Source organism: Nuphar pumila, chromosome 14 (genome assembly GCF_984573655.1).
Source record: "Nuphar pumila chromosome 14, dmNupPumi1.hap1.1, whole genome shotgun sequence".
Lineage (NCBI taxonomy): Eukaryota > Viridiplantae > Streptophyta > Magnoliopsida > Nymphaeales > Nymphaeaceae > Nuphar > Nuphar pumila.
In genome coordinates, this window is record NC_143262.1 from 13199253 (window position 1) to 13271341 (window position 72089).

Below are 72089 nucleotides of genomic sequence, written 5' to 3' on the forward strand. Positions count from 1 at the left end.
AAATTTCTAACTCATTGTTCTATAGGTGATGTTTCACCTACACATGACCCACCTACACCAGCTACTCACACACATCACGAGACAACGCCAGATGCAGGGTCTTCTTAGTGTGACACATGATGACTCATTTAAATAATGTATATCGATAGTCGACCGTAAATATTTCATTGTCACTTGTTCAATACTTATCTTATAAATAGTATAGGCATTTATTATGTTTTTGCTTATATGTTGATATAAACATTGTTACTTGTTAATCATCTTTATAGGATCCCAGCTCAGTGATAGGCAAACTCACCCTTCGTCTTCACGCAATGCTTCGATAAGTATATCATTTAAATAATTGTATACTTGATTAGTTTAAATGTGCATTGTGTAAATTTCTAACTCATTGTTCTATAGGTGATGTTTCGCCTACACATGACCCACCTACACCAGCTACTCACACACATCACGAGACAATGCCAGATGCAGGGTCTTCTCAGTGTGACACATGATGACTCATTTAAATAATGTATATCGATAGTCGACCGTAAGTATTTCATTGTCACTTGTTCAATACTTATCTTATAAATAGTATATATCGACAATCCATTGTTAATGTGTATCAATTCATGTGCAGTGCGAGGTTCGAGGAGCAAGAAGTAATACGAGAAATTAAAAAGTCACTACTGCAGCATCTTTCAGGACCGGTCGCGCAATGAAAAAGAGTACCCGACGAAGGTGTTGGAAAGATTAATGTCCTCATTCATGATATGCAATCGTTTATCATAACTAATGTGTTTCATATTTAATTTTTTGTTATACTCATGTGTGCTAACTTTCTAAAAGTATTTGTAGGCTTCTCATCGCTTCGCGACTGCGAACGAGGAGAAAGACGCGAGGGTAGTGTGGCAGAAGGTGGCTGCCAATCAATTTGCCGACATGCTACACAATTTAAAGACTGCAACAAAAAAAAACAGTTGGTGGGATAGATGATCTACTGCAGTGGAAGGGCCATGAGCCTTCTACTATCAGGAGAGATTATTGGGAGGGCATGTGCGATAAGTGGGCAAACAATGAATTTCAAAACCGCTCAGCAAAGGCTGCACAAAACCGAACGAAGATGCCCGATGCCCATCTACACAGGTGAACTAGGACTTTTGAGAGCTACCAGAAGAAAATGGTAACTAAAAATATATATATTATCAAATTTGTAAGTATTTATGCATACTTATTAATTAATTTTTTTATCATTTAACATTGCAGGAAGCAGAAAAAAGAGACATTGTGCCTTACAATGATGTGTTTGTTGAAACACATAAACGTAAGAGCACGAAAGATTTTGTATCAGAGAAGGCGAGAGCGACATCGGTATGTATTTATTGTATTAATAAATATTGCAATATACAAGTTATTATGAATTATGTTATCATAAACATTATGATTTTTAATTATTAATTCATATTGTAATCATTACTTTGTAGGAGTCATACGAGTAGCAAATGGTAGAGAGATATGACGATGACTCCACTCAACATCTGCCTTTTGATCCTGCAGCATAGGTGACTGCAACCGGTGAACCCAAAAAGGGTCGTGTGTTTGGGTTTGGGAGTAACATGAGACACCAAAAGTCGTTGCAATTGACCAACATTGAAAGTCATATAAATTGAATTTGCCACACAAATTTCTCTTTATATATATTAAAAAATCATTTTTTTTGTGGATCTTACACATATATTGTAGGGAACAACTTTTGAAGCATTTCAATCAAACACATGGATAGATTTTTATAAGTTTTGAAAACCAATGATCCAAAATCTTAGTAAATTTTACCACCGTAGGGGTTGCCCACATGGCCAGCAGGGTGCTTGTGAAGGTGTTGAGTTGAGGACCCCATATCGAACTTCATTGGTGCACGAGTGTGTCCGTAGCTTTCAGAGGTGGGCCACGTAAGGCAGGCTGGTCATGGGGTCTACTCGGGGTTTTCCCTCACTTTGGCAAGGATTCCTCGTCATAAAAAAAACTTTGTAAATTTTCAAGGCTCTAAATAGCATTTTTCAGTAAAAAAAAGCATGATCCGGTGTCGATTCCTAGTAAATCGAATAGGTGAAACCCATCTATGAAGTTAGAATTCTGAAAAAAAAACACTGAAAAACTCAAAATGTACATTTTAGCATGTTTTAGTTGACTGTGCTCGTGACTCGACTTGTACTTATGTTTAGCTCAGCTGGACTCGTACCTGAACGAGATGAGCCGAACATGAGCTTGTTCATGTAAAATAATCTGCCAGATTTACTCGGTGACATTCACAAATGAGCCAAGATCAGGTGCCATCACATGACACTTTAGCTGACCTCCATATGCTTTTTGGGCCCTACAACAGACCGTTAGCCAAAGATGGAGGGCATCAAATACAGCGGCACACTTCCAAGTGTGCCATGCGATGGCACTTGATCCTGGCTCTTGATAAAAAACTATTCATTATTTGGCTCTTCCTTTTTGCAGCTTGAAAGACTTTTAACTTATGTCTAGTCCTGGAAAAAAAGATGAATAGCTCGTGGCTCGGCTCATGCTCGACTCGAAGAGGTCCCGTTCAAACTTGTGAAATAGGCTCGGCAAGCTTGAGCATGGAAACCAATGTTTTGGCTTGGCTCAACTTTTATAAGGTTGTTAATTAATAATAATATATTTTACATATATTTTAATCATAAAGTTTAAGAGGGTTGAAGTGTTTGGTTTGCAAGCAATAAGTTTAGGGTTCAAATCTTATTGTTACAAGAAATAATTACTTATTTGGTAAAATGAACAAGTTTGACTTTGGCTTAATATGGTTTAAGTTTCAAGTTATAATAATTTTTAACTTTGAAAAAAATATATAGTTTTTCTAAATGAGTTGGCTCATGCTCAACTCATTTAGCTCAGGCTTTTCATGAACTCAAGCTTAGCTCAACCCGACACAAAAAACAAGCAAAGCTTGAACATTCTCTGTTCAATTTGTTCAGCTAGTTTACCAGTCCTACTTGAGTCTAGCTAGTTAGTCCTGGTTTGGATGATCGGATATGATATTGGGTTTTTAGAAATCCAGGTTTTATTTAAAATGAGGTTTTTGATATATTTTATTTACCAAAAAACTAAATTTCTATATGATAAAAACCTAGTTGTCTGTTTTTTTTAAAAAAAGGTTAGTCTTTGATAATAATCGGATGATGATCCAAGCTATTCGAGGGATCCAGACCAAGAGAGGGTCCAGGATGGAGTCCCACATCAATGTTTTATAAAAACAGAGTTTCAATTGTTTTCTTCATCTTTGGAGTTTTATTAAAATCTATGTTTTAAATGGAGCTTTGCTAACTATGGTAGAGACAGCAATTTGCATAGAACAGCCATTTTCTTTCTTTTTATCTTTTTTACAGGCAAGCTAAGTTAGGCAGTCCCCCAACGGTTATACAACCTACCGTTGGGTTTTGAACTTGCAACGTCTCAAGACAAGGTGATGTGCACTAACAGCTCCTACCAACAAGCGGGTACTACAACAGCTATTTTCAGGACCAAGATCTGATCGGTTTCAAACCTAAATCAGCTTTGTTACTGATTGTAAGAAATTCCAAAACCTAGAAGATCGTAGATCTGGATTTCTAGCCAAACAGATAAAAAAACCTATCAAAAAAACAAACACGTGTAAGGTGCTCTCTCTCTCTCTATCTATCTATCTCTCTCTCTCTCTCTCTCTCTATATATATATATATATATATATATATATATATATGTGAGAACTCTAGTTCAACACTTTTTTGCAAATCCAACCTGTGGATGTGCTTGACATGGTGAATCTATTAGGAATCAACCATTGGATAATGTATTTTCGATGAAAAAAATGTGATTTATGAATGTTTGAATATTTATAAAAATTATGAGCCATTATGTGTTAGAGAAGTCCTAGTGGGCGTCTAGGGTTTAAATGAAGGAGTCCCACATTTAAGAAGTGTCCCACACCAAGGAGAGACCACATCAAGAAGTTCAAGTCTCTAATGAAATTCAAGAGTTGATTAATGAGTTAAGAGATGATGCCAACCTTAGAGACCCAATGGGTCTCCACCTCTAATATTAGACATCAACTCATGTTTAGGAGTTAGTAATTGTGTTTATGTAAAAACTCCTAAACAATTGTAATGATTATATGTAGTAGAAGGCTCCACCCAATGTTTCTGTTGAGTGGAGTAATCGTTTGGCCGATGGACGTAGGTAACTATTTTCACCGAACCACGTTAAATTCTGTGTATAGCCTGTATTCTATTTTCTTTTGGTCTTGACCAAAAAAAAAATAGCTAAGCTTGTCCAAAATGGCCAAAACAGTACCATTTTGGCTTTTACCCGTCATTAGCGGGTCAAAAATAGCTAGAAAAAACTTTTTTTCTCAAAAAAAACAAACAAACATTTTTCAACCAACCACCAGCCAGTAAATAGCTGAAATGTGTGATAGGTGATGTAAGGGAGCCCAAGGGTTGGGTCGAACATTTATGAGAAGAGAGAAACCATATTTCTGATTTATTTATTTTTTTGAAAGAGAGGGAAAACATTTCATTCATTTGCACAGAAATGCATGACTCATTTCATCAGGTTGGCACAAGTTGTGGAGCTGTCAGCAGTAAAGAAAAGAAAGAAAGAAAGAAAGAAAAAAACTAGTCCGAAGCCATGTGCAGCTATTAAACCTCCATTTTCTGCCGGCCATGAATTTAACATCTGCAAGAATATGCCAACAGCGGCTCCGCTTGTCTCGTAGGCGCAGTTAGTGCACCTCACCTTGTGTTGGGACGTTGCCAGTTCGACTCCCAATGGTATGGTTGTACAACTGGTAGGAACCCCAGCTTTCTCTGTTGAAAAAAAAAATATGCCGTGAAATATTTGCAGGAAAATTTTGAACATCGTTGAATGTTCTTGCATTACGCTCTTTCCAAACTGCCCACCAGGTGGTGCGCACCCAACAGTGCCATATAAACCAAGTTTTAACCTTTCATAAACTAGATTTGGATTAAAAGCTGGTTTATGAAAACTAGGTTTTGTATCACCTTATACCCTTAATTAAAACCCAATTTAGCCTCTAAAAGCTAGTTTCCACCCAAAAATGAGGCTAAAAGTTTGTTTTGAGAGGCATCCAAATGGGACCTTGTAGTTAGAACCTTACATAGAGAAAAAAACAGGACCTTTAAAATATCATAAAATTATCACAACACTGTATGAGCCATTTTAAATGTTCAAAATTTTGCAATATTTTGTAAATTTATAAAAAAATTATTAAAATATCATGATTTATTGTCCTGTTTACATTTTGTTAGTTATATGACAAGAAAAGTCTTTTTATATTTTTTTTATTTATCTTCCTTTAAATATTTTTATAGTTTTGTAATTTATTGTTTTAACCAATACTTTGCCCAAAAAGAAATATAAAAGCATTCAATTTCCCTTGAGATATTGATTGATGTTTAAAAGCTTTTTCATTATATAAAAAGACTTCACATAATATGGTGTGCATGCACTGAGCTGCTTGACAGACACCCATCTTGGCATTCTTCGAGATAGGTGTTGTGCCCAACTCAAAAAATGTTGATAATTAAGACTCAAGGGGTTCGGCGTAGTGGGATGGAGCCTAGACCGTTTGACGCATTGTCTAGGTTCAAATCCCATGGGCATTGGCGACTCTCTGAGGTCAAGGGGTAAGCCCTCATAGTTTTATGCTGACATGGACAAAGACCGTAAGTACAACAGGCCGAGTCAGCACGGCTAGGTCTCTGCGCCCTAGAGTGGCTTTTCGGAGTAAAAATCACAAAAATATTGATAATTAAGTTGGCTATCCCTCGTTAATGGTCCACTTTTTCCAACTTTGTATGGAATCAATCATACACCGCATGAAGCTTAAAAAAAAATCAAAGAATTTTAATACCAAGGGTCCGTTTGGCATCATGTGAAAACACAATCAAGTTCATGATTACTAGCTTGAAATGTTTGCCTCTTAGAGATGCCAAACTCATCCCAATCAACTATATGAATTAACACTTTGATCAAATTAACCTGATCTTATGCCACGTTTGGAAATTTCCGCTCATGGACAGACTTTACACAATACTTGGTTGGGGTTCACTAAAACCCTACCGAGTGTACATTTCAAGCCATGACATAGAAAATGAGTGAAACAACCAAAAATCATAAATGATTTATTGTGGATCTGGTCCAGTTCAGATTTTGATCTGCCATGTTATGAGTCAGATCTGGATATGAAACTGGGCCCACTTATTGAAAGTTGGAATCATTCATATTTTGAAAATGTCCCCAAAATGTGATATTTTCACTCACTATTTTAAACTAAAAAATGTTGCAATAATTTTCATTAAAATGTTGACATCATATTTTTGTCACAATGCTTACAGTTTTATCAGCTATTTTAATGAAAAATAGGTGATTTTTTTTTATATATTTTTATCTTTTATTTCTTCTTACAAAAATTTTAAAATTTTTTTATTTTTATTTGATTTATTTTTGTAATGTTTTGCTAATAAAAATGCTGGATATATGATTTTTTCCCATTTTTTGGCAAGAACTTGAGTTCTCTGCCGTTATTTTGCTGCTACTTACATGTTTTTAAATGAATCTAAAAATCCATGACTCGTTGCACATAAACAAAGTAACAATAAATGCATCTACATATTCAAATAAAGCCAAAAAAAAAAAAAAAGGAAAACAAGTAAGCTCTGTCTGGGTCCCATCTTATACTTTTCTTTCCTGACCATCAATGGCGTGTTTCAGCTGTCCATGCTGTTGCGCTTGGGCTCCGCTGAAGTGGCAGGGGCGACGTGTGAATGTCACCAAGTTGACAGAAAGTCACAAGTTCGAAACCCATGGGTGGCGTCCCTTGTCACAGGTCAAGGCTGGGCATACTCCTCGGTGCGCAGGGGGGAACCTCAAGGGTTTTTCCATGAGGGAGGAGGCTAGTCAATGTGTAGTCAGTGATGGAGAGGGTTTTTTTCCCTTGGATTATCCAAAAAAAAAAAAGTTGTGCCCATATAAAAACATAAACAACTCAGTTGTAGTGGTTTGATGCCGTTTGATAAAATGGTTTACCGACAGGGTACACCTGACCTTATCCATACTCTATGGACTTGCTTTACACATTGAAAAACCAACATCTCTCTCTCTATCTTTCTCTATCTAAATAAATAGGTGAAGCGGTATAAAAGAGTCATTAAAAAAAGAAAAAAATAGGTGAAGCATATGTGATGTTTTTTCATGGCCTTGGTGGAACGAGCGGGACACATCGAGATAGGGATGGCAGTGGGGCGGGGCGGGGCGGGGGACAAGGTCTCCACCCCCGCCCCGCCTCAAGATTTTATCCTCCACCCCCGCCTCCATCCCCAGTGGGGAATGGATTTCATCCTCCATCCCCGTTTCATGTCCTCCATCCCTGGTTCAAACGGAGATGAGGCGGGGCGGGGATATTTCAAGAAAAAGTGGTCGGGGCGGGGCGGGGAAAAGTGCACGTCCATCCCTGCCTCCACCCCCGGACGGGAATGGATTTTAACTTTCGGCCCCGCCTCTATCCCCGTTTCATACCCTTCATCCCCGGTCCAAACGGGCCGGGGCGGGAAAAAGTGCACGTCCATTCCTGCCTCCACCCCCGGACGGGGATGGATTTTAACCTTCGTCCCTGCCTCCATCCCCGTTTTATACCCTTCATCCCCGGTCCAAAGGGGGCGAGGCGGGGCCCCGCTTTCCCCCGGTCCACTGCCATCCCTACACCCAGACACCACACTAGCAAGTGCAGCCATTATTTTTATACTTTTTATTTTTTTAAATAAAAATGTATTTTTACTATTAAAATTAGTTTTAATTGATTAAAATTAAAAACTTCAGTACCCTCATGTCCTATTTTCCGAAAAAAAAATTTTAACTTGCTAGTCGAACTTGATGTCCTCTTTTCAACAAATCTCTGTGACATGTTGGCTTTGTGCATGCATGACAATAAATGGCCGACATGTCTTTTCAATTTAATTATTTCATCTTTGGTTATCACGAGCATGAGCGAGAGAGAAGCATTCATGCATGTTTATCCCTGCAGATAGGGGTGTCAATGGGTCGAGTTCACCCAAACCCGACCCATACCAAACCCTAATATGGTCAGGGTTTGGGTAAGGAAGGAGGTTTGGTTAGAATCTCAATCAAACTCAATGTGTCCAATAACAATTAGTATATGAAGGTGGGTATGGTTTATGAGATTTCATACCAGACCTAAACTGCACCAGAGTTTTTACTAAGATATTGCAATTTTTAAATGTAGTAAGGATAAATGTAGTCATTGCATTGAAGGTGAGACTGCTATATCAAGAAGTGGCATGTATCTGCAAAATATGCACTTGTGGAAAGTAGTTGCATTCCATAGATTGATATGGAGTTTGATGACGATGAGAGTGCATATAATTTTTATAATTTATATATAAAAATTCAAGGTTTCATTAATGTTCGAAGGCGAATTCACATGTAATAGAGAAGAATTTAGTGCTAAGGAGAAAAAAATATGATAATAGAAGCAAGATGAAAGGATGTGGTTGTACTGCAAAATGAATTGTTGAAAAAAAAAAGTATGAAAAGTTTTGTGTTTACTTTAACCATGCACTAGCAACTCCAATTAAAGCTCCTAACTTAAGGTCTCATGGAACAATGAGAAAATCTCTTAAGCTTTTTTGCAGATATTGATCTGGTTCATGCAGTTTTAATGATGTTACAGTTCCCTCTTATATTTCTTTAAGGGTTTCAATATATTTATATTGGATTATTTTCTTTTTAGTATTGACTGAATTAGTTTCCTTAAACTTTGTTACATTTTCTAGATTTTATAAAAACCTATATGTAATTTTTTGTCTTTTATTTAAAATTTTCTATTGAGTTACATTACAAGAAAATAAGTTATATTGTTGGGCTTTTTAGCATGAAATTGAATCGGTTCTTTGATACATATATTTCTCTTCTCAAAAGCTGCTCTCTCCCAAAGCTTCATATTGTCACTCATAAGTTTAATACTTTTATGATTAAAATAATTTCAAATATTACATATATATATATATAATATTTATTCACTCACTTGACATTTTTTTCTGTAAATAAAATATTATTTAATACTTTTGTTGACCATTTTATCTTAATGTTATCAAATGACATTTAGAATTTTAATATTATTTTATAACATGAATATTAAAATAAGATACATTGTAATCAAATTCATACTAGCATAATGAAACTTTTTCCAAGTTCATACCCGAGTTGGCATTTTCTAAGAAAACACGTTCCAATATGCACCAAACCCGATCCATTTGTTTTTTTTTTCCCCACAAGTAGAACCCTCGTTTTGAAATCTTTACTTTCTTGATCAGAAGATCCAGTAATATCATGTGCCATTTACATCTCGATTCAACATGGCTGCATCATGCATACTTTCGATCCAGATTCTAAAACCAATATTTGTCAGAGGGTATGAAGGCTGAATCGATTTTCAAAATGATTTAGGGGATCCACCAATTAGTTTTTGAACCGAACCGCATTGAGAACAAGCCAGTTTTTAACCAACAAATGAATTAGGTCACAAAATATTGAAAACTATTTCAAAAATAATTCGAATATAAGCCAAATCAAATTGATTTAGTACCAATTTATTTGCCGATTCACAAGGATATTGACAGCATTGTCTAATATAAACTTGCTGCACAATATTCAAATTAAGATTCAGCCTACAATGGTTGTTCTAGATGGACATGTCTTCACCAGTCTATATGGCATGGAAGCAAACCCAAAATAAAATAAAATTAAATTAAAATTAAAATAATGCCACTAATCCAACTTCAACAGGATTACTAGAATTTATTTATAGATGGGTTAATCTAACATTAAATTTGTTGGGTTTAACATTAAATGAATTTAATCATATTAATATGATTAAAATATTTTTAAAATTATATTGTTACTTTTTAAAGTTCAGATCAAGTGAAACACGATTGCACAAAAATTTGTGCATTAATCACCCCCATCACCCTCCATCAGGTCTTGAGTGCCACACCTGACCTGTACCCAAGACTTGAAGGAGGGTGATCAGGTGCTTAATGCACAAGATACTTTTTTGAAAAAAAGTGTTTGATGTAACGCTCAAAAAATAGTCATGAATTTATAAAATGTAGTCGTATTTTAATTATTTTATAATATTGAATTAAACCCCATTAGATTAACCCTTTATTTATTATATCTAAAAATCTGAATTAACGGAACGTTCCATAAAATCATCACCTCACTGCCGCGGTGTTTCGTAGGTCAGTCAACGGAAAAGAAGAAGAAGAAGAGGAAGAAGGAGAGAGAGAGAGAGAGAGAGAGAGAGAGAGAGAGAGAGAGAGAGAGAGAGAGAGAAGGGTTTGGACGTTCGTTGAACGCAGGGACTCGTCTCCCTCCAGTCAACCCACACGCGCACCTCCCTTCCTACTCTTTTCCTTTCCACCATCCATTGCTCTCTTTCTGCCAATCATCAATCAAACTGAACCTTTTCATTTGTTCTCTTCAAAGTTCAATCGACTCTTCTTTCTGTGATTATGTTGTTCTTTTTGCTTGAGCTTTCTTTCATCCTTTTATCCGGCTCTCTGCCCTTTTGGTGTTGGTATTGAGTGAGCAGTTGATGGAACAATGCCCACATGATTTCGCGACTATTTGGAGGAGGACGGGATAGGAGGAGCAAGAACGAGGACGAGTCGCCCTCGATGGCGGCGGACTCCAAGAGCCGGCGAGGGCTGAGGCCCCGCCTCGACCGCCAGAACGCCTCCAAGAACATCCACTACGACCCCTCCCCTGGCTCCTCTTCCTCCGCCCACCGCACCCGCTCTCTCGAGCTGTCCCCTTCCGACCAGCAGGGCGTCACCAGCTTCCGCGTCGTCGACGGAGAGTTCGGGGAAATCTACGAGAAGCTCGGGATCAGCTGCCCAGAGGATTTCGGCATCCCCGTGGCGGCGTGGGAGGCGAGGAAGGTGCGGTCGTCGTCGGATCTGCTCCCGCGTACGCGCCTTCGGGTGAGAGACGTTTCGCCACCGAGGAGCGGTCCGCTACCGGCTGCGGCGAGCGGATTGGAGTCCCCCTCCCGGGAGGCGGCAGCTAGGGTTTCGGACGGAGAAGGGGCAAGGCTGATTTTGGCGAACGAGGCTCGGGTTTCTCCGGTCCCGGCCGAGAGTGCGGCCGGGAACGGGATCAAGGGCGTCCGGCCGCCCCCCGTGCTTGCGCCTCCGCCCTCGATGTCGTTGACTGTGAGAGATGAGGGCTTCTCTACGTGGGATATCCTCAGGGCGTTGGGCCCCGAGGAGGGCGATCAAGGGAAGGCTCGCGCCCTTGAGTCGTCTGAGAGCGAGGGCGAAGCGGAGGAAGAGGTGGATGAGCAGGAGCCGGCGGCTGAAGAAAGGGAAGAAGCGGTAACCCTTGGCAACGACCTCTCGGCTTGCTGCTCGTTCACAACTTCGAACGACGACGATTCCTCTACCACGACTACGGGGTCCACATATGTGTCTCCGGTTGGGAGGCCCAGGCGCGAGATCAAGTCATGGCAGCGGGGCGAGATTCTTGGAAGCGGATCGTTCGGGACGGTGTACGAAGGGATCAGCAGGTAAAAATGGTTTTCCTGATCTTTGCTCGGCATGGAGGTGATTCATTGCTTCAATTGTGGGTGATTTCTTCTTTATGATATTGATTGGCACTGAGAGTTATGAGAATTAGTTGTTTTGGAACCGATGTGTAGAGTTTATGAACCATGGTATTCGTTTTTTAGGATAATTGAAGACTAATATCTGTATATTGTTAGTATCCTGAATTCATGGTTTGCTTAGGTAGTGCCAAACTTATCTTCTTAGCATAGTAGTTTACTTGTTAATTTTGGACAATAAGAAATTTTGTCTTCCCAAACCCACCACATTCACCTACTCTAGTGTGTGATTGAATATCTTCTTCGTTGCTTTCACTTCAACAATGTGAGGCTGATCAAAGAAATGTTTGAGCATAGCTATGAGGTTTTGTTAAAGGATAGGTGTTCTTTGTTGGCAGATACCAGGTCATCTTTCTTCTGCCATGATTACGTATATGTGTTCTTGAGCTTGTTACCAGCTTATCAAGGCTTTACTAAGAACAGTTCTACGAATGGAAGGAAAATATTTTTCTTTCTTTATCTGACAGATTTCTCCTCAAGCATATCAGCCATACCTTTGTCTCTCTTTTAAGTTTAAAGACTTAGGTTGCCACGGGCATTAGGTAGTGCTTGGACGTATTTATAAACTACAGTTTTCTGTTTATCATTAGTTAAAACATTTTTTGTTTGGATTATTGATTTATTTAAAGTTTAGAGAAATAAAAAATAACCCTTCTTTAAAAATAGAGCGGAGGCTATTTTTATTTTCTATTTCTATTTGTTTTGGGATGATCCTCCCCTCTCCTGTCATGTTCGCCCATCAACCAACCTATAGCTGCCCCCATGAGACACCAGGAATCCTGTGCTCCCATACCACCACAGGTCTAACCCTAGCTCCATCAGCATCATCTTCTTCTTCTTCTTCTTCTTCGTCCGGTGATTTTCAGCAACCATCCCTCTTTCTTTGTTGAGGCCAAACAAGAATCTAGATTTTTGTGGGAGAATCATGGGACTAAATCAGAGGGTGCTTTTTAATATCTTTGGCTAACATTACAATAATCAAGTATTGAGGCAGAGGGACAGGGCCACGTCCTTCTGATCAACAATAGCATCAGTGACACCCTTGATTCCAATCACCTCTGTAGGATCGTGATCATCTCTAAGACGATACCTTTGTGGACTTGAGAGAAGAGGGGGAGACCCAATCTAAAGAGTAGTGGTGTGATCAAGTGTGTCTTTGATGATGATGTAGGGCTGTAAATGGTTCCAGATCCAAATAACCATAAATTTTTTTCTCTTCATAAACATTTACAAAGAGTTCTTCTGTTTTTTGTTTGTAAACAAGAACTAGAAATATATCTGAAACAAGGCCTTTGCTTGGGTTTATCTTACATCTCGCATACAGGCCTGAACTCAGCAAATATAGAAGACTAGAAATTAAACAAAAGGTAGGACAGGATTGTGATCCCTTAATAAGGCACCTGATATGCATTAGGTAGTGAAAGTAAAAAACCACAAATAAATGTGAAAAGACTTCCAAAGTCTCACACCAACCATAGAAATAAACATTTAGCTTGGATTGTTATAACAAAAATATATTGGGAGGTTTACTTTTTAGCTATCAAGGTGTCATGACATGACACACAGGCATGCTACGTGACACAACATGGCACAACCTACACTATTTTAATAATATGTTCGATAATAACTACATTTTTATATAAATTTAAAATTTAAAAATATTTTTTATCAATTTAAGAAAATCGTATCATCATGTTCTAGTTTTGGAAAAAAATACATTTTTGTGTCTCGAATCCATAGTGACTCCACGTACGTGCTCATGTCCTTATGACATAGCTTTCTAGGAAAGTTCTACTTTTTTGCTTTGTTCAAGAAAGGATAACAAAAATATATGTCATGTGTTGTTTTTGATATTTGTAACATGAAGCCTCTTGTTTAAAAGGTAGTACAAAAATAAAATATCTATACGATAAAATCATATTAGGTTTTATTAGAAATTTAGAATCAAATAGAGTAACTGAGGTAATTGCTAATGTCAGATCAGGATTACATTGTTTTCTTCTATATCTTTGTTGTATTGTGTTTGTAGTCATTACCTTGGACTTCATAGTGTGAGAGATAAAAGACTGTTGACACCAATGACATTTCTGCAATTTCCATGTAAATCTGTACTGTTTACACATATTTGGTCTAAATGTAATTTATTACGTAGAGCGGGGGTATATGGTAAAATACCCCTAGAGGTAATCAAGAGGCTGGATTGTAAGGATAATAGATGTCCCAAAACAGGAGTCATGTGGAACTCCTCTCATCCAAGGTTGAAATTAACTCCCTCCTTTCGCATTCTCTTCTTGTTCCTTTCTTAATGGTTTCTTATTTTTCTGCATCCATAGCAGTATATTTGCAGGTTTCTTGCAGGTAAAGGTTGATTTCTCACACAGTTCATATTTCATAACAATCTCCAATACTTCATATGATAGTTAAAATTTGTTCTTCTTTTGATATTCTTTGTACTGGAATCATTTTGTGAGATTCTAGAGTAATCATATCGTCGGAATACAATCCCGTTGGTATTGAAAGAACTATGTAAAATGAAATTGAGAAATCTTCTGTCTATTAGAATTCAAGATGTCATCGAACTTTGAAAAAAACGTATCATAACGTGGAACCTTCATGTCAGATTCTCAAATCTTGCTGAAGTTTTGTAGTCTTAGAAAAATTGACTTGTATTTTCACCAATAAAAGTATAACACTGCTTAAAAATCTTGGAGATATCTGTAACTATGTTCATGGTGTTGCTCATAGTTACGAAGCATCATAATAGCAATTTTAGGCATTCTAGAAAGAACAAGGGAACAATAAAAAGATCTGTTTATCTATACTTCATAATGCCACTCAAAGTTGTGACATATCATGGCAGCATTATAGACATTCAAGAAAGAATAAAGGGAGTTATTTGCTATTAGAATTTTTTATTTATTTATTTATCATGTACTATTGACAATTGACAACAATATAGTGGTTGAAAAAATACTCCACAAACAATATAGAGAATGATGAAACATAGTAAATAACCAAATAAAGGCAACTAATGCGGTGACTCCTTGTCCCTTATTTACTGCTTAGTGAATTTTATATCTTCTGAAAAAAAAAATCAAAATAAAGGTTTGATCTAATTATCAATTAATGACAATGTTTTCTTGGCAGTTCATATAGTTAGAAAAAAACAACAAGATTTTCAATGGAATGTCTAATCCATTCACAATTGATTGTGCAATCAAAAGGGATATTCTGGACTTCTCTATCAAGAAGTGTTCAAATTGTGATCTATCCTGGATTGACACCTTTTCTATAAGTGACTAACCTTGTCTTTTTTTTCCCTTTTGAAATGTATCTTCTTGCTTTTGGGTGACTGCCTGTCACCTTTTTCTTACTCCCAAAAGAAAAATCCTTTATATCCTCTAAAAAAAATAGTAGCAATGTTTTAGGATCACATGCTTAAAAAATCTTATAGTAACCACTAAGTCTAATTTCTATTTATTTTAATGCAAGATTTTAACCTTATGTTGTCTTCCAAGTGCTTTAGTACCATATATAAAAATATCATGATCATGAAACCTTTGTGAATTTTGTGGGTCATCATTTCTCTGTTCAGCTTTCCTATTTTAAAAGGAAAACAAATAATCATCTCCCATCTGAATTTGAACTGTATTGTATTTCTAGTGAAGCATATCCTAAAATTATTCTGAACCTTATGGTCCAATGCCAGCCGGTCAGTTTCTTATATTTGTTGATCATATTTTGGAGTCTTTCAATAACTGGTGAAGCATGAGCGAAGCTAGAAAGGACTACGAGCTACTATGGGCCCAATCTATTAGTCCGAAGACAACTTCCTTGCCATCTCATCATGTTGCCTTCTGTTTGTCAATGAAATATGTTTGTAGTTCTTTTTTAGCCTTCAAGAAAATAAAATGTGCTGCAATAAAAAAGAAGAAAAATTTGATATGTGATATCGAAGATTGTCATAGAAAAATGGCCTGATGATCTTATCATGTAATGTTTGTATGGTTGCTCCACCCTCACCTTTCCCTATTTCCGCTTTCCTGCTTGTGAAGCGAGAAATTTGTTGGTTAGAAGAAATTTATATGATTGAGTGCTGCTTTATTGCTTGGTACTTGAAGACTTATGCATCAAAGCAAGAGACAAAGTTTCATGAACTTATTACAAGCATTGGATATCTGCATGAATTTGCATACCGGAGCTTGATTTGCTGACAGCTGTTAGAGTTATCTTGGTTAAACTGCTGTTTGATGGACATCCTTCTTTGACAAGGATCTTACTGGAGCCAACAGACTTATTTTGCATTAGATGTGATATTTTCATTTCCTATTTATGTTGTTCAACACTCTTTATGATCATTGAAATTTTGTGTTTTCTCAGTGATGGATTTTTCTTTGCGGCAAAGGAAGTCTCTTTGATTGGTCAGGGAGGCATTTACCAACCTAGTCAACTTGAACATGTAAGTCATTGCAGAAACTTGTATCTGACTCTTTAATTTTTTTCCATTGAACTTGGTATTATGTGAATCAAGATGATCTCAGGCTACTAAAAGCTATGTGTTACTTGAGTATGTACTCTATATGCTTTACAGTTGAAAGGCAAAGTTATGCCTCTGATCATTGTTTGCCACTTGCTCCTTTTCAGGAAATTGCTCTGCTAAGTCAGTTTGAACACGAGAACATCGTTCAGTATCTTGGAACTGACAAGGTAGAATCTTAGCTGCCTGTCATTAAATCCAGTTGTTTCATGTTTTATTTTATTTTATTTTGAATATTCATAGTCTAGAGTCAAAAGTGCTAGTTGGCGCCTGGGAGGGGACTAGCTGGAACTCAAAAAGCAAAGTTAAGAAAAAGAGAAAATTTATAATAAGTTGCTGAAATTAATAATAAACATATGTTCAATATGAAATAATCAACAAGTTGATTATGAATGAATGTAACATATTGTAATACACTGTAAAAATTGTTATTTTTCATAAATAAACACAAAAGCTAAAAAAATTTGAAAAAAATCACGTAATTGTGATTTAAAAACATAGTCAGTGCCTACATATATGTATAAGATTTGAACAAGAGTTAACCGACTAGGAGGCCTAGTCTAGGCAGTAGGCCTGCACCAAGCCTGACTAGGTGCCTAGTTGGCATTCTGACTATTCCTGATCCACCACTTGTTTGTCATTGTTGTGCTACTAAGAGGTTGATTTTGAGGGCACTAGCACAAAAGTATGTGGTAAATACCCGATGATTCGCTATAAGTGGAAAAGTGGAAAAGTGGTAGTGCTCTTATTGGCTGGGAGAGACAAAGATTAGGGAATTAGTTAACATTAAGAAAACCAAATACTATGAGAAGGACTTGTAACCAAAATTTCAGGGTTATAAGTGACTAAAAAATAAAAGGAATTAGAGAAAAATAAGAAAAATCTAATTAGTGCTAAATTTTGTCAGCATAAGTTGGGTGAATCACAGGCATCCTTGGAGTAAGTTAATTTGGTAAACAGGATGAAACTGAAAATTCTAAATCGCGCTGTCTGCTAGCATAGAACTGCCTGCCTCAACTTATTTGTTGACTGGGAATGTTAATTAGGATGCCAATGATGGACATAAAAATTTGTTTGCTGTTGCTAATGGCATAAATACACATGTTTATCCTGAAAAAGGAAACCAAATGTTTGCGCTTAAATGGTTGGTTTCAGTGTCCTTTAAATGGGATAATCCTGATTTAGTTACTAAATGAGTGCTGGCAAATATGTTAGTGTTGGTATTTGGATCATTTACTATGCTATTCTTTTCAAATGTATTTTTTTTGTACATCTGTTTTTAACACATAAATCTGGCAAAGATGGTCATGTTTTTTTTGGATCATATACCATTCACTGGTATCTTTTACTCAAGGTTTGTTTGTCAATACTATCTGTAACTTGAAGATATTAAAGGGATGAGGGATAACATCTTATTGGCGTTATTTACATTGCTAATTACATCTCGATGACTCTTCTTATTGAACGTGTATAACTGATGTTCAAATTTTGTTGCTTGATTTGTACAGGTGGGTGATAAACTTTATATATTCCTTGAGCTTGTGTCACAAAAATCTTTGGCATCCCTTTATCAGAAGTATCGCCTACAAGATTCTCAAGTATGTGGTTACACAAGGCAGATCCTGAACGGCTTGAAGTATTTGCATGACAAGGGTGTTTTGCACAGGTGATATGCTAATATTTTTTGAAATTTGTGAAGCATGTAATATTTTCCAAACCTTGGATGCTTTCTGCCTCCACATGTATGTGTCCTGGCATTTGTGTTATACACTTTTTTTGATTTACTCGCACTAGAAGTGTTTGTGCTGTTCAAGATGGTTTTGTAAGCCCATTTATATGAGTCAGTGTGTATATCTGACTAAAAATCGTTGCCATGCATGGCTTCTTTTATGCCATTATTTAAGATATCCACATCCACATGTCAGGTTCTTTTAGGGGTTAGACTTTTTCTTTTTATATTGAAGGTTTTCATGCCATCTTTGCTCTAAATAGTTATGGCATTTTTGTCTTTAAGTTGCATCATGCGCAATGTTGCAAATATGTGCACATTTCCCATACATATGCACATATCTTTATCGTATTCACATATATTGGTCTTGGCAAAATCTTTGACAATGCAACAACTGAAGATATTATAGGTTTTCTAATAATCTTGAGTAAGCTTGACATTTAAAAAATAAAGCACAATAAGTAATACAAATTAAGTAAATAATGGGTTCTTTTTGCAAAAATATAAAGATGTTTTGGAGTTTTTAAAAAAAATGAAGAGATAAACAATGAGAAAGTCATTTTTTTAAATATAAAAATAAGAAAAAGGGAAAATTGTGTAAATGTAATGATCATATCATGATATTGTCATGCTAATATTATGGTATTTTGAAAATATCACGATTTTTACCCTTTTTAAGCATTTAGAAAGACCAGATATTTTATTGGAAAACCATGAGCTACAAGTAGTCACAAGCTACTGGGTAAATCAGAATGCAACCCAGAAGCCCCCCATTTATTAACAGCATACAACCAAATAGCCTTCTACAAAGAGTGATGAATCGCCCTTGCGACAGATCCATACCCTCAAAAACTCAAGTCTCTTTCCTTCAAAACTGTCCACCATGCAACATGAAGCCACCAACAGCAAATATTTTGCTGTTTCTGCCCTCTTGTCGCTGTGATTGTCACCACAACAAGCCCTCTGACAGAAAATCTGCAACGCGGTAAGGATGTCTAACCAAGCCGATCTGAAAACTTCCTTGAAAAATGGAATGACTCCAGAAAATGTGCTGCTCATCCTCTTCGGACACAGGAATGGAACTACTGACCATACGAAAGCCTCTAGCTCCAAGATCCTGTTGGGGCAAGGACCCTATCTTGCAAAATTCAAGCAAAAAGCCAGCTCTAGGGGACATCCCTGGAACCCAAAAAATGTAATACCAGGAAAGGTGAGTTTTCCAGAGCAAGAACAAAGTAGCATGAAAACAGACAAAATTTACTAGACTTGAGGCGCTTCCAAATAATAGAGTAGAGCTCATCTGCAAAACTGCATCCTCACAGCAAGTCTGAGTTCTCTTCCAATGCCTTTCCTCTTAAGGCTTCTTCTACCCTCGATCACCTAGCCATTGACAACATTCTACCACTCTGCCACTGTCCTAGTCTTGACACTGATTGATCCGAAAAGCCTGGAGAAACATTGGCATAAAAGGACATCCAAAGCCTAGAGAAACATTGGTATAAAAGAATGTCCAACACCCACAGATCATACCAGAAAGATATAGTCTGGCCATTAACCCAGCTTCATATCATGATTCTGTAATGAAATATGCGGAAAAGCAAAGAGTGCTCTAGGCACTTACAACATCCACTAATGAACAAACAACAAGGGATAATACCCAAACCCACAAGAGACAACACAACATAAAAATATAAATGTCTCTTATTGAAAGAGAGAGAGCTCTCTAAAGAGTGAGAAATACAAGAGGGGTTCACCCCTATTTATACACAAAAGATGGAGAGGGAGAGGGCCAAGAGGCCTTAAAAGGAGAGCCACCTAGGGGGCTCCCCATGTAGTCGTTGGGAGCCCCCAACGGTCACAAATGTGACCGTTGGGGGCCCCATCGACTACATGTGGGGCCCCTTTTGTGTGAGCAAAAAAACAAAAAAAAAATTGATTTTACAAAAAATAAAGAGAAAAATAAAATGAGAAAAACAAGTACCCCTATCGGGTACTTGTGAAATGACAAAAATACCCCTATCGGGTATTACATATATATATAACTATATATATATATATATATATATGAATTACATATATTTTAACACCCTCCCTCAAGCTTTACGAGGATATAATCGAAAGCTTGTTAAGCAGAAACAAAAACCGAGGAGCGGCAAGAGCCTTAGTGAAGAAGTCCGCCAACTGGTACTCTGATGTGACGTAAGGTAGTGCTATAGTTCCTCTTAGGTATTCATCCCGAACGTAATGACAGTCCATCTCAATATGCTTAGTACGCTCATGGAAGGTGTGATTGCTTGCAATATAGATTCCGCTTTTGTTGTCGCAACACATCTTCGAAGGAGTAGAGATGACAATGCCCATATCACTGAGGAGGCTTCTTAGCCACACAAGTTCCATGGTTGTAGTGGCCATAGCACGATATTCTGCTTCTGTCGAGGACAATGATACTTTGTGTTGCTTCTTGCATCTCCACGAAATCATAGAGTCACCTAAGAAAACACAAAATCCGGTAGTTGAGACTCGGTCATTGGGATTTCCTCCCCAATCTGCATCAGTATAAGCAATTAAATCAAGTGACGAGGCAGAAGAAAGAAAAACTCTCTTAGTTATGGTATTTTTGATATATCTGACAATCCTTAAGACTGCACTCATGTGCACGGTTGTAGGTGCATGTTGAAACTGACTGACTGAGTGGACGGCATGAGCAATGTCTGGCCGTGTGATGGATAAGTAGGTTAGAGACCCAACAAGTTGCCGGTAGGGAGTAGGATTCTCGAGAGGTGTTCCATCTTCCAACCTTAATTTTGCATTGATGACTTCTGGGGTTTCTGTCTTCTTATCATCGGAGATACCGGATTTGGAACAGATGTCAGCAGCAAGTTTCATCTGAGAGAGAATGTACCCTCGAGGAGAGTACGCCACTTCAATTCCTAAAAAATATCTTAAGAAACCAAGGTCAGACATATCAAAATTTTCTTTTAAAACCTTTTTAATATCATTAATGCCTTGTTCATCACTTCCAGTGATGATCATATCATCAACATAAAGTAGTAAAATAACTACTGAAGACCCTGCACTTTTCACAAACAAAGCAGTGTCAGTATAACATGAACGAAAATTTAAACTTGTCATTACATTACTAAATCTATCATGCCAAGCCTTTGGGGCTTGTTTTAAACCATATAATGTCTTTTTAAGTTTAAGAATTTTATTTTTACCAATACATACTCCTGGTGGAGGATCCATGTAAACTTCTTCATTTAATTCGCCATTTAGAAATGCATTCTTAACATCGAGTTGATAGATAGGCCATTTCTTCACTGACGCAATAGCAATAAGAGTCCTAACACTAGTCATTCTAGCAATAGGTGCGAAGGTTTCTTCATAATCTATACCATATTCCTGAGCATATCCTTTAGCTACTAACCGTGCTTTATAACGTTCTAATGAACCATCACTCTTGGTTTTAATTTTGAAGACCCATCTACATCCTATTGATTTCTTTCCAATGGGTAGCGAAGTTATTTCCCAAGTTTTTGTTTTTTCAAGGGCACTAAGCTCTAAGTTCATGGCTTCAACCCATTGGGGAATATTTTTGGCCTCATTATAGTGTGAAGGTTCATGGAATGAATGTAATGCAATTAGACATGCTCTATATCTAGGAGTTAGGGACTCATAGGAAACAAACCTATTAGGAGGGTTGGAGATCCGACGGGATCTCCTTAAAGAGGTTTCTTCTATGTTGGATCCTTGAGAGTATTTTTCTAAGGCACTTATCTGAGTTTGTTGACCACGCCTAACATATGTTTGGATTGGTCTATTGTTCTCATCTATAGCATTATCAAGAGGAATTTCCTCTAGGTCATTCAAAGACTCATTAGAGATTTCCTCTTCTTGAGGAGTCTCATCTTCTTGAGATAGAAAATCAAATAAAAAAGTATATTCACTTTCGTCAATATCTTTAGTTTTCACAAAACCATTTTCATTTTCCAAAAATGTTACATCTTTGGATACATAGAGCTTGTTATTTTTCAAGTCAAAACATCTAAAACCCTTTTGATTTTCTCCATAACCCAAGAAAACACATTCAATAGCTTTAGGAGATAATTTGTCCCGTTTATGGGTAAGGACAAAACATTTACATCCAAAGACTCTTAATCTATTGAAGTCGGGTATTCTTTCAAATAGTTTTTCGTATGGAGATGTATTTTGTAAGGATGAAGATATTATTCTATTTATTAAGTAAGTTGAGGTTAAGGCCGCTTCGGCCCAAAAATTCTTTGGAATTTCTTTGGAAATAAGAAGTGTCCTAGTGGTTTCCATGATATGTCTATGCTTTCTTTCGGCCAAGCCGTTTTGTTGGGGAGTCCTAGGACACGATCTTTGATGGCAAATTCCATTTACTTCTAAATAGTTTTGAAATTCATTTGATAAATATTCTCCACCCGAATCGGATCTAAGAGTAGAGATATTACTTGAAAATTGATTTTTAATTATCATATGGAATTTTTTGAAAAAATCAAAGACTTCGGATTTTAAATTGAGAAAGTAGATCCATACATACCTAGTGTAGTCATCGATGAAAGTGACATAATAGGAGTACCCTCCTTTAGACATGACGGGGGAAGGACCCCAAACATCCGAATGGACTAACTCAAAAGGCCTTTTGGATACAAAAGTTCGGTTTGGAAAAGGAGTAGATTTCATTTTCCCAAAAATACAATTCTTGCAAACAAAATGTTTCTCATTACAAAATTTCTTTCTAAATGGAAAGGAGTACATTTTTGAGAAACTTGGATGTCCAAGTCTTTGATGCCAAATATCAATATTTTTATCTTGGACATAGTTACAAAAAGAGTTAGTGGGGAGTTTCAAGTTGCTCATGTAATAGAGATCTCCCATTCTATGGCCTTGCCCAATCAGCTTCCCGGACCGGAGATCCTGTATAGAGCAATCCTTAGTTGAGAAGGAGATTTTACATCCATGATCACATATTTGAGCAACAGAGAGGAGGTTTAAATTAAGTTGAGGTACAACTCTTACGTTTGGCACAAAGAAGTCTTTTGAAAAGTTTAAGGTTCCAAAACTTTTTACTTGTAAAGAAGTACCATCGGCAGTTGAAACATATGAGTTTTTATAATTATTACATAAATCGGAAAGCTCATTTTCAAGGGGGGTCATATGAAAGGAAGCTCCAGAGTCAAGGATCCAAGACGACATACCTGGAGGAGAGGAGGAAGCTACGGCGGCACCAGAAGTTGATGGAATCTTGAGTAGAGTTTGTAGTGCCTCCGATAGTTGAGCAAGAGAAAAAGAGTCTGTTCCTTTGATTGCTTCTTCTTTCTTTTGAGTAGCTTCTTCAACGGAAGCAACTTTATTTTTTGGTGCTTCATTCAACTTAGGGCAATTAGGTCTTATATGACCCGGTTCTTGACAATGATGGCAAATGGCTTTTTTATAGTTGCCATTATAGTTATTTTGCCTTCCAAAATGTGGAGGTTTGTAGGTTTTCATATGGTTGCCGGGTTTTGATACGGCCAAGACATCATTTCTTCCTTTAATCATACCAAGACGGGTTTCTTCTTGGCATATTTCGGCTATGGCATCTTCCAAGGGAAGAGGCTTAGATCTATGTAGGAGGGAGGATCTAACTTGTTCATATTCGGGCCTAAGCCCATGTAAAAATTGGAAAAAGTGTTCTTTTTCCATTTGTTTTCTCCTTAATTCCATATCTATACTAGAAACTCATTTTGGTTCTAGTAAGGATAGCTCATCCCATAGAGGGCCAAGAGTGCTAAAGTAGTCCCTAACACTCATTTCTCCTTGCTTGATAGTCCGGATTTTTTCTTGAAGAAAGAATTGACGAGCAAGGTCTTTTTGTGTAAACATACCTTTCATGAAGAACCATACTTCATTTGCCATCCGAAATTTGGCAATGTTGGCGCAAATCTTGAGTTCCACATTGTTCATGAACCAATCTAGAATCTTGGCATGCTTACTTTTCCAATCTTCTATTTTAGATTGGTGATCTTCAATGGCCTTCATGCGGGCATCTCCTTCAAGAGCTTTTTCTTGATCACCTTCCATTTTAGTTAGTTGGAGTTGTGGTTCCGGAATGGTGCCCATAACGTATCCCCAAAGCTTTTTCCCTTTGAGGTTGTTCTCCATGGCGGCGGCCCACATCATGTAGTTGGATCCATTGAGCTTGAAGGAGAGATCAATCTTTTGTTCTCCTTCCATGATAATCACTTACAAGAGGATAAAAAGGAAGAGAAATATAACACGAAAAAAATATAGCTACACAACTAGCTATATTAAGAAGAAGAGCATACACAAGGCTCTGATACCATGTAATGAAATATGCGGAAAAGCAAAGAGTGCTCTAGGCACTTACAACATCCACTAATGAACAAACAACAAGGGATAATATCCAAACCCACAAGAGACAACACAACATAAAAATATAAATGTCTCTTATTGAAAGAGAGAGAGCTCTCTAAAGAGTGAGAAATACAAGAGGGGTTCACCCCTATTTATACACAAAAGATGGAGAGGGAGAGGGCCAAGAGGCCTTAAAAGGAGAGCCACCTAGGGGGCTCCCCATGTAGTCGTTGGGAGCCCCCAACGGTCACAAATGTGACCGTTGGGGGCCCCATCGACTACATGTGGGGCCCCTTTTGTGTGAGCAAAAAAACAAAAAATAAAAAATAGATTTTACAAAAAATAAAGAGAAAAATAAAATGAGAAAAACAAGTACCCCTATCGGGTACTTGTGAAATGACAAAAATACCCCTATCAGGTATTACATATATATATATATATATATATATATGAATTACATATATTTTAACCGATTCATGATATTTTCATTGTATGTCTATATCTGTTATGATATTACACATATAAAGACATACATACATATATGTAAATGTATATGTGTGGATGTGTGTATGCATAGTTAGCCAATAACTAGCTAGTTAGTTATTGGCTTTCACAGCTGCATGAATGTTAACAAGTTTACCACGAATTCTAAAATGAAGTGGTAGTTTCATGCACTAATTTTCACCAATATAATTGTTTTAGACTATGTTACTTGGACACTGACACGGGTGTCAGTGTTGGATACGTGAAGAAGTGTTGGACAGGGCAAGTCTTAAAAAACTAGATACTTGGACACAATAATATATAAATATATAAATATATATAAGAGATAAAAGAGAGATTTAAAGAATTATGCAAACAAAACCATAAAAATATAAAATGCACATTCCTTTCACAATTGAAATTTGATCCTTGATCATTTTCAGTTTTATTAACATGTAAGATTGTAAGTACAAAAAGTCAAAAACATATTATCAAGACTATGAGAGTGTCAATGCATGATGGATACTTCCCAGGTTAGTATCTTCCACATCCTAGAATAGTTGACACTTGTTTAACAAGTTCCCATAAAGCTGGATGCCCTGTCCTTTATGCAAGAAACTGGCACTTCACCTAAGCTGAAGTGTTGATGTTGGACACTTCTCGACACTGCCACTCCCAAACATGGCACTGCCACAACGTTTTTAAAATTAGAAGTGACCAAAAATTTGGATACATGTGTTGAATGTTTGACACCTTAAATTGTGTTTTGACACGCTGTGTCCAAGGAGTATCCATACGAGTGTCCAGCTTTTTGGACACTATTTTAGGGTGTGGAAGATACTTACCTTTAGGGATGCACACCAAACCGAGCCGGCTCGGGCTCGGTTAAAGCTCATCTGCTTTGTAAATGAGTCGAGCTTGAACCGGTGTATGAAGCTCGGACGAGCTATCGAGCCGAGGATAAGGCTCGGTTCGTTGCAAACCCAATATATATAATATCTTTGCAAATAATTTTACATGTGCATTGTTACTGTAATGGGTAGGGCGCTAGTCTTTCTTCAGAATGTGTTGGGTTCGAATTCCGTCTTTTGCGACTTTTTACACGAGAATTTTTAGTATGTATGCAATTGTTTCAGTGATAATAGTCAAAAGACGTGCTTTGGTTTAACAGTGGGTCACTTGGTTAACGTTAGAGAAGTCGGGGATCTTTTTTTTAATAGATCTTGTTGAGGCTCGGATTGAGCTCGGAACCGAGTCGAGTTCGGACAATGCCTTACAAGCTTGGCTCCGAGCTTGAGCCGAGCTTGGACAAAGTCATTTTGAATTGAGCCGAGTTCAAACAGCCCAGGCTCGGCTCGAACTCGGCTCGTGTGCATCCCTACTTACCTGGGAAGTATCCATCATGCATTGACACTGTCATTAGCAGTGTTGTGAAAAGCGTTGAGGCGTAGCGAGGCGCTCCACCAAAATTTGAGGCGAGGCGTAAGCCTCGAGGCGCAAAGCGTAAGCCTCAAAAAAATATTTTTTTTAAACTTAAAAAAAACTATAAAAATGATCTAAAATTATAAATAAATAAGAAATGCTTTATTGATGAAGCGCCAACCAACACGAGTTTCAGGTAGAGTTTCCATCAGATTGGGAGCCTCCCGACATTTTGCAGTTAGAGTTTCAGGTAGCGTAGTCTGTTCGGGTGCATTCGGGTTGCTTATGCCCTTCATGATGCTGCCAGTTTTATCAGGGTGGCTGGTGTAATGCAGAGCCCATTTGATATCATTCTGCCTGAGACTGATGTGTTGTCTGATATGCTAAATGATGAGGATCCGGCTGGTTCATTTGTCGGTGTTGTCCAACAATTCTATTTGGCTTGCCTATATGGAGGAAGCAATGAATGGACACGGGTGCTCTTAGGAGTGAGATCGTTCAAAAACTCTTAATGCTGCACTGTTGTTTATGGAAGAAGCGGCCTGATTTGATGCTGTGTAAATTGTTGGATACTATTTCTGTAGATGGAGATAAAAAAAAAAGAAAACCAAAAAGATTTGAACGCTAAAACTTATTACTTGCAAGCCAAACACTTTAATAATCTCTATGATACAAATTATAACTTGGAATATGGTTATCTCAGTGATGTCTTGGCCAGATATTTGAAACATGGCTCAGATGGCTTGCATAAAAATAGGCAAGACAATTCAAAGAAGGAAAAGATTTAAGTGGGGATCCACAGAAATCCATAAAAGCTTTTAGATTGTGGATATACAATTGAACAAAGGGAAAATCTAACCAAACTGCGATTAAACAGGATGCGAGCTCTTATTTCACAGTATATACGAAACATAAATCCTGAATCTCATTAACCATCAATGCTGTGTTTGGGATCCTTGAACTAGAGATGTGTTGCGGTTTCCCCAACATCCTCTGCACACCATTCAGCAATTCTATTCCCAACACCACATTTGAAAAACATATTTTAGCAACGACAATTTGGCAGAGCCATCCGATGTTTAATGCGCGCCTCACTTTGAGGCTCGCCTCGCCTCAAGGCGTACGCCTCAAGGCGCATGAGGCGTACGCCTTGAGGCAGTTGCGCTTTTTAAGTGAGCCTCAAGGCGAAAAGGGCCTCGCCTCGAGGCGAGGCGCGCTTTTAACAACACTGGTCATTAGTCTTGATGATTTGTTTTGACATTTTGTACTTACAATCTTACATGTTCATAAAACTGTAAATTATCAAGGATAAAATTACAAATGAGAAGGGAATGTGCCTATGTCACATGGGTGCGGGTGCGGGGGTGCGGCAGGGGCAAAAAATGTAAAATGTAAAATGTAAAATATATATATATATATAAAAGGGGGGTCCGGGGGTTCCCCCCGGCACGGGTCGTAAAGAATATTTAAAAATCAATTTAAGCTATTTTTTTACATTTTATTAAAAATAATCGATTCAAGTCAGTATCGTTATCAATTTTCTGACGATACAATAAGCATCGGCCGATCCAGGCCACCCATACTGACAACACTGGTTTTTTCTACTTGTTAATCTAGTGAGGACAATAATAAGCTGAAGGCGAAGGACAAGATGGCTCTCTATCTTATCAAAATTTTTACTGCTTTTTTATAGTAAAAAGCAGATGTAATGGGTCTCAAACTTCGATATCACTACATTGAACTCAATTGAGAGAGAGACGAATGTTGGGTGCGCAGTTCACTTTATGCTCTCCATTGTCGACTCTCTTTGGTGCACAAAATCATCGAGTGCTGTGTCGTTGAGAATTAAAGAGTGCCTACGAGGGCAGGGTACCCCTGACGGCAAACTGGCACAAGGGTTACAACAATGCCGTCCTTCATGCTGGCCTGTGTCATATAGGCAGGCACTCAAGGGACCCCTGGATCTCTAGGGTCATAATCAACTGGGCACGGGTATGTCAGTAGCTTTTAAAGGTGGGCCACGGAAGACAGGGTGGTCGTGAGGCCCCCACCCGGGGTTTTCCTTGCTTCAGCCAAGGTTCCTCGTTATGAAAAAAAAACAGGGCACCTCTCAACCTCATTACAGGACACCCCCAATCAAAACAGAGGTTTGTGGATGTTATTAGAAAAGGAAAGACCGTGGAGTCACTTCATAGTTTTTTCTGCTTTTTGTCACATTTTAATTAAAAGGATGGAGGGAAATGGCGCATCAAGCTGTTAAAAGGGCCTACTTGATCATTCTTTTCGAAGAACTAAAGATGGGTAATAGATTTAAGAGGTTAGAATATTAGATGGATGCTTGTCATATTCTTCCTTTTTGGGGTTTGTCTTGTCCAGGCCATTTGTTATGCAGCAGCCTTGTTGCTTAGCATCCAGATGCACTACTGCTGACCATTCATCTCAACATCTCTTAAGATGGATGAACAATGCACCCATCTTCAGAAATGCCAAGATGGGTGGTTATCAGATTTTGTATCCTGCATCTGAAAGAACCATAACTGAGAATTGTTTAATCATGTTTCCCCAAAAGAAATGAAACGTAATCATTTTGAGTTTGAAACCTTAGCCAAACACTTGATTTTTTTTAAATCTCGTCTACTTTTTGTGGAAAAACCAATCACATTCGTTAAGGCAAATAACCCCAACTGAACTTAAGAAACGAGTCAACTCTACATGGGTGAAGAACTATTAGTTTTTGTCCTTTTATAAAAACCAAAAAAATGGACCATCCGCAACCCATTTCATAGGGCAAAATAAAAAAATGGACCAAAATGACCCTGGGTGCGGTCAACGCACCCAGGGTCGGGTTGACCGCACCCGGTGCCGCACCCGCGTCGAGTTGCGTCGACGCGGGTGCGGCACCCTGCTAGCCGAGTCCCTGTGACATAGGAATGTGCATTTTATATTTTATGATTTTGTTTGCATAATTCTTTAAATCTCTCTTTTATGTCTTATATATATATTGTCATGTCCAAGTATCTAGTTTTTTAAGACCCGCCATGTCTGACACCAACACTCGTGTCTGTGTCCAAGTAACATAGTTCCATGTAGCCTTGATGCCTATGTATGGCTGTCGATTACAACTCGCATGTGTGTGTGTGCACACACTCACAACGAGATATATGGATTCAATAACTGTTTGAAGACTTGCTTGAGTATTCAGTTTAGTGCTTAAATTAATTTTGAGAATTCGATAAGCGTTCTCACATGTGCATGTGCCTGCAGAATGATTGAAATGCTAAACTTAGAATAGTTGTTAGCATGGGCTGAAAGAATTGAACATTTTCTGATTTTTCATAAAACATAGATTTTGTGTATAGAGCTATAAAGCCAGAACCTATTGAAGCATGAAAGCTCTCTGTTCATGATCAAATCATATAATGCACACTTTCATTAAAGCAGCTTGTTCTTTTCTATTCTTGCTTTGAACCTTAAGCATGTATATGTTTTTGCCTTGCAGGGATATCAAATGTGCTAATATTTTGGTGGATTCAAATGGCATGGTCAAGCTTGCAGATTTTGGATTAGCAAAGGAGGTCAGCCTTGATTTTTTTTTTCAGATAAGTCTTTGTTGTAATTAGCTTCTTGCTGCTGAGTGTTATGTCCTGAGGAGAAACCTATGTGAATTCCTTGCAGGTTGATAAATTACACATGCTGTACTCTTGCAAAGGAAGCCCATATTGGATGGCTCCTGAGGTTCGATTTTCTTATTATTTTTTTCATAGCTTTAGTAATTAGTTGTTTCATACATCTTGTAGCATTTAAATCTTTGCTTCTGGTTCATGTAAGATGTATTTAACTTTAGTGTTAATTTCTTGACTCATTTTTCAGGTTGTGGATCCTCGAAAGTCATATGGTCTTTTAGCTGATATATGGAGCCTTGGTTGCACCGTCTTGGAGATGCTAACCGGTCAGGTTCCATACGGAAACTTGGAATGGGTGAGTATTTGCGGTGGGATATCTATCAAATGTTGTCCTTTACAAATTTTTTATTATCTGGAAATTTGTGCATTTTGTCAAGATATTCTTTGTTTTTATGCTAGTTAAATTTTTTTTTTGAGTTAAGACATGCTCTACTTCCTCACATACCTGATACTAGTGTCTCTTGCTTCCCATGCATGTTGGATGGTTTCTCCTCTTAAAGCCTCCAAGCCTCTTGCTGTTGTTGACAAAATGTTTGTGTTGGACCCTAAGATTTGCTGACCAAAAGGCACAGAAAAATTGCTTGACACCAAGAAACTCGTTTTTGAATGCTTATGAAACTGGTCCCTAAGAATATAAGAAATCAGTTTCTTATATAAATGAAACCAGTACCAAACTTGGTTTTATCTATAAATGCATATGAAACTCATCCCTAAGAATATAGGAAACCAGTTTCTTATATAAGTGAAAACAATACCAAACTTGGTTTCATCTATGGTGGTGGCAATAATTCTATCCCTCTCAAACAAGGTAAGACATCGGATAATAGGACCTGAGCAGCCCCCTCTTACACCTTTCTTATATGTGTGGATCTAGCTTACTTCCATTGAAACCATCAACAGGCTTCTCTCACTTCCATTGAGGCTGCCATGGGAGGTTATCTCTTTTTCTTTAATCTAAATATGATTTTTGTACTTTTTATATCAATTTCATGATTGAGATTTGAGAAGACATGCAAGAGATCATTCTCGTACTTTTTTTTTAAATATTTACACGGAGAAACCGCCCACAGGATCAAAGATCTAGCCGCGCTGGCTCTGCCTGCCGTACTTATGATCGTTGTTCTGGCAGCATACTTATGATCATTCTAATACTTGCATATACTTTTCATAAATTCTTGCAAGTGGCAGCCCTTACATCGTTAGCTTGAGATTGTTTTATGTTTTTTTATTTAGTTATTGTCTTAAAACATATTGTTTTCAATATTTTGCTTTTACATGTTGCTTGAGACATTGGCCCATTGTTATAGCTATACGGTTAAAATGTGTAATCTCATATAATATCTCATATGTAATCTCATAGACATGTAATGTTTTATCTCCTTTCTAGTTAGGAGTTTTAGTTTAATTAATTCTAGTTGAAATACAATTAGAATTAGCCAAACCAGTCCACCATTGGACTGATTTGGCCTTTACCTTTTTGACCAAGTCAAAAAGGTAAATCCAAAGGGAGTTGTTGGACTCTCTAACGACTCTATTAGAGCCGTTGGAGAGTCCAACAGATCCCTTAAGGCTTCTCTCTACCTCTCTATAAATATGGGGCTATTCCCCTTGTAAATACTAACTCTTGTTTGGGATTTTATCCCAAATCAATAAAGTTGTTTATTTTTCATATTTTTATACCCGTTTCGGGTAGTGTGTATTCTTGAGTTCTCTTTGTGAACCTTTGTGGTTCTTATGGTGTATTTATGAGAACTTGTTGAGAGACATTTGTTGTAGTGTATTTTTCACTTTCTTACATGGTATCAAAGCAAGGTTGGTGGACGTGTATTGGGAAGCGTGCTATGCAAGTGCTCTTCAAGAAAGTGAAGTCTCTTTGAAGGAGTGCACGTGTAGCCTTGAAGGGCGTGGAAGGCTACTTATTTTCGATCTTTGTGGTAAAAATATTCATCTTCCCACTTGCTTTTCTTCTTCCCCCCTGATTCCCAAGCTTGTAAAATGGATGATAATGATAATGTCACCATTAAGTCCATAAAACTCAACAATTCAAACTATGTAACATGGGCTTTAATCATGAAACATCTTATTTGGGGAAAGGGTCTATGGGGCTTAGTTGATGGAACCGATAAGAAACCTAAATTAACGCTCACTAAAGAAGAAGGTGGAAGAGAAATACCTCTTTCGGAGGTGGAAAAAACTAAGGCCATCTCCACATATGAAAAGGAATGAAAAGAATGGAGAATGGGTCACGCCAAGATCATGTCTTGGCTAATTTCTAGTATCGACATAAAGAAGTGTTCAAGTCTCGCAAAATTTGAATATGCTAATGATGCATGGGAATATCTTAAGAGAATGTATTCTCTTAAAGATATTGCTCATATATGTAACTTACAAGAAAAGGTTCGGAATATGGTTAAGGGGAGAGAAGTATTAGATAATACTATGATAGCTTATCCGAACTATGAGAAGAGTTGACTCTTCTTGAACCAAAATGACATTGTCCACAAGACATTGAGCTTCGCCAAAATCAAGTAAATGCAAAGCATTTTTTTCAATTTATAAATGGGTTGAGACCCGAATTTGAATCAACCAAGTTTGCTCTTCTACATCGGGGAAATGTTCCCTCTATTAAAGATACTATTGAAGAGCTAAGTATGAAAGAAAATAGACTCAAGAAACGAGTCGACAAAAGTGATGATCAATTTTAGTTGTATCTAAACTAGGTAATCACATTCGCGCATACAAACCTCCACATATTGGGATAATAAACAATGAAAGGCAAGGTGGTGATTTTGAAAGGAGAAAAGTTATTTATTATTACTGTCATGAACCCGGACATGTTAAAACTTACTGTCCAAAGTTGAAAAAATCTTATGAGAAGAAGGTAGCTGCTGTTGAATCAAAAGAATCAAATGAGACATCCATTGGAAACATGTCCCTGTCTCAGCTGGTGGAGGCTCTACAACCTCTTCTTAAAGGAACTTCTCCTTCTGCTGGAGCTGCAATCTCTTTTGTTGGCACCTCCGATCCAGGTGAACCCCTATGGCTTCTTGACTCTGGCGCTTCTTTTCACATGACACCAAATTTAAAATTACTGTCGCATTGTTATGACTCAAGTGGATCGAGTGTTTTTACTGCGGATGGAACATCCCTTGAGATAAAAGGAATACAAAATTTTGAAAATAACTCTCAAAACTCAAAAGGATTTTGTGTTCCAAAAATTAGATATATTCCCAAACTTAATCTAAATCTCTTATATGTTTCTCAATTAACTGATCATGACTGTAATGTTTCCTTCTCTTCTCATGATTGTCGAGTACAGGATCACCAGCCAGAGAAGCTGATTGGGGAAGGCCATAGAGAAGAAGACTTATATTACATGGACTTTTGGGAATTACCCAAGAAAACATTATGTTGCAATGTTCAAAAAGTAGGCTGGGTTCTTTTACACCAAAGATTTGGTCACCCTTGTATATCCAAGCTTCAGTACTTTCCAAACATGATTTTTTTTTGTAATTTTGAAACTTTCACTTGTGAAAAGTGTATTCTTGGAAAAATGAAATGACTAGCATTTCAAGAAAGAACTTTTGTCTCCACTCGACCACTTGAATTAATTCACTCTGATGTTTGGGGTCCTGCACCAGTTACGTCAAAAGGTGGGTTTTATACTATGTAATTTTCGTGGATGACTTTATACGATATACCTAGATTTACTTTCTCAAACACAAATTTGAAGTGTTTTTTTTTTTTTTCAAATATTTCATAATATGGTTACAAATCAATTTAAGAATAATATTTCAATCTTTCGCGCTGATTCATGGGGAGAATTTTTATCAACTGAATTTAAAGAATATTTGAACTCATGGAATTTCACACCAAAAATCTTGTCCATATACCCCTCAACAAAATGGGTTAGCTGAGAGAAAACACAGACACCACTACTTATCACACATCAAGTTCCTAAAGTTTTTTGGGCCAAAGCTATTTTGACTGATGTGTATCTTATTAATAGGATGCCCTCATCCTCAATAAACAATATTTCTCCCACTGAAAAGCTTTATAAACAAAAACCTGATTATTCTAGACTGAGGGTGTTTGGGTGCAAGTGTTTTTTTTTACAGATAAGAATGATAAATTCTCTCCCCGTGCTATCCCTTATGCTTTTTTAGGATATGCAAATAATAAAAAAAAGATGCAGATGTTTTGACCCTAAAAACAACAAGTTATATGTTTCAAGGAACGTATCCTTTCTAGAAAATAAAAGTTTTTTTGAAAACAAAAACTCTACTGAAATAGATGGGTATTCCTTCTTGTTGGATCTAGATGATCAGATGGATGTGATTGATTCTGATCCTGTTAGAAATAGTCAAGATTGTATTCAATACTCTAGACGAGGAAAGTTAGAAAGACAGTGTGCCCTGGATAAATACACAAGGGAACAAGAATCTGCGTCTTTATCTAGAAAATCCACTAGGATTTCGAGGGTTCTTGCAAAGTTTGTGTCATATGAGTCTTTTTCACCAAAACAGAAAGCCTTCATTGCCCTAATTCATTCCTATGAATAACCTCCCAGTTATGATATAGCCAAGGATCAACCAGAATGGGTCAAGGCTATGGAAGTCAAATTAGAAGCCTTTGAAAAAGCAAATACCTGGACCATTCAAGACTATCCTCCAAACAACAAGAAACCTATTGATTGTCGCTGGGTGTACAAGGTGAAAACCAAGAGCGATGACACTCTTGAAAGATTCAAGGCCCGGTTGGTGGTAAAAAGTTATTCCCAAGAATATGAAATAGACTATGAAGAGACCTTTACCCCAGTAGCTAGAATGATCACTGTTAGAATCTTAATAACTCTTTCATCAATAAAGGGATGTCATATCTTTTAAATGGATGTTAAAAATGTTTTTCTAAATGAAACTTTAGCTGAAGAAGTATACATGGACCCACTACCAGGAATGAATATACATAAAGGGAAAACACTCTGCCTAAACAAGGCTTTGTATGATCTCAAGCAAGCTCCAAAAGCTTGGTATGATAAGTTTAGTAAGGTTATGCTTGATTTTGGTTTTCGATTTTGTCTTACTGACACAACTTTGTTTGTTAAGAATTCTGATGCAGGTATTATCATCCTTCTACTCTACGTTGACGACATGATCATCACTGGAAGTGATAAACATAGAGTTTATGATATTAAGAAATTTCTCAAAACACATTTTGAAATGAATAATTTGAGTTTTTTGAAATATATTTTTGATATAGAAGTTGCCTACTCACCTGGAGGTTACTTGCTTACTCAAGACTCCGTATAGACAACTTGTTGGGGCTCTATCGTATCTATCTATCACAAGACCTGCCATTGCACATGCGGTCCATACAGCCAGTCAATTTCAGCATGCTCCAACTTCTGTTCATATGAGAACAGTTTTGCGTATTATTAGATATATCAAAAATTCTATTTTTCGAGAATTATTTTTATCCGCTTCCTCTAACTTAGAATTGCTTGCTTATACCGATGCAAATTGGGGTGGTGATCCAAATGACCGCCACTTAACTACATGTTTTTGTGTCTTCTTGAGAGAATCTTTGGTGTCTTGGCGATGTAAGAAGTAACAAAATGTCTTTCTCTCATCAACTAAAGCTGAATATAGGGCAATGGCCACAACTACTATGGAATTAGTCTGGCTTCAACGTTTACTTTTCGATATGGGAGTTGAAAGTTCAAAAGCATCAAATATGTGTTGTGACAACAAGAGCTCTATCTATATTGCAAGCAATCAGACATTTCATGAACGCACCTAGCATATAGAAATTGATTGCCATTATGTTCGAGAGGAATTTTTGTGTGGCACCATTACTCTTTCCTGTTGCTTCAGAGTATCAGTTGGCCGATTTCTTCACCAAGCCTCTCGCTGCTCATAGGTTTCACTTTCTCTTAGGCAAACTTTCGGTTATCCAACCGTAAGTTTGAGAGAGAGTGTTAAAATATGTAATCTCATATAATATCTCATATGTAATCTCATAGACATGTAATGTTTTATCTCCTTTCTAGTTAGGATTTTTAATTTAATTAATTCTAGTTGAAATACAACTAGAATTAGCCAAACCAGTCCATCATTCCACTGATTTGGCCTTTACCTTTTTGATGAAGTCAAGAAGGTAAATCCAAAGGGAGCTGTTGGACTCCCCAACTGCTCTATTAGAGCCGTTGGAGAGTCCAACAGATCCCTTAAGGCTTCTCTCTACCTCTCTATAAATATTGGGCTATTTCCCTTGTAAATACCAACTCTTGTTTGGGATATTATCCCAAATCAATAAAGTTGTTTCCTGATGATGGTACAAGTTTCTGAAAATTACATCTCATCATTAATATTATAAGAATAATAAGATCATATACATTGTGACAAGAAATGCTAAGAAAAGCAAAAGCACTAAAAATCAAAATATCAACTAATTTCACTATGTATATGTAAGAAAGTGAAAAATACACTACAACAAATGTCTCTCAACAAGTTCTCAACAAATGTATCCGCATCCGTTTCTGGCAACTATGCTTGAAACAAATTTGGACTTCAGCAATTATTTGAGGGCCGTTCTAGTTCATTTTGGTAAACTTGGTTATTCTGAAAACCATGGCTAGACAGGACAGGTGAGATGAAACCTATATCTACTCTGAAATTCATGCAACAAATTTCAGTGACTAGCGAACTGATACTTCTTTATTTATGAATCTATTTTTCTGTAGTTGCTACTGAGTTTTCTTACTGAAGGTCTGCAAATATTAGTAAGTGATTAAAGTAATCCAAGTAGTTTGCAATACTAGGGTCTTCTGTATAAATATGGTACCTGTAAAAATGTGCATCATCAAACAGGATAGCAGTTCTTGCCGCACTATTTTCCACAAGGACATGCTACGTGAGGAACCTGAAAGGTTACTCTGGTACTCACTTTTGATTTGTTGTATCCACTCGTGTTAGTGACTTGGTGAATATTTCAAGTTTCTTGGCTCTTATTTTTTATTTGGGTTCCTATGGTCTTCCTTACTGTGTAACTACATGGTTTTCTCTCCCTCTTTTTTCTTCTTTTGTTTTTTCCCTACTTAGGAACTACTCTCTAGGAGAGCCTTCCGCAAGCCCTTGGGCACTCTAGCAGTATCTGAAGGATGTTGAAGGATATCTACCTTGATTTGAATAGTTCTACTAGGCAAGAAGCGACCTACTGTACACCCTGTTCAACTGTGATAGCCACACTACTCACACGTTGCTTTGAAGAACATGGATTGTCCTTTCATGCATTTCAGCTTTACAAAGTATGTGCTTTTGGTAACAGTAACGGATGCAGATTACAAGGCTTTTGAGGATAGTTATAGGATTATCAGACTACCAATTGGTGATATCTACTGAATCATAAAATACAAAGGGATGTGCCGTTCTCAGAAGAAAAAGGATGTGAAACTACATGTGAATGCACTGTTATGGGTGGATTGGTTTCCTCAGATCCCTTGTCTGTCCATGGTCTGGTTCTTCAAGAAATACCAAAAAATTGGAGGGTGTACCTTGTGAACTGTTTTGTGGCACGTAGTTGATGGAATCTTTGCATCTTTATTGAGCTGATTAAGATTCTTGGTTGTTGATTCAATTAAATGCCTGTTTCAAGAAACCGTCCAAATCTTCTCTTACAATTTTTTGTTTATTTAGTTGTAACATATATAATTTGGCTTGCTTAAATTCTGAAGTGTCAATCATTTTCAGGTGTTACATTCTGTCCTAAATGTCTAGAATCTGAATCATGTTATTGTTGTGATTGAACCAAGTGTTTCATCCATGTGCTGAGGGCGTAGTTGAATATGTTGTGGTATATGTTTGTTGGCGTGTGGAAATCTGAGGGCTTCCTTACTGTTGTGACAGGCTGCTGCAGTATTCAAGATTGGCCGGGGTGAACCACCACCTATACCTGATCACCTATCAAAAGATGCATGTGATTTTATCAAGCAATGCATACAAGTGGATCCAGACAGCAGGCCCACTGCAGCTAAGCTTCTTGAGCATCCTTTTGTCAGATCATCTATTTCTTCTGGCTCTGGCTCACGCAATCATGAGAGGCGAGCTTAATTGCTGGACAACTCTATTTTCTGTGGATGATGAGGTCAGTTAATCTGCATGAGTCTTTGTTTTTCTTTACCTAATCGATATTGGACTCTGTTTCTCTCGCACACACACACACACACACACACACACACACACACACGAAAGAAAACACTAACGATATTATTTTGATATCATTAGAGTATTATTGGCAAGCCCTTGTACGCGAGCCAGCGAATGGCAGAGTCTACATTTATAAAACAAGCAAACATAGAAAACTCGATCAACAGAAGCAGCAAATACTGCAACGGCCTGCCATATTGCTATGCAGGTGCATCTCCTCTTTATACCATTTGATCGTGCAATCATATCGCCGTCAGTGTCCAGCCAGCTTGCATTGATGTTGTAATATATTGGCCATTTAATATGTATGTATTTGTTGATAGCAGTGTTGTATTGTTCATTTCAGAAGTTTTGTGTGTTTCCTGGATGAACGTCATTGTTATAAAATGAAGAGGAAATGAAATTTAATTCTTGGTCATTTTCTGAAAACTTCTTTTTCTTGAGAGAGAGAGAGAGAGAGACCTTCCAAGTGTAAAGAGTGATAGGGTATGGCTTTATGGATGCCAATTCTGAGGTATGATGAGCCAATTGCATGTTTATCTACTTCCCTTGATTTTCTAGCAACATCCCATTGTACTTCAACCATATCTTGCGGGTAGAATGTAATTAGCAGGACCCATCATGGAAATAATGCTTTTAGTTAGTTGGGCTCTCTTTCCGTGTTGCACCCTAAACCTTGAGATAATGTTTGTCATTTGATCGGTTTCCATGTTGGAAAATGCCTATATTTGTGTTTAATGTTCATCATTCACCATAATTCACTGAAAATGTTTGCCTTCTGTCCTGCATCTCTATCAATATATGGACATGGCATGATGATTAAGACCATCATTATCATCGGAAAAATCTCAACCACGTGAATCTTGTGATAAATTAAAAATCTTGTTTGTTTTTTTGAGAAAATATCAGCTATATAAAAAAATTTAAAAATATAAAGAAAATAATGGAAATGAAATTTGTAATATTTCTCAAGAGCGTACAAAATTTATTTTGACACGAAACAGGGTCAACTCAATAGGTGACTGGTTTGTCAATTTTCACAAAAACTTGGGCAGTAAAATGTTTTATTTTTCCAAAAAGGTTGGTAGTTTTTTGGAATTTCAAGTAAGAGGTGGGTGATAGTCATAACTTTTTTTCATCTTGAAGTAATTTTATGGTTGATAAAATTGCTTGGGTGATTTCACTGCATAGTACAGCATGTACCTATACTCTAGCAAATATAATAAAGCGACATGCAAAAATAAATTACCACCGCCGGGTTCTCCTGTATGGCCAGCAGGGTGGTTGTGAGGGTGCTGAGATAAAGGCACCGGATCAAACCCTGCTGGCGCACGGGTGTGTCCATTGCTTTTAGAGGTAGGCCACGTAAGGCAGGGTGGTCGTGGGGCCCCACCCAGGGTTTTCCTTTCTTCGGCAAGGGTTCCTTGTCATAAAAAAAAAGACATCCAAAAATAAATTTAAAAATAATAATAGGGATAATCCTGATACAAAACATGGTGATCAAGTTATAAAATAACTTTTATTTTCCGTAAGAGGGAATAAAATTTAGATGCATACAGCACCCCAAACTCAAGATATGGATGAGAGATGTCAGAGGAAATTTTACACTCGGGGTAAAAGGAAGAGGCTTCAAAGAAGTTTGAAAGCTGCAAGAGTCACAAGACAAGGAAATGTGACTGCATCTTCCAATAACTCTTTGGAAAGTAACAATCCATAAGATGTGTCCACAATCATGAAATATGCCATTACCAACAACCATGATGCTTTAATTCTAGTTGACAGAATAGAACATAGAAACATCTAGTACCCAAGTAAGCAAGAAGGATGTCAATTATCAAAATTGATTGAATCATGGTTTTTTAATTTTCCATGGGATTTTATTCTATATAGTTGTTTGAGTCTTTTAAGATTGTTGCAAGAAATATATGATTTTCCTCCCTTTTTTCGCCAAGTTAATTTCTTCAATGCACTTCCTATTAGCCATGCTATTTTAACATGGTCTTTTGATGTGCCTTTTGCTTGTCGATTGGTTCATTCATTCCTTTTGCTTCTGGGGGTTTGAGGGAAAGACCAATCACCTTCAAGAACCCTTTCCAATAAATTTATAGGGAGAATTCATTTCCTCCTACAATTTGGGGGAATCCCTTGAATTCCCTTTTTGTTTGTGGGATGCCAAACATCCCCCAGTGCACGATTTCAAACTTTTAATGGGTATGCATAATGGATTTTTTTATGTGCTAGTACTATTAGGCATATGAAAACATGTTAGGGCGAGGACTGGGCCCAAAGCCAACTTTATTTAGATTACTTATGTTTTAAAAACAATTAAATTGGAAGGATGAGCGAGGCCATGAAATGGGAATGGACTAATTTAAAAAGGTGTGAACGCTCTCCTACCGATTCATTTTTACATCCCACAGCTTCGCTTAGCCCATAGAATGGGATTCCAAACCCAGCACCTTTTGTTTTGACAAGAGTTGTTCTTTGGAGAGCATAGGGATGAGCAAAGTTGGTTAATCTCAAAGAAACATTCTAAGTTCCCTTGGACTAATTGGAACATTTCCATCAAATAGAGTCTTTTGGAACAACTCAAGATTGGAATTGGATCTGGAACAGCCAAGAATTGCAAAACCTCCATCCATCGCTACCTCCATCTAAGGGGGAATACTTGCCACTTCTGCTTTTCAATGTATATACAAATGAATAAGGCTCTGTTTGGTAGCCAGAGATGGGGATGGGGGTTTAGTAAATCCCACGTAAACCACCTAACTAAGCTGCTGTTTGAAAGCTTGGATCTGGGAGATGAAAGTGGAGATGGCCTCTCATTTCCCTATTTCAATTACATCGTTAAAAAGATGCAGTTGATAACTTCATTCTCAACACTCATTTTCTTCATTCTCATCTGACAAATTTTTTTTATGGCAAAATCTCATTTGTTAAAAACTCGCGAGAAATTGAAATTTTTTTATAAATCTCACATTTTTTCAGCAAAAAAATATTTTTATAAGAAAATATTAATACAAATTATTTAAAAAGAAAAATACATGGCTTTTTCATGATAAATAGCCATTTAAAACATAAATATCATGATTAAATCACAAAATTTATGTTTTTTTCATAAATCTCAGGATATTTTGAAAATCTTGCAAGAAATTGCCATTTTAAACTTTTAGGCAATTTCTGGCGAGATTTTCATAAATCTCGCAATATTTTTATAAACTTCTGTTTTGCTTTTGTTGAGTCTGATGTAAGCTGCCCGGTTCAGGTGAATCAATACCCCGAAGGGGCAGCCCGTATACTTGAACTGTAATAGCCTGCGGGCAAAATTGTGAATGAAGTAAATGCGTTGAGCTTTCTTTTGTTCACCCTCGTTGTGATTGCTTCTTGTGATTGCAATTTCTCTCCCTCTGTTCTCTCTTGCTCTCTTGCACTCTGATTACAAGCTTCTACGACCGACAAACGAGCTGACGAGTAGGCTTGCGGCGGTAAGGAAGGACCGTCGCGCCGCGCTGGCCCATTGAAGGAAATAGGCCCGTGACAAGTGGTATCAGAGCCCGTTCTCGTGCTGGGGAAGGGACTCCAGAGTCGGTGTCGACAGACACGCCGACAGGTTGCAATTTGTGAGCAAGACATCGTGGCGCCTTATCAACACTTGCGCAACACCAAAGGCAAGACAGTTGCCGAAGCTGGGGAGATGGGTTCACCTCGGGGCCAAGAAGAGTTAGCTGCAACTGTTAACAAGCTGGTGGAAGATGTGACTTTGCATGACAAAGCGAATTTCACGTGCATGTGAATCATTCAATGGATTGAATGATGTGGTGCCGAGCCTGCAAGAGCAGGTGAACTTACTAATGGGGCAGGTCACTTCATTGACGACTACAGTGACCGATCTTGAGTTGAGGAACCGTACGTTGCAGCGGACGGTGACCCTAAATGGCGGAAATGGTGAGAGACCATCAAGGATTGATGTACCTAGACCCACAAAACTCAATGGTTCTCGTGACAGCAAGGCCATTGAGAATTTCTTGTTCCAAGTAGAAGACTACTTGGATATCCAGAATGTGACCCTCGAAGATCTGAGGATCAAAGCTGCAGCGGCCTTACTTGATGGGGATGCTATCGCTTGGTGGAGGCGGAAGCACAATGACATGGAGAGGGGTCAATGTGTGATAGATACCTTTGATGACTTCAAAGTAGAGTTGCGCAACTACTTCATGGCAAGAAATGCGCAGAGACAGGCTTACCGGATGGTTCGTGAGCTGAAACATACTGGTTCGTTGCAAGACTATGTTAGAACGTTCCAGAAGCTTATGCTGGAGATACCTAACATGCCAGAAGACGACATGCTCAACTGGTTTATTGTGGGACTTCAACCATGGGCACAATCTGAAGTGAAAAGGAGCAACCCCCGTATTTTGGAAGATGCATATGTGGCGGCAGAGCGCTTAGTTGACACTCAACGCAAGTCTTTCACCCCATCAACCAAAGTTGGGAAGAAGCCTAACCACAGAGGCAAGAAAGAGAAGCAGCGCAACGATAAAGGTGAGGCATCGACACGCCATCAATTCGAAAAGAAACAGAACTACACAAAGCATAACAACAACAACAAGGGTGCGGTTGTGACATGTTGGTTCTGCGGCGATAGACATATCGTCAGGCAGTGCCCAAAGCGCCTTGTAAAGGACGACGGGCAAGCCAATGCTGCACGAGAAGAATGCAACGATACTGAATGCAGTGACACTAAGACCATGCAACCAAGGATGGGGGCCATGCGATCGATTAACGCAGCTAGAAGTTGTGCAGCTAAGAACATGCAGGTCAGTAAGGAACTCATGTACGTAGAAGTCATTATGAATGAAAAGTCTACTTCAACAATGGTAGATTCGGGGGTCACACACAACTTTGTCTCTCGGGAAGAGGCAGAGCGGTTGAGCTTGAAAACTGGGCCAAAGCAGAGGACTATCAAAACAGTAAACTCTGAGGCCAAGCCCATCCTTGGTGAAGCAAGAAATGTGGCTACTCAAGTGGGGAGTTGGGTCGGCAAAACCAACTTCTCTGTGGTGCCCCTGGATGATTTCAAGGTGATTATGGGTATGGAGTTTCTGCGGAGCCAGAATGTTATGATGCTGCCAAAGTTTAACACGTTGACGATCATGGGGTCAGACCTGTCACACACAGTACAGTGCCTTACGCAGAAAGGCAAGTCTTCCGTGTTATCGACAATGCAACTGAAGAAGGGTGTCAAGCATTGGGAGCAGACATTCATAGTTGCAGTGCGTGCAGATGAAGGGAAGGTAGAAGCAGCAGTGTCGCCGACCCTAGCCCCACTATTAGAGGAGTTTCGGGGGGTGATGCCCCCGGAATTGCCAAAGCGTCTTCAGCCAAGATGCAAGGTCGACCACAAGATTGAGTTGACCCGAGGAGCGAAGACTCCTGCAATGGTTCCATACCATATGGGGCGAGCTGAGCTGAAGGAGCTGCGCAGGCAGCTAGACGAGATGTTGGACGCAAGCATTGTTCGTCCATCAAAAGCCCCATTTGGTGCCCCGGTCCTTTTTCAGATGAAACATGATGGCTCTAAGCGGTTATGTGTGGATTACCGTGCCTTGAACAAGGTCACGGTGAAGAACAAGTACCCATTGCCATTGATAGCGGACTTGTTCGATCAACTAGGCAGTGCCCATATCTTTTTCAAGCTAGATCTGCGATCGGGTTACTGGCAGGTGAGGATTGCCGAAGGTGATGAGCCGAAAACAACTTGTGTCACCCGCTATGGTGCTTACGAATTTCTAGTAATGCCATTCGGGTTGACAAATGCTCCAGCCACGTTCACGACTTTAATGAACCAGATCTTCTACCCATACTTAGACAAGTTTGTGGTAGTCTACCTTGATGATATCGTGATCTACAGCAGCAACATGAAGGAACATGTCGAGCACTTGCGAACAGTGTTTCAGGTGTTGAAGGAGAATGACCTCTGTGTCAAACGAGAGAAGTGTCTCTTCGGGCAGGAGGAGATCAGCTTCCTTGACCACGTTGTGGGGCGTGGTGTGCTGCGTATGGATGGGCAGAAGATAAGGGTCATCCAGGAATGGGTTCCGCCAAGCAAAGTGCCAGAATTGCGGTCATTCCTCGGTTTGGCAAACTATTATCGGTGTTTCATCGAAGGTTATTCCCTCATTGCTGCGCCCCTCACAGATTTGTTAAAGAAGAATCGGGTATGGCTCTGGACAGGAGCGTGCCAAGATGCCTTCGATGGCTTGAAGAAAGCCTTAGTGAGGGAGCCAGTGCTGCGACTGCCTGATCATTCGAGACCCTTTGAAGTTCACACTGATGCCTCAGACTTTGCCATTGGCGGAGTTATTATGCAAGATGGTCATCCGATCGCATATGAGAGTCGCAAGCTGAAGGATACAGAGAGGCGTTACACAGTGCACGAACGTGAGATGACTGCCATTGTGTATTGCCTCAGGACCTGGCGGCACTACCTTTTGGGTGCCGAGTTCGTCGTCAAGACGGACAATGTGGCCACGAGCTATTTTCATACACAAAAGAAGTTGACGCCTAAACAAGCTCGATGGCAGATGTTTTTGGCTGAGTTCGACTTTGCCTTGGAGTACAAGGTTGGAAAGACCAATGTTGTGGCGGATGCCCTGAGCCGCAGGGCTGAACTGGCAGCTGCGCGCGCAGAGTCTTCTGAAGTGCACTTGGAGGGTGCATTGCTGAGCCGCATCCGCGAGGGTACGCAGCAGGATCCGACCGCACAACACCTTGTTTCTCTGGCGCAGGCAGGGAAGACTCGACGATTTTGGCTACAGGATGGCCTCCTCGTAACAAAAAGGGGACACATCTTTGTACCACGGTGGGAAAGCCTTCGCCGAGAGTTACTCAAGGAGTGCTATGATACACTATGGGCCGGCCATCCTGGTCAGGAGCGGACCTTAACACTCCTTGAGCGCGGCTACTATTGGCCGCAGATGAAAGACGATGTTGAGGGGTATGTGCAGACATGCCTCATCTGCCAGCAAGATAAGGGGACAAACCAGAAGGTTGTCGGTCTCCTTGAGCCTCTACCAATTCCAGAATGTCCTTGGGATAGCATCTCCATGTACTTTATTGTTAGTCTGCCGAAGGTAGAGGGCCTCAGTTTTATTTTGGTTGTGGTGGATCGTTTCTCCAAGTATGCCACCTTCATCCCAGCTTCCAAGGAGTGCCCTGCAGAGAAGACTGCAGAGTTGTTCATAAAGCATGTGGTAAAACACTGGGGCATACCAAAGAGCATTATGAGTGATCGCGATGCTCGCTTCACGGGCAAGTTCTGGGGTGAAGTATTTCGGCTACTTGGCTCTGAGTTGCTGTTTTCAACAAGCTTCCATCCGCAGACAGATGGGCAGACAGAGCGTATCAACGGGATACTGGAGCAATACCTTAGGCACTTTGTTAGTGCCAATCAGAAAAATTGGGTGAAGCTCCTTGATGTGGCACAGTTTTGTTATAATCTGCAGAATAGCGAGTCTTCAGGCCACAGACCGTTCGAGATAGCCACGAGGCAGCAGCCACTGACCCCACACACTCTTGCCACACAAGAAAAGGGAAGGCCATCATTCGCCTATCAGTTTGTCCGCGACTGGCACGAGCAAAATGAGTTGGCGAAGGCATTCTTATACAAAGCGACAAAGAGAATGAAGAAGTGGGCGGACAAACACCGTCGGCCTGCAGGGTTCCAAGTTGGGGACCAAGTGTTGGTGAAGTTATATCTTGGTCGCACAGGCATCTTCCGCGGGCGGCACCGCGGACTACTCAGAAAGTATGAGGGACCCTTCACCATCACAAAGAAGGTGGGCAAGCTGGCATACAAGTTGGAGTTGCCCCCAGGCTTCAAGGTGCACCCGGTGTTCCACGTGTGCAACCTCAAACAGTTCCATCCAGATGATGGAGACCCGAAACGCAGTGTGCCACAACGCGCTCCCATCATACAGAAGGCCCCGGCAGCACAACGGGCCGAGAAACACCTCAGTCAAATCCTTCGCCACAAGGTCAACTACTTGGAACAAGCAAAGAAATACTTGGTGCAGTGGGAGGAAACAACGGAACCAACATGAGAGCCTGCATTTCGAATGAACAGCCGTTACCCGGCTAAAGTCAGGGCTTACCACGAAACAGATGGCGCCGAGGATGGCACATGATTTGAAGGGGGAAGCATGTTCCCTTGCGACTTACAGTGTACAATTGCGCTTAGAGTCTGTTTTGCTTTTGTTGAGTCTGATGTGCTGCCTGGTTCAGCTGAATCAATACCCCGAAGGGGCAGCCTGTATACTTGAACTGTAATAGCCTGCGGGCAAAATTGTAAATGCGTTGAGCTTTCTTTTGTTCACCCTCGTTGTGATTGCTTCTTGTGATTGCAATTTCTCTCTCTATTCTCTCTTACTCTCTTACACTCTAATTACAAGCTTCCGCAACCGGCAAGCGAGCTGACGAGTAAGCTTGCGGCGGTAAGGAAGGACTGTCGCACCGCGCTGGCCCATTGAAGGAAATAGGCCCATGACACTCACGCTAATGCAAAATATATCCAATTTCTACGAGTGCCGCAACACCATGAAATAAACAGTGAAAAGAATGTCATAAGCTCAATATTTTCCCATTCACCCTTATCTTTTTCTTTTTATAAAAATAAGCATCGAATGCAGTCACTCGATTTTCCAGAAAACACAAAACAGTTGTGAGATATGGTAAGGTTATTTTCTTCAGACCAGTAAACAAACAACCACCCCAACCTTACAATTAAGAAGCCTTGAAACATCACTATATTTGCAGGGTAGCACCATTAGAAGAAGAAAATATAAAGAGCCTGACAAAGACTGGATTGCAAGCAACTTATTGCATTTCCACTTTCACAAACCGATGTGTGCATTACATATTTTATGCCCTCTGGCGAGCACGGTGAGTGCTGCAACCAATGCCCAAACTGCAACTTTGTATCCTGCAATACCTCCAAAACTTTGGGAGCAACTGTGATCTACCTCAGACAAACCAGGAAAAAGCTATAATAGAAACCTTTGATGAAAACAAAAAATAATCAACCTTCAGTCTCAGAATCGGACGAGCTGAGTCCAGGAGTGGTAATGCCATTGCCACTGACTGCATTAGGCTCGGATATAGAGTCCTTGAAATGCTGAACCCTGTGATGCAATGAAGCAGATGATGACCTTCGCTTCATGAACTGCAAAAAGAGAGAATTTCAGCATGCAGATAGACATTCTAAACATAAACAATGCATGCCAGAGAGAGAGAGAGAACCTCATAAAATGCGTTAATTTCCTCTTCAGTCAGTGCTTCATCACCAGCATTCTCTTCCCATCCAAGAGACCTCAAGAAAGCTGCCTCCTCTTCTTCTGGAGCAACCATCATTGAAATCCCAATTGAATCTTCACCTTTTTTGCCACCACCCAGAATGTTCTCTGATTCTTCACAGGCATCACCATTATCCCGCAGGGCATGTTCAAAATCTGTGGCAGGGACATCTTTCATTTGATCAACAGAACCAACCTCAGGAATCTGAACCTCTAACTTCTCCATATCAGAGGGCAGACAGGGGTTAGGCTGCACTGAAGCAGTTGCCAAATTTGCAGTCTTCCTCCTCAGAGAATTGAAGAACTCAGTTCTATTTTGGCCTTGAGAAGGTCGTTTGTCATCGAGGGAGATCTGTACTGCTGACAAAATTAGAGACTTGCGATCTTTTGGATACTTCAACTTACTAGGAGTAGATCCAGATGATAGAGAAACATTGGTGAAGTTATGTGCAATTTTGGCTGAATTGGAAGACACTAAGTTTTCCTTCACAATAGGAGAGGTTCCATTCATTTCGCGATGGGGCTTGAGAACTAGCAGCTTCCCCCCTTGAGATGACTTGGGAGATTCAGCTCTTACAGGTCCACGCACAGAGTTAACAAGCAGAGATCCAGGTCGCACAGTTTTAGGTTTTGGTTTATCTGAAGGGCTGAGTGCCTGACCATAATGCACAGATGAAAAGAAACATTAAAGGAGATTTATACTACTGAAAATGCAAAAAAGAGATTAAGCAGAAAAGGAAATGGAACCAATTAAGTTTTCAACCAAGTTTATCTGATCAGATCACCTTCTGTTCCATCTGTTAATTCAGAGTTTATAACAGATTTTCATTATCAATATCTGCTAAACTAATAAAAACACACATCAAGGAAAATAAAGACCTTTGATGTAGAAAACCCAATGTTGAAGTAAAAAAAAAGAACTTACTAACGGTCTTCTAATACTTTTATCATTGTGCACATCATCTCACAAACAGATAACTTACAAGACAGAAGATGTGTTAACTGATACAAGCACAGGTCTGACTCTCTATCTGTGTGTGTGTGTGTGTTATGTAGTCATGTCCGTGTACACAATTTCTTTGAAATCAACATGTTTGATGCTCCATATCTACGTTTGAAATTGATGCCTATACCTGTGCCTACGTAACACGCACACACACAAAAATTAGAGGGAAAGCAACGTGTTACCAATCATGTGTGAAAATCAAAGATTTATTAATAATCTTTTATCTTCATTTTAAAGTTTCCTTTATCAGCAAATGACCATTGTATCAACTTAGCTAATAGTGGACATGCTCTTATGAACAATAAGATTAGATCCTATAAAATAGTTCATATTTATTATAGAATTAGGCTTTGGGATGGAAGAACCAAATAGTTCATGGTGGTGGAAGAGAATATTTCTCATTCCCCCCTCCTTCCAAATATATTCATCTTTCAAAGAAATGTTGTTGTTTATTTATTGATAATAATTGCATAAAATGCACCTAGTCTGAATCAGCCTATGTCACACAGTTATAGGTGTGGTTACAAAGAGTACAACATGAAATTTTTTAAAAGGATGGATATGTGAGTACAATACATGCAAAAATGCACAATTATCCGGCATACATTTTACACAATGCTCCAGATACAAAGTTAAACTCTATGTCACATGGGTATGGGTGTGGGTTCCAGTACGGATCCAGGTTGAGAGTATGACACAGAAAATTCAAAAAATGTGGGTACACTGGTACAACTATATATATAATGGGTTTATATTTGGTACAATCAATTGTACCTACAATCTAGTTTGAATCTCACGATGTGAGTTGTTTTGACACAATCTAACCACATATATGTGTTCAACATGCTCGATTTAGTAGGAAACGACTAGGGATGGCAGTGGAAGAGACCTCGATTGCCGCCCCCGCCCCATCTCAAAATTTTTCCTTCCATCCCCGCACGGGTTTTGATTTTAACCTCCATCCCTGGTTCATTCCCCGTTTCATGTCCTCCATCCCCGGTCTAAACGGGGCAAGGCGGGGCCCTGTTTCCCCGATCCTTCCGCCGCTGCTGCCGCTTTCCACCGTAAGTGGAATGAGAGAAAATAAATGGGAGCTTGAACAACGCGTTAGAGAAAGGAGAGATTTGAGAAAGAGTTTTATGTTAGGGTTAAGAACATATATTTATATATAAATATATAAGGGTATAATAGTATTTTTTTTAACAGAGATTGAGGATCGAGAACAGGATTGGGCGGGGTGGGGGCAAGAGTAAGTCTATCCCCGCACGGGTTTTGATTTAAACCTCCATCCCCGATCCATTCCCCCGTTTCATGTCCTCCATCCCCGGTCCAAACGGAGCGAGACGATGCCTCATTTTCCCCCGGTCCACTGCTATCCATAGAAATGACTTGGATCATGTTTTTTCGATGGAAAACATGTTTTTATGAGTAAGGAAAAATCTATGCCTTCATAGCCGTTGGTTTTTGGATCGCCAGAGAAACATGTATACAGATCGGATTCCGACGATCCAAAAGTCGGTTTCTAATAAAAAAACATGTAGATCACATTTATGGTGTTAGATGTGAGAAAACAAACAAGGGGGTTCTGCCCCATTTGCTAGGTTGCTTGCACATACAAACAACTGTAGCAAATCTTAACCCTATATATATATATATATATATATATGTGTGTGTGTGTGTGTGGGGGGGGGGGGGGGGGGTTGGATTGGATTATAATCCAAACCCATGTGTTTTTTAGTATAAAAGGGGGGACACGACAAAAAGGGTTTCACCACTTCTCTCATTTTTTTGGTATAAAAGAGGGGAGGGTTTTACCATCTCTCTCTCTCACACACACACACACACACACAAGAACAATACAAAGACGATGAAAAAGAAGAGAAGAGGTCTCATAATGCAGGTACTCTCTCTCTCTCTCTCCCAATGTTTTTTCTTCTCCTTCTTCCTCTTTTTCCTCATCCTGCTTCCTCTTCTATTCCTTTTTTTTTCTTCTTCTTCCTCCTCCTTCCCCTCTTCCTCTTATTCTTCTCGCCAAAGGGAGTTGGAAAGGAGAGAGAGAGGGAAAGGGTTGTCGGCCCCCTACCCCTACCCCAACCCCCTTTTGTCATGAGTTTGGTCAATAGGGCAGGGACTGGCCTCACCCAGTTAACCAGATGAAAAAAATGGGTCAGGTGGGGCAAGGTCTGGACCTGACCCGGTCCAGGCAACCTGGTGAGTGGTGTGTGTGTGGTGGTGGTGGGGCTAACCCTCCCCCATACCCGCCACACCTGACACAAGTGTGCCGGCCTCCCCAACGCACCCGTGTTACATAGGTTAAGCTGTTATGAATTAAAAGTTCAAAACGTGTTAAAAATATATAGTTAACTACAAACAATGATCAATAAATATAGTTAATTGTAGACATTTTTTTGTAGTTAGATCATAAGATGGATAAAATGGATCTCATCAAGTTTGAAATCTAGTTGACCTATGCCAGAAGTATCCAATAGGACCAATACCACTGCGGGTATGAAACCGGTATGAGAGGCTGGTAGAAGTACCCATGTTATACAGAAATCAGCACATTTGTGTTTTACTTCCCATAACTCTTTCTCAACCAAGCTTACACAAAATGGACAAGCAGGTCTGAGTAGCATATCAAAGATGGATAAAATGGTTCACGTTAAATTTCAAATCTAGTTGAACTATGCCCAGAAGTATCCAATACCACCACGGGTATGAAACCGGTATGGGAGCCAGGTAGAAGTACCCATGTTATATAGAAATCAACACATTTGTGTTTTACTTCCCATAACTCTTTCTCAACCAAGCTTACACAAAATGGACAAGCAGGTCTTAGTAGCATATTGAAGACCCATAAATATGCATGTGTCGGTGTGTGTTTATCTAACATAATCGGGTTACATTAACCTTAGCCGCTCCAATTGATTGAAATGGCCAAAACACCCTTAAAAACAATGGTATTTTAAAAATTATAAGGTAAATTTTTTGGAGTAAAGTGTCATTTTGGAAAGAAACAAAAAGTCGCTCACATTTTCTAAAAAGTACAAGTGCACTTTACAAATTTGAATTTGAAAAGTGAAAGTGATTGTTCTTACCACAAAAAGTAATAATGTATTGTAAAAAATCCCCTACTTTTAAGGGTGTTTTAGTCATTTCAATCAACTGAATGCAGCTAACATTAACATGAGTAGCTCAATATTAGACCATATATTATTGTTAATGGGTGCACATGTCAATGAATTATAGACATTATATTTCTTTTTGCTTTTTTTGCTCGAACAACCAAATGTGCATATGGAAATGCACATCAAAGTGGGTCTTTATATAAGCTGAATCTTGAATATCACTACCTACTGGTATTTTAAAACAATGTATTTATCTCATCTTCTTTATTTGAATATATGCAAATGCATATATAGAAATGTGCAATCACAAAGGCCTTTCACTTATCCTAACATACTTATAATGTATCTGACTCAACATAAACTCTGCCTTCCAAACAAAGACAAATCTTGAGTTTATTGTAGCTTCGTATTGTTATATGATGGAAGCTAGAACATGCAAGGATGGCCGTCATATCCACATGTAACATGGGAGCATGCCCTCACATTAGCGGGGACACACTCCAATATGGTTCAGAGTATAATGGGAGTGAAAACTAGACAAAGACGGAAATGTGCTACAACATAAACCTAGAAACCCACCAAAACCTCAGCTAAACGTGCAAAAGATTTAGAGTCCAAACCTATCATGAGGACTGGACTGGACGAACATGATCAATCCTGAACATCCAGACTTGATCCCAAGAGACTCAAACCTTAACAAATTATCTTGGTACCTGACCTGGATCTAAAATCTGAGAGCAACAGACTCCAGACAGATCCAGAGCACAACCAGATATGGACCTCTGTGTGTGCTTTTTTTTTTTTTTGAAAGAAAGATATGGACCTGTACTTGGATTATATAGAATACCGGCTCAGATACTCAATTACCTAGGCATCCATCACTCAGATCGTGAATCCAAGTATTATATTGACCCAAACATAGCTTTAGACCAAATTATGGGTCAGACTGAAATAGAAGCCAGCTTGGATCTGCATATAAACTTAATTTGGATTTAGCCTAGATGCAAAGCAAAACCATCCATATCAGTATATGGAGAAGGATTTGAAGTAGAGAAACGTCTTCACTTAACCAAACAACAAATTCACATTTCTACTAAACTAGAATTCACCGCAATAAGGGTTCCAAACAAACCTTGTCCCCAGTTAATAGCATTTGTATGAAACAAATGGGCCAAAAGGAAAATTATACATGGACACCAATTAGGTCAACAACAATTGGGCTCATTAGAGTTGGAACGGGCTTTTCTGATACACTGCTTGGTTATGCCACAATTTTGGTTTTTGGTTTTGCATTTCAAAGCTTTTAGTGAAAGCATTTGTTGGAATGGACATGTCCAATGCCTGATTCAACTAGGTTAATACAACTTTTTTTCTCTTAAGTCTAAAAAGTGATTGCATCAAATCCAGGTAAGATTGGTGCTTTGCTCAAACTATCTAAAAAGAATCCATGTTCGGGCAGTATTTAAATCATAATTTTATGTTTGTGTTCAGTTCATTATAACCAAATCTGTGGTTAATAATATTTGACAACATGAGATTTTCAGAGTATTTTCATACATGCAGCCATTTCTTTTTAGTTAACAGGAAATGCAAAACCATATCAAACAGTCTGACATTAAGAATGATTATACAATGAACACAGATGAAAGAAAGTGTGAAATAGCATAGAAATCACTATTGGAGAAAGCAATCTGGCATTTTCCCATGACCATGGACCACCACTGTGGAACACAAGTGCAAATCACAACCATGCTGGAGCAGAAGATCGATCAGCAACAAAATCAAACCATTGGTAGGCAATGGAGATCAAGCAGACAAATGAAAGTACCATGAACGGTCGCTATTAACAAAGAAAAACCCAAACACATCATTTAACTAAATCTAGCTTTAAAGATGACTTCTCTTTCGGTTAAAGATGCTATTCATTTGGGAAGAAAAGTGGGTAGTTTTCTCTTAAGCAGATGTCAAAATCTCCAAGACTTCTCCCAATACAGTGGGCTTTGCTTCCCAAACATATTACTCCAAACATATGACATTACAAGTTGAAATTTCGTCCTTGACTGCTCCAACCCTTAAGAGTAAGCCTATGACATTACAAGATTGCAGCCAGTCTCCATTATCAGTAGCATATAAAATATTAAATATGATACCAAAGATGATAGTGGATAGGCTCACTAAGTGCTTCTTTTATTTAGACAAGACTGCCAATCAGCATAGTAGGCAAGATTCTCAGCCTTATCCTTCAGTGGACAGACTAGTTCATTATTCACTTCACAAATCCAGGTTCAGGAACATGTTTTAGCCAAGAGCTTCCCATTATATAACAATTTTTATACCTAAAAGGCAAAGAACACAGTAACCCAAAAAAGAATTTTGAGGCTTTCCATTGGAGATGGAGTCATACCGCAGATGAATCCCATCTAGTCAATTGGAGAATGTCCACTCTTTATTCTACTTTAGGATGGTTAGACCACAGAAGACAGATAAAATAGATATATTCAAAAGACAGCACTCAGGCATTAGGAAAAACAATAATAGACACATTAATCACATAGACAAATATAAGGAAAGCAGAAAATGAGAAAATTAAGCACTGTATTTAATTATTTATGTGATCTGCCAAGGCCTACATCCATGGAAGAACAATGCAGAAGTTCTCTTCACCAATTAAGAAAACAAGATATGAGGTCTCACACCCTTCAAAACATGAATTTTTCCTCTTCATAAAATTTTCTCTCATGAGAGGCATACAAACTAGTGAACTGCAAGGCTTTTCTTTCATTCACAAAGCTCAAGGGAGGCAGAAAACCTTCTTGCCTTTACAAAGTATTAAACTTAAACATGGGGCAAGATGGTTTCAAAATGCTGAGAACAGAAATAGCAATAAAAGAAATCTTATCTCCCATTGTTCCTCTGCATTCTCGTTAGAGACACCAATGCAAACATTAACCTAATCACATGAAAGTTGATAATATGTTAAGCAAAAAGTTCAAGGCCAACAGCAAATTATTTTGTGTGAACTGGATCACGAGTTATTAGCATCCCAGTTTGATGAAACCAGTGAAGTTGTGAACCCAGTACCACGGTAATTTAGTCATTAGGTCCACGGACATAATAAATGCAGCTCTATTTATGAAAGAGCAATGGCTACTTGAAGAAGAATTTCATGGATGGAACGTACAGGATGATATTGTATAAGATGGCACAGCATGGAACAGACTGTGGGACAACATGAAACAGAATCCAGATAGATGAAAGTGCATGACAGCATGATAGTGTTAATGAGGGTAATACAGCTCGGGTGGAAACAACAAGGACACTTGTTTTTTGCAAGACCGCTAAGCAATGAATATTCTAATAATAAAATGCTTTTAGAGGTTAGCAAAATATGCAGTCGAAACCAATTGTTTAATTAAGGATTGCGAAAACACAAACAGAAATTAAAGGATAAGAGAAACTAGAAGACATAGCTTCCTTTCCCACCCATTAAAAAGAAAAGAGAATTTTTTCTTTCAAAGTTTACAAATTGCACAAATTCAAATTATTGGATCGTTACACTGTTAACAGCTCATTATTCCACTAAGCAATTTGTATTTAATCAACCTGGTATATAATGCCTTTTTGTTTACTCAAGCCTTGGTAATATGAGAACTACAGTCCACTAAAATGAAAGTTGCGGAAAACCTATCTTCCACTGTCAGAGAGTTCCCATTATGATGCCTAATCGGTAAGAGTTAATGACTATCAAACAATATTACAGAGGAAAAAACTCCCAAAGTTCTGTACCTACAATGTTTCATAGGTAACCACTAGGGGCTAGAAAATGGCATCAGTAAAATACCTAGACCTACTGATTTAAAGTTAAAACACTAATAAACAGCAATAGCAATTGATGAAACACTATTATAATTTTGCATAATTTCTTAGTTTAACATAGTTATAATCAATCAAAAGTAATAAATGAAGTTTTATAAGTCCTAGCATCCATCGCCACATAAGAATCTCAGAAACTAGATGCCTCAAATCCATAGTTCACTTGCTGAGCACCAAATCATTTAAGTAATGGACTTCACTAGAAGGCCAATCAGATAATGTATCTAACAGTTTGCATCTTTGAATGAACCAAAAGACAATCTAATTCAAAATAAGCAGTTAATTTAAGTGATCAAAGAAAATGTGTCTATAAATACAGCAGCTATCTCCAATATAGGTTGGTTGGAACTACTTTAGAAAGGGAAAAGACACAAGTTGCTTACGGAGTTTTTAGGCATTGAAGGTGTCATAGGTATCAATTGTCTTGACTGCTTAATAGCCAATTCCTCGAGCCTCTGAGTTTCAATTGACAACTGCAGTAAAGAAGAGAAATTAATCAAAGAACAAAACAGTTAGTCAGCAATTATAAGATAAAACACATCCATCATATTACCTGTGGAGTGGTACGAGCACGCGCAGGAGCTTGAGCTAATGTTTCAGCCATGTTAAGGCCGGTTGATGTATTTGGCAGCATAGAGGCTGCATTTGAGGCAGTAGCTTGTTGAACAGATGAAAGCATGTTGTTGCTTCCAATTATAACAGGAACTTCAGCTAAAGCAGACGTCCAGCCATCACCACCGATAACAGATGCACTACCTAATGGAAGGCCTTGAGCAACTGTGCTAAGCCCAGGAGATGGAACCCTACCTATATCAGGAGCTCCTGCATTAAGCCGCCCATGTTTATCATCAGAACCTAGAGATGGGAAATCCCTTTCAAATGCAGCCTTGTGAATACTGCCCACAAGACTTCCACCACTAAGTGTGCCATTGTTCATGCCTCCCAACTCATTCCCTGGCCTTTTTACCTTGCTCTCACTCCTCTCACCCCTTTTTGCAGAAATCATGGAATGTGACCGTCTCAAGGTCTCTTTCTCAGGCCTACTGGCCGTCATGTTATTTGTTAAAGCATCAGCATAACCACAGTTCCTATCCCTAAGATCTCCCAAAACCGACATATCTTTCTCTCGAAACTCAAGTTCTCTTTCCCGGTCCTTATTCCAATCAGATCGTGGAGCATCCCTATCGCAATCATAATCATAAACTCGGTGATTCCGTCCAAAACTACTATATGGACGTGAATATAACACTGGATCCTTGTCATGCATCATACCACCATTACTACTAGAACTCCAACGAAAATGAGAGAAAGAATTTCTTTCCACAAATGAGGAGGATCGAGGAATGTCATAATCAATAACACTTGAACCAGACAACTGCATGTGAGCCGATCGATTTCTAGTAGGAGGTGTGATGGAAGAATCATCTGTCAAAAAGTATACAACACAAAGGTACATAAATAAACAAATAAGGAATCAAACATTTTCTAGAAGAATAGAAGTCAAAACTAATGAGGAAATGCACAGTGGAACACAAATATATATTTACCCGATTGAGCAGTTGAGGTGAGATGATGGGGGGTGGCACCACCCCCCACCGTGCTTCCAGTGGATGCCTTCAACCATTCAGGAACTAGTGTTGGCTCACCTTTCTCCATGGCACTTCTCAACCATGATCAGATCATATGCGACCATAAGGTATCAGATAAGGCAATCTACGAACCGCCATCCTTAAAAGAAACTTTATTGGCTGTACAATTGAACAATTAGCAATACTCTATCCTCAAAACGAAGGTGAAATTCCCCCACGTTTTCCACCTATCTGCCCCTAAGGACACCAACTTTCTCCACCACCACCCTTACAACAATTCCAAAATTTCCTGTTCATAACAACATTAACCCGAAACCTAAATCGCCCGCCAAATTATAGGTGGAGACCAGTTTGGCAAGCCTGATTCTGACGTATGTAATCTTATCCCATTGTGCTTTGGTTGGATGAGAAAACTCGGAATAAAGGTAATCTAATCAACACTCCTTCACATAAAAACTTGGCGCAAATCTGAGGAACCAGCAGTTCTGACTATAAATGATCCCTATCGATGTATCTAAAGATCCCGCCCTTCGGGCATAACATCTTTCATTCCCAAACCATGTATTGCGTCAAACTAGTCCAATGAACAACGCAACTCTACACAGAAACAGAACCCCACAAACCCACATTACCCAGGGCAGAGGAAGTAGGGGAGAAAAAATGAACCAGACGACAAGAAACTTCGAGAAATGGACTACCACGTCCCTTAGATAGTTAAAAATTCAAACCAATGAATGGACTCTCAACACCCCTTCATTCCCATCAATGCACATGTATACCCACTGTCCCCAAATCTAACCCTCATTCCAAAATCACAAACCCCAGAGGAGAACAAGAAACCCTAGAATCCCGTAGCCCGATACCAAATTAAACCAAGAACAAGAAAACCCTAAAGGAAACCCCTCAAGCATATATCAACAAAAAGGAAAACAATCGTCCAAAAGAGGAACCAAACTCAGAAAAACAAACGAGAAAAGAAAGCGAAAACCCCGAAGATAACCGAAATACGCCGATGCCCAATGCGAGGAGAAACCCCTTCTCCTTTCCCACCCTCTATGCCTCAATTCCCCTCTTCAGAAAACCTAAATTCCCCCACCTTCCCCACCTTTCCCTCGCCCTAAAGCAAAACCCAACTGCAGAATTCACGAAACCAATCAACCCAAAAGAAGCAAAGAAAACGTGACCTGTGCGGGAATCGGGAGGCGTCGAATCTCCTCCTCTCTCAAGAAGGCAACGAAAAGGAAGAGCGAGAGAGAGAGAGAGGCGTCCTCTTCGCCTGCTGGAAAAAACCAAAACCCGGTCGCCGGAAAACGGAGGCAGAGGCGGGGCACTTACGGCCGGTGGTCTCAGCCACTATTCCACAAGAGAGAGAGAGAGAGAGAGAGAGTTTTATCTCTAGTATTGTTGGTTGCAGAAACGTACTCTTTTCTGCGCCTCTTCCGCCTTCAAAAATCCCAAACCCCTTTCCTTTTTTTTTTATTTTCTTGGTGTTTTTGGCTCACTCTCTTCCGTTCTATATCCATGCCCCTCAAAATTTCAACTTTTTTTTTCCTTATATCAACCTTTAAATTCACTTTAATTTAGCTTTAAGAGATGTCCGGCCGGAAAATTTCTCCGGCGGAATATCTCAGACCTAAGGAAAAACAAGGCTAGGTAGGCTGGGACTCGGGCTGTAAACAGTTTGGGTTTGAGTTCGACAGATAACCTATATTTTCAGCCCTTCATTTTTGCAAACTCTAGATGTCATTCATTTAATTTAAGTAGGGGTGTCAAGGGGTTGGGTTTAGGTGGACCCGACCTGAACCAAACCCTATAGGGTTAAGGTATGGTGACAAATAAGAAAACCCAATTAAGACTCGGGTCTGAACCCGAAGGTCCCATTAATACATGGACCCGGGTATAGTTTGTGAAATTTTATACTAGACCCAGGCCTGACCAGAGTTCCAATTAAGACCCGCAAATTTTCAATGTAAACATGATAAAAAATAATATTTTACCGGGTATGGTCCGGGTCTGGTTCATGTAATTCTTATAGGGTCCAGGCATGATTTCTCTTCTAATAGACCAAATTAGACCTGGATCCAAATCTTATTCCATACCTGAAAATCTGTCCAAGTCTAGTTCCACTGTGTCAAAACCAAACCCGACCTGTTGACACCCCTACATGAATCAATGAATTTGAAAAAAATAATGTGGAACCCACCTAAGAGATACAGAGTGCATCCGTGGCATTATGGATGCCGTTCATTGCATTGATGAACCGCATCAGAGTGAGCCCACTCTGACATGATACGCACTCATTGAATTTGAGTCAGCTTGATCGGATTCCATTAAGCTGTCTGGTTCCTAAAGCATGTTTGCTTGCATGTCATTTCAAGATCATAAGAATCTAAATTAGAGGGTGGACAAGACCAATGTTGTCAGTATCGGTGCGTATCAGCCTATATCGGTATCGTATAGGTAGAAAATGGATACCCATTATTCCAGAATCGGTTATTTTTTAATAAATATAACAAATACTTAAAATTGTTTTTCAATATTATTTTAGTGACTTTAACACATGTCATGTTCTGATTGACAAGTAATATTTTTTTAAATTATTTTTTGGCCGATTTAGAATGCCTCCCTCGAGTATCGGTATTGGCCGATTCACTTGAATCGTTGGGAAAACGACACGGTTCCGATATCCATACTGACAACATTGGGGTGGACAATGTGATCTGGAATAGCATGAGAAGTAAAATGGCCCCAAATGTGATTCGGAATCTCTATGCTTTATTTTCTCACAGTTTGCTTATGTGCATGAGAAATAAGGCAAATGAGAATAATTTTCTCACGATTGTCGGAAAATGATTCTCATTTTAGAGCCCATCAAAAGTGCCCTTTAATTGCACTTGGATTGGCATTTAGCACTTTTGCACCTGAATCCAAATGCAAGTCCAAGCCCGACCCAAAAATACACAAAATGCAACCCAATTACATGTAAATGTGTATCCAATTAGGGCATACATATCCTTATTGGATCCGAGTACAATAGTGACATTCTTTGTCTGTATCAGAATCCGGTTCCGAATCCAATTGACCTAGATTCAACAATACTAGACACATGTATAGAAGCTTAAAAACCTGGCCTAGGTCAAGCCCCACATTGGCCCCTATACTAACCAGCCCGGCCCGGTGCCCAGCCCAATTAGGGTTTGTAGGGGTGTGACTTTTCTTTTGACTAGGCTTTTTTCTGTGGGCAGTTTTTTAGGATGGCCTTTTTTTTTTCTTACATACTGGAGGGTGTTCAATTTTTGGAAATGACCAAGCTGCCAGTTGGAGATATGAGAGGCATTTTAATGATTTGGATTAGATGAGAGACAAGGTTGTTAAATGTGATGAGGCGAAGCGAGGCGTTGAGCCTGCGCTTCGCCTTGAGGCGTACGCCTCTCACAACTGGTATGGAAGTGAAGCGGTGGGAGGGGAGGCAGGGAGCGATGGAGGAGCAGTTGGCCGGCACGTGGCGGTGGATCCACCGGCACTTGGGGTTAGCACAGCCGGCGAATCGGGCGGAGGAGGAAGACTTGGGGATGAAGGAGGGGATTCTGGAGGTTGATGAGGGGCAATTTGCGCATCACAGCACGCCTCAGTACTACCTTGAGCGTGCGCCTCGCCTCTCTGCGGCGTACGCTTCAGGTACTGAGGCGTACGCCTCTCACAACACTGATGAGAGATTTGTGGGATAATGCATTGGAAAAAGATGGCACATATTGTAGGCCTCCCTTTGTAGGGCCCACAGATATCTTGTGGGCCCATTGGATGTGGTGGGCATGGTTTAGCTAAGATTGAGGGTTCGAGAACCCTGACCTACGTTTGCCTTTGGCTATAGAGAATAGGCTTGTGGTTCAAAGTAATCAGCGTATGCCACATATTTAGGCTGAGGTGAAGTGAGCATTATCGAGAATATGCAAAACCGAAACATGCCAACCAAAATATGCAAACTAGATTTTTGAGGTTTTCTTTATTGGAAAAATTAATGATCATATTCTACAACAAAAATCACATATTTTTTCAAAAAACTCTAAATTTTTTGAAAATTCATCATGTCCAAAATCACAACTTTTTTGTTGTAAAAAACCTTTTTCACCCTTTGCACATGTGAATTTCCTCTAGATATGCAAACTTTCCTTTCAAATATTCAAATATGTTAATTTTCTCTTAAATATGTAATTTTTCTCTCACATTTACTAATTTCCTTTAAAAATATGATAATATAATGTCCTCCCAAAATATGCGAATGTTATACCGTATTTTGTGATTTTCCTCCAAATTATGTGCCTTTGAAGCAGTGCTAAAGGCTTTAGCAACGTTTTTGAAGTGTTGTTAAAGGCCCATCATGTTTTTGAAGTGTTGTTAAATATCGCCAGATGCTCATTGTGCTTTCAAAGTGTTAGTTTTTTTTCAAAACTCTTTTTAATAAAAATCACATAAGAGGCACAAGCAGTTGGACATTCATAAATGTGTGAAGACATTCGCAAATGTAAAAGCATGCAAAAAGACATCCGCAAATGTGTGAGAAAAAATTTACAAATACAAGAGAAAATTTACATATTTGAATATTTGAAAGAGAAGTTCGCATATCAAAGAAAATTCACATGTGCAAAGGGTGAAAACAAAAGGCCCTTTTACAACCGAAAAGTTACACTTTTGGACATCAGGCAATTTTTTGAAAATTGTAATTTTTTTCGAGAAACACATCATTTTTGGCTTACATTACCATTATTTTCTATATATATTTTTTTAAATTCTACCAAAATAGATGTTTGTTCTTGGATCGTCCGATTCTAATGTCTAGTTAGGGTTTTGTAGGGTTTGAAAATCGATGACTCAAGCTTTTTATAAATATTGAAGGCATTTTTTCATTAAAAAAAACATGATTTATGTGCCAATTCTTAGGACAAATTTATGAATAAACGGCCAGAAATACCTCGAAAATCTCGAGTTTGATTATTTTGATTAACATATTCTCATAACCAAACCGACCCTAGATTAGCCTGAAATTCCATACTTGAAATAGGTACTTAGGCAGCTAGACACGTTCATGCTGAGCCATGCTAAGACTTTGACATGGTAACCTAGGTCAAAGACTAGCCTCACCACCAGGGCAGGTTGTAGTCAACGGTCCAATCTTTGATTGAGCCAAGTCGCACTCTCCCCAACTTGGTTCATGCAACAACTCTGCAACACACGCATACCATGTTAACCAAGGATGGTCAATGAAAAGATAATTTCAAATTAGCACCTCAGTTTTCAGTACAATTAAAAAAATGCGTCTATGCTTTCAATTTTTTCAAAAATAATAATGGATGAATTTCATATTAAACTTATAGCAAAATATTAGTCATGCCTTTTGAATTTTTATTATTTACTTTTTCTCAGCCAAAATTGAGGAAGACTTTGGATACCATCTGATGCATAAGTTCTCCAAGCCTGTGCTGTCACTTGAGGCCACGAGTACTTTTCTAATTATTTGTGGCTAAAAAAAGGTAGTATCTTATGTAACTGAAATTAAATTCTTTAAAAAATGTTTATTTTTTGTCAACATGAACAAAAGTTCAGGGCCTTTTTGAAAACTTTCAAAAATTGCTGGGTGCATTTTCCAATTACGCCAAAAAGTTAGGCACCATTTTCAAAGTTTCCTAATTATTAAATTAGTTAAGCATAACATATGAAAAATTCTTAAGTTAGTAGGGACGTTTTGGTCATTCATAAATGGAATGGACCCATATCTTTAGTTCTCTAGAACGTGAAATCCGTTTGGGATATTCCTCCTCACATCAAGGATTGCTTTAAATGTGTGTCTTTGCCACTTTAAATTCACCAATAAAAACTTGAGATAAGTTTGTTATTACTTTGAGGGACAAAAAATCGTTTAGCTTTTATAACTTTTAATATTAACAAATTGTATTGACTTATATGGATAGATCATCTTGTGTCATTTAATATGGAACCTTTAGTCCCACTACAACAAAAAATAGCAACCTATTCTTAAAAAAAAAAAAAAGCAAAACAAGAAATAGCAGCAACCTTTGTGGGTGTGGCATAAAGGCACTCATCTTTCTTACTATGGATTAACGTGCATGATGGTGTTACCTTTTCCAAGCTAACTAATAATTAAGGCAACAATTGGAGTTCGGATCATAGAGGGAATTAGTGGATCCGATCCAAGTTTAACCACAAAGTAATGACTAGAACACTGCACCTTATTAAACTGTGAATTCCGTGTTTGTTAGTTCTTTTCTTAGAGTAACTGAACATTGACAGAGTGCTAGTACTGAATAAGGAAATGAGAAGATAAGATGGAAGTGAGTTGAAAACAGTAAACTGTGAATTCCGTGTTTGTTTGTTCTTTTCTTTGAATACAAACATGAAAGGAAACTGAATTGCCACATTTTCTTAGTTGGAACGATTGGCTTCTCCAACAGGAAGGACATGATCTTATTATAAAGGGTGCTTGCTATAAATTAAATAGTAGAATATATAAATAAACGGAAAATACTCTCTCGCTCATTTCTTGTGGTCTCTTGGAAACCGGTGGCATAAAATTTTGAAACTTTATTCTAAAGCTCCTTGCCCAATCCATGGACATGATCTTAGTTTGGGTTTGGTCCTCAAAAGTATACTTTGTTTTTGTTTTTGTTAACTGTGACTGGTTTTATTTATGATCTGTAAACATAGGAGTTTAGAGATTTGGTGATCTGAGAACATGATTTTCAAAGGGTACTTTTAGATGTGAATGTTAACAACTTCTATGCTTGAACATTGTATTCCCATAACTAGGATGAAATGAGTCAAAGTAAACCATGCATCTGTGGGGGAAAAAAAAGTTGGGCATTTGTCCGATACTTAGACAAGTTCAGGTGTCGATTTTTACCATTGTTTTCTTTAAAGGATTAGCCAAGGTAGATTCTTCCACAGAAACCAATATCTGCAGCGGTCAATGTATCAAGCACCTGAATGCAGGAATGTTCATGTCCTGGCTGTGGAAAACGGAAAAGTTTTACCATTGTCAAGTAAGTTAGACATTGCCCACTTCAAATCAAACTAATGTTGTTTTAATGAAGTGCAAATTCTAAATGAACTGTAAGAATACAGACATTTTTACAGCAAACAAAACCTGTGCCAAAAGCTCAAACAAGCAATATGGAACTACAACCATTTCATTCTCCTCCAGACTTCGTTGAATGCCAAATTATCACAAATACCGTGCAACGAAACTTCTATTTGACATCTGGCATCCATTAAGTTCTTGAACTTGCATCAGAAAGAAGGTTTCTTTCCAAAGCAAATCTTAAACCATGTAGAATTCATGGTCAAAGTTTGTTGCACTATTTTAACAACCTCCTTCAAACAAGAGCATCTCATCCATATACAACTGCAGCATGGATTACCTCAGCATCAATAACACGTTAATAAGAACTTTTGTGTTTGGATGTTTCTCCAATAAAATTCAGTAGTCTCTATCTGCAATGGTTCTGAGCAATGCAAATTCCATCTCCAACCATATTTTTGCACCACACTTGGTTCAAAGAAAATTCTTGGCAGAAACCATCCATTGTGCGCAGGAAACCAATTTCCCAAGATCCCATAATTCTATCCATTCGATGCAGGAACTAATTCTTCTGAGGGTGAGGTATCACTTGTGACCAGGCTAGCAACAGACAACACATCCATGCTATCCATCCTAATGATTCTGTCATGGTTCTCATTTTTAATCTCTGCCATCTCATTTTTGACATCTGTCACCCCTGAAGCTGCCGAATCCTCAAATTCCTTGCTGGCAATTCTTTGCATCGTGCGTGCAGGGAAAGATGAACATCCACCAAGGCCTTTGGAAAGAGAAACATATTTCAGAACAAGACGTTTATAACTCTCGAGTAATGCCTCCACGTCCTCCACTGTTAGATCACCAGCATGAGCATATAAATATGGGTATTCCTGGAAAAAACTACTGATTTGATGCTCTTTTAGAAGAGAAACAACACCGTTCTTTTCCAAGTCTGAAATTGATATCCCTTCAGTTTTTGAGGAACCCTTTGCACCTGACTCCACTTCATTTTCAGCCAACTTCACAGAGCCTTGATGTGTTTGATCACCACGTGCGGGCCGAAAGTTGTTAAGCAAACTCTTTGGCTTCCATGACAGTGACTTTGATTTTTTGTCTTCTGCAATTTCTGGTTCTGGGCTTGTTTGATTGGAGACATTTTCTGCATAGGATGAAAGGCCAGCAAGGACTGCACGAGCAGATTCCATGTTCTTCTCAAACTCAACTTCATCCATCGAGAGGGACTGAGCATTAATACTTGAGATAAAAGATTCTGTCGAGAGCATGTTAGTGAAGAAATATGCTGCTTCAGACACTAATATTGACTGTTTTCTGTACCTCTGTATGTACAATAGGTTTGAATGTAGCTGTGGAGGGTTGGCCTGGGTAGCATTGTCATTACAAATCAAATATTTGATTCCAGCTGAATATCAAGAATTTTCTAGAGCTTGAGCAAAAAGGATGAATGGTTTAACATTTTTTATTTCAATAAATAAATTGAGCAGAAATTAAGAATCCCTATTTTATATCCAACTAACGAAACAGAATTGATGCTTCTTCAAATCCATTAACCTAAACAGCAAAAATAGCTTTCACGCATGAAGTCACAAAAACATGTGGACATAAAGACAGGGATTAAGGAGATAGCTAATTTAAGAATGACATTGCCAAATACAATTGCTTAGCAGAAAATGCCAATGAATACAAAAATTTATTCTTAAAAGGAGAAAACATTTACCTTTATTGTGACATAAATGAGGACAGGAAGAAATTCATCTGCTCCAGGAGGATTGTCATTTGATGCTAATGAAGCATTCAGCAGCAAGTTGGTGATAACTCTACAGCAATTCAGGATACAGACAAGTTTGTCTCTTGGAGCTTTGTACATATTAATTTTCTGAATTTCTTTTTGTGCAAGCTGCAAGATGTAAGAGCAAAAAAAATCATCAAACAAAAATAAGCCCCAAGAGATATACAAAGATTAGCTAAAACAAATAATGATCGGCCAATCAAAAGATGAATGCAGATGCCCCTATCAACGAAAAGAAACTGCACACTTCCTCTAAAGGGAGTTTCTCAAGCCATAAAAAAATGCACATGCACTGAACATATCCTTTGACAATAATAGGCTTCATAGTGTAGAAGAGGATATTTTAGAAACTTTCTTTTCCAATAGGGGAGTATTATAATTGTAGAAGGGAGCAGCCACCTGTGTAGAGAGAGAGAGAGAGAGTCGGCTGCACAGAAAACTAATCTCGTTACTTCTTAGATTAGGGCTTCTCTCTATATTAAATAGAGAGAGGCTAAAAGGAAAAATTACATCTAAGTCCTTATGAGAACAAAATTTCAAAAGACCTCTAATATAAAAGAACTTAAACTAAAAACCACCTATTCTCAACACTCCCCCTCAAGCTGGAGCATAGATATCAATCATGCTCAGCTTGTCACGACATTTTGAGAAATTTGGCCTAGCAAGAGGCTTTGTAAACATATCTGCAACTTGGTCTTCCGACTTTAGGTATTTGGTAGTGATATGACCAGCTTGAATCATATCTCTTACATAGTGGCAATCAACCTCAATGTGCTTTGTTCTCTCATGAAAGACAAGATTGTTTGCTATATATGTTGTCGTTTTGTTATCGCACATCATGGTCATTGGAGAGGAAACCTTCACCTGGAGATCATGAAGAATAGTGCGAACCCACATCAATTCAGCAACTGTTTGGGCCATAGCCCGATATTCTGATTCTGCACTCGACCTGGAAACCACATTTTGTTTCTTATTTCTCCATGAAATCAAGTTGTCTCCCAAAAACACACAGAATCCTGTGGTAGATTTTCTATCTACTACAGATCCAGCATAGTCAGCATCAGAATAGGCTACTATCTCCAGAGTTCCACCTTTCCTGAACAATAACCCCTTTCCAGGAGAGGATTTTAGATATCTGAGAATCATTATGGCTGCATTCCAGTGTACCTCAGTTGGTTTGTCCATAAACTGACTAACTTTGCTTACTGCTAAAGCAATATCCGGCCTGGTCACAGTTACATATAATAGCTTCCCTACTAGGGAGCGATAGCTTTTGCTATCAACTGGTTTTGACCCTTCTTCAAACAACTGAACTTTATGGTCCATGGGAATATTTGCTGGTTTAGCTCCCAACATGCCCGTTTCCTTTAATAAGTCAAGAACATACTTCCGTTGAGACAAAACCATCCCTTCACGGTACCTAGCAACTTGTATACCAAGAAAATACCTGAGTGAACCAAGGTCTTTTGTAACAAAGTGTTTTTGAAGATGAGCCTTTGTGGCTTCAATAGCTTTCACATCTTCTCCTGTAAGAATGATGTTATCCACATATACCACCATAACAACTATGCCAGAGCTAGTTTTCTTTATAAATAGTGTATGATCTGCTGCTGATCTATTAAAGCCAAAGCTTGACATCACTTCAAACAACTTTTGAAACCATGTACGAGGACTTTGTTTCAAGCCATAAATCGCCTTTCTCAATCTACACACCTTCTGACACTCCCCCTCAACCTCAAATCCTGGAGGTTGTTGCATGTAAACGGTCTCAGATAGATCCCCATATAGAAATGCATTTTTCACATCTAATTGGCACAAGCTCCAACCATGTTGAACAACTACTGAGAGAACAAGACGGATGGTACCCATCTGTGCAACAGGAGAAAAAGTTTCAAAGAAGTCAATACCATATGTCTGAGTATACCCTTTCGCTACTAATCTGGCCTTGTACCTTTCAATAAAACCATCTAATTTGTACTTTATTGTATATACCCATTTACATCCAACAAAGTCAGCATCTGCTGGGGAATCAACTAGATCCCAGGTATGCTGAGATACTAAAGCATTCATTTCTTCTTGCATAGCCAGCTTCCAGCGATTATCAAGTTTTGCTTGTTGATAGTTCAGAGGAATAATTTCAGCAGATAAGGCTAAAATAAAAGACTTCATCTTATGTCCAATTCTGGCATGGGAGACAAAATGAGATATGAGATATAAGGTACATTGTCGTGTCCCCTTTCGTAGAGCAATAGGCCTGTTATCATCATCCTGAAGATCACTATTGTCAGTAGAATTACCTCAAGAGAAGAAGAATATGAAGGCTCTTGTGGAGGTGGAGCTCTACGCACATATACCAATGGAGGATTATTAAATCTAGAAGAGGATAAAGTTTAGTTCGGTAATGAGAGCACATATTCCAAAGGAAAAGGAGGTATAGGTAATGGAAAAGACTCAGCTAGATCAACTTGCAGCGGGGAACCAGAAATAGAGTAATATGGAGAGGATTCCAAGAAAGATACATCCGCACTGACATACTTTAGGCGAGAAATAGGATCATAACATCGATAGCCCTTTTGATTTTTTGGATAACCTATAAATATGCATTTTGTAGCTTGAGCGACTAATTTATCACGGTCAGGGCCAAGTTTGTGTACAAAACAAACACATCCAAATATTTTTGGTGAGAAAGAAAAAAGTGGGGCATTAGGTTCTAGGATATGTAATGGAATTTGATCACCCACAGAAGACGAAGGCATGCGGTTGATCAGATAGCAAGCAGTGGTAATTGCATCACCCCAGTATAACGCAGGAACATTGGATTGAATCATAATGGTCCTGGCAACATCAAGCAGGTGCCGATGTTTGCGCTCAGCCACCCCATTTTGTTGAGATGAATAGGCACAAGAAGTTTGTGGTTGGATGTCATGATCTTGGTAAAATTGTAGCAGACCTTTTGATTTAAACTCGAGAGCATTATCAGTGCGAACAATCTTGACAATAGATTCAAACTGAGTTTTTATTTCAAGAATTAGGGATTTGATAATACTTGGAACTTCAGATCGTTCTTTTATTAAAAATACCCATGAGAACTTAGAGAAATCATCAACAATAACAAGATAATAACGACACTGAGTCCTAGTAGGAATCTTACTAGGACCCCATACATCTACATGAAGAAGTTCAAAAGCTTTATTACTAGACTGACTCTGACTCGAAGGGAACGAACTTCGATGATGCTTTCCCAACTGACATGCTTCACACTGAAATGATGTGGTGGAAGGAATTTAAGGAAAGACCGAACGAAGCTTTAACAAAGAAGGATGACCAAGACAACGATGCCACTGAACAGGACTGAATGAGTGTTCCACTGCAGCATGAACATTACCCATTGGATGATGTAGATAGTAGACTCCATTTTCTTCATAGCCTCCACCAATCTTCTTCCCCGTCAGCAAATCCTGAAAATGACAACCCATCGGATCAAATATGACTCTACAGTTTTGCTCTCTTATAAGGCAACTAACAGAAAATAAACTTTGAGAAAAGTTTGGAGCATGAAGAACATTTTGCAACTGTAATGAGGAGGATATAGAAATATTTCCCTGACCAACGACCGGGGAGGAACTCCCATCGGCTAATGAGACTCCTCGATGAGCATTAATATCCTTTATATCTGAGAAAACAAGTGAATTTTCACACAAATGTCTGGATGCACCAGAGTCAATAATCCACTTACTGTCAGTCGGATGAAGATGATTTCCGGTTGAATAGGCAACACCAGCTACAGGAGGAGTGGAAATGGAACTCAAAGGACGAAGAGCTATCAACTCATCATATTCAGTACGACTGAGGGTGATACTACGGTCACTTGCAGAGATATTCTCCTGTACGTTTGTTGTCTCGATAGTAGTAACATTTGCTTTAGGAGTATATGACTTTGATGAAGAAGAGGTTGGCCGACCATGCTTATCCCAGCAACGATCTTCTAAATGTCCAGATTTTCCACAGAATGTACATTGAAGCTTTCCTCTGCCTCCCATACCACGTCCACGTCCTCGTCCTATGATATTCTGAGTATTTCCACGCCCATAACCAGATGAGACAACAAGAGCAGATGACTGAGTCACAGGCTGAGATTGTGGCAGAGAGATCGCAAGTCTACTCAGACGATTGTATGCATCAACAAGAGTGGGAACATCTGATCCAGTCAACATTTGAACTTTTGCAACAGAAAATTCTGAAGAAAGACCTGTAAGAAAACGAGCAACCATGGTTTGTTCTTGATGATCCTTTTGCTTCGAGCAACAAAGAGGCCTGTGAACATTAAGTCTTTCAAACACAGCTTTGATAGAGGCATAGTATTGGGCCAAAGTCTGATCTCCCTGCTGCAAATTATAAATCTCCTGTTCTACTTGCAGGATACGACTCACATTAGTTTCTTGTGAGTATGTATCACGAAGATTGTCCCACATCAATTTGGTTGTATTATAGTAGATCAATCCATCTGCAATATGGGGTTCGACACTATTCATGATCCATGACATAACTATGTCATTATCTTCATCCCAAGTAACATATTTTCCCAATTTTTCAGGGGGTTCGTCTTCCAACAGAATATGTTTTCGACGATGTCCAGATACTGACATCATAAAAGTTCTGGACCACCTGGCATAGTTGGTTTCATTCAACCTTACGGAAGAGCCGTACGAGAAGGGGTTGGCAAAAGCCTTATACTCCCCAATCTGTTCCATTTTAGAATCGCATTTCGAATTTTCAGTCATACTGCTCACTTGAACAACAAGTATTCAAGTAGAATTTTCCAACACTGTAAGGAATCAGCCCTACTGTTTCCAAAAAAAAAAATAGCCCACAACCAGCAGGGAATCACTCCTGCTGCTTTCACGACAGAGGGATAGCTTAAACTAACACAACACGAAACAAAACTCGACACAGCAGGGAGTCACGACCATTGTTGCACCCAAACACACCACGACCAACGATAATATTCAGTTGCAACACAAATGATCACGACAACTGTTGTTCCCCGAACATATAAGGCATAACGGCCAATAAGTCTTCAGAAGACAATTAAATAGATCAATCATATCTCGATCACACGCAACAAACACAGGAAATAAATTTCAGAATCACGGCAGGCACGCAATCAGCACAGAAAAATGAAAATCACGGCTGACACGCAGTCAGCACAGAAAACATGACAATCACGGCTGGCACGCAGCAACACAGAAACTTGTTGTGTGACCCAAACAGCAGGAACAACCAACAACACGTCAATCACGGCAGGCACGCAACAGCAGGAACTCGTCAATGTCCAGGAAATCACGACAGGAGATCACGAAAAAAAAAACCTCGCACGAAGAGAAAAAAAAAACTCCAGATTAAAAAAAAATGGTTACGGTTCTAGGAAATCACGACAGGAGCTCCATCCTTAGATCTGACGACAGATCTGGGTAACATCCCAGATCTGTTATCAGATCTTCCACAATAGTGCAACAACAAACCTGATTTCACGCAGTCTGGGTTTTTTTTTTTTCTCTTGTTGGTGAAGATCAGTCCTCTCGTGATCACGCTCCCGAGATCGAGGGCTCTGATACCATGTAAAAGGGAGCAGCCACCTGTGTAGAGAGAGAGAGAGAGAGAGAGAGAGAGAGAGTCGGCTGCACAGAAAACTAATCTCGTTACTTCTTAGATTAGGGCTTCTCTCTATATTAAATAGAGAGAGGCTAAAAGGAAAAATTACAGCTAAGTCCTTATGAGAACAAAATTTCAAAAGACCTCTAATATAAAAGAACTTAAACTAAAAACCACCTATTCTCAACAATAATCATTTGCATTTGTTTACAAGACATCGCCTGATTTTTCATTGGAAAGGAAAAGATTATGTAACTTTTAGTTTGAAGAGGATGTTGGAGTGACGATGAGAGTGGAGTTGTCAACTACATCATTGTGAGGACATAGCTGAAATGGGGAGATAGAAGGACATCTCCAGCTCCATTCTCATCTCCCAAATCATGTCTCCCAAACAGAAGTAGAGGTA

The 72089-nt window shown here is 38.8% G+C and overlaps 3 protein-coding genes across 3 annotated transcripts in view; 1 reads left to right on the top strand and 2 right to left on the bottom strand.

The window, feature by feature from the left end:
- Window positions 1-10323: 10323 nt before the first annotated feature.
- LOC149816422 (mitogen-activated protein kinase kinase kinase 1-like) lies at window positions 10324-38617 on the top strand. Its single transcript, XM_089986704.1, has 9 exons — window positions 10324-11653; window positions 16130-16208; window positions 16394-16456; window positions 17795-17952; window positions 29801-29876; window positions 29977-30036; window positions 30172-30279; window positions 37889-38126; window positions 38267-38617. Exons 1-8 carry the CDS (start codon window positions 10698-10700, stop codon window positions 38090-38092), a joined length of 1704 nt encoding a protein of 567 aa, XP_089842830.1. The 5' UTR covers window positions 10324-10697; the 3' UTR covers window positions 38093-38126; window positions 38267-38617.
- An 8297-nt stretch (window positions 38618-46914) lies between these two features.
- LOC149816423 (uncharacterized) lies at window positions 46915-58555 on the bottom strand. The gene is made up of 5 exons (XM_089987585.1): window positions 57093-58555; window positions 56099-56970; window positions 55929-56018; window positions 47486-48193; window positions 46915-47408 (listed from the first exon to the last, which is right to left on the bottom strand). The coding sequence occupies exons 1-5, from the start codon at window positions 57199-57201 to the stop codon at window positions 47265-47267; spliced, it is 1923 nt and encodes a 640-aa protein (XP_089843711.1). The 5' UTR covers window positions 57202-58555; the 3' UTR covers window positions 46915-47264.
- Window positions 58556-64211: 5656 nt separating this feature from the next.
- Window positions 64212-72089, bottom strand: part of LOC149816424 (vacuolar protein sorting-associated protein 9A-like) — a 13511-nt gene continuing 5633 nt past the window's right edge. The window contains exons 4-5 of the mRNA XM_089987734.1: window positions 65960-66139; window positions 64212-65603 (exon numbers count right to left, since the gene is read on the bottom strand). Of these exons, the coding sequence (XP_089843860.1) occupies window positions 64770-65603; window positions 65960-66139 (1014 nt within the window). The 3' untranslated portion in view covers window positions 64212-64769. The remainder of the gene's footprint in view (window positions 65604-65959; window positions 66140-72089) is intronic.

What these genes read in the sequence shown, in the direction of transcription:
- LOC149816423 (XM_089987585.1), bottom strand. Translation starts at nt 57,201, where the DNA reads ATGGAGAAAGGTGAGCCAACACTAGTTCCTGAATGGTTGAAGGCATCC. An exon ending in CACCTCAACTGCTCAATCGG is followed by an intron (nt 56,971 to 57,092) that starts GTAAATATATAT and finishes ACTTTTTGACAG; the next exon opens with ATGATTCTTCCATCACACCT. An exon ending in AAATTAACGCATTTTATGAG is followed by an intron (nt 47,409 to 47,485) that starts GTTCTCTCTCTC and finishes CTCTTTTTGCAG; the next exon opens with TTCATGAAGCGAAGGTCATC.
- LOC149816422 (XM_089986704.1), top strand. Translation starts at nt 10,698, where the DNA reads ATGATTTCGCGACTATTTGGAGGAGGACGGGATAGGAGGAGCAAGAAC. An exon ending in GTGTACGAAGGGATCAGCAG is followed by an intron (nt 11,654 to 16,129) that starts GTAAAAATGGTT and finishes GTGTTTTCTCAG; the next exon opens with TGATGGATTTTTCTTTGCGG. An exon ending in CATACGGAAACTTGGAATGG is followed by an intron (nt 30,280 to 37,888) that starts GTGAGTATTTGC and finishes CTGTTGTGACAG; the next exon opens with GCTGCTGCAGTATTCAAGAT.